Raw genomic sequence first — 72,089 nt, forward strand, 5'->3', positions numbered from 1 at the left:
AATCCTATACTGCATTGAAAGATTACTGCTTTTTATCCCCACTGTAATGTCAAGTATTTTCAGATATAACAATAAGTATATTTTTATGTGCAGTTGGGTTTGATTTGTTGAACCTTTCAAGAACTTGCTTAAATCAGATCTTTGAAAGCTGCTGAATAAATATATGGAAGTATCCATAGGTTATACATCTGACTGTGTTAATAATTATCTAAACTCATTGAATTTTTGAAATAAAGCTACAGGCATCAATGCAAAAATACTTAATATTTTCTTAACATTTTACAATAAAAGGGTCAGAGTATAAAAAGGCCCCCAAATAACAGCAATTAAGAATTTATGTTTTTACCCCAATAGGCAAAAGCCCAAGGTGGCTCCATTCTTTTCAGGTTAAAAAAAAAAAATGTATTTTTTAAAATAGGAATCACTAAGTGGGCCCATTAGTAAAGTTTGGTTTGGATATGACTGGGAAGGTGTTGCTGCATTAGAGTCAGTGGGAATGAGCAAAAAGTGGGTTAAAACTCAGTAATGCCTGTTCCTGGCTTTTTGTTCTAGATTCTGTGACTGATTTGTCTTCAGATAGGAAGACAACGGTCTGTTAAGATGAAGGGTAAACTCACCCAACATTGAGAAGGCAGAGGTGGAAAAATGCTCCGTGGAGAAACGCTCCAGTGAAAGATTATTGTAGGACTTGCCTGGTGGTCCAGAGGTTGAGACTACACGCAGCACCTGGGAGCCATCTAGAGAGAGCGTCGTCCGTTTAATACTTACACGCATTTCACTCCTGTTACTTAAAAGCGTTTCAAAGCTGGGGTTTGCTTCCTAAATTCACCACACGCTTCCACTGCAGCAGGCCCAGGCTTTGATCCCTCGTCAGGAAACAGATTCTGCATGCCAGGGCCAAAGAAAAATCAACAGTTTGCTGAATAGACAAATGACTGAGATAGGGCATTGGGTGGAGGAAGAGAAGTTAAATAGAGGGATCCCTTCCTTGGTAGGCTTATTTGTTAATGAGTTCACTTACTTGGTTTGAGAGGTCAAGGAAGATAGTCAAGTTTAGAAAAACAGGAAATGTGAAAGAAATACATTGGCATAACTGCCACAGGAGTATTTTGGACTACCCTCCCTTGAAGAGGCTCAAATTAGAACACAAATTCTTCCCGTCATTAAACACTGCTGGCCGCTAGGGACAGAGAATTTATGAAGCAAACCCCAGCTCTGAAATACTTCTAAGGAAAAAGTAGCAGGAATGAAATGGGTGTATTAAATGGATGATGCTGTCTACAGATGGCTGCCAGGGGGCGCCGTGGTGAAGAACCCACCAGCCAATGCTGGAGACGCAGGTGTGTGTTCAACCTCTGGCTCAGGAAGATCCGCTGGAGTAGGCAATGGCAGTATTCTTGCCTGGAAAATTCGATGAACAGAGGAGCCTGGCAGGCTACAATCCATCGGAACACAGAGTCAGGCGCCACTAAGTGACCGAGCACAGAAAAACATCTATAGAGAGGAGGATGAGAAATCCGTGAGTTCCAGACTGGCCAGAGGAGGTTTCCTTGCGGTATTAGATCTGGAGTTTTGTGTAGTTTAGTAAAGGAGATGATTTGAGCTGTAAACAAAGCCAAAAATTTGAGCAACTAATGTTTGTTTTTAATGACCTCTGATCATCCCGTTGGTAGTCTCAGAGTCAGTCTGATTCTTGCTCAGATGGCTGACAGCTGTTCTTGGCCAAAGAATAAGCTATTAATAAAAAGAAAGGATGTATTTTAAATGTGAATTGGAGTCACTCTGCTCATGAAATCCTCACGTGCCTTCCCCCTTCCCTCCAAAATTAAATCCGTGAGCACAGCATGCAAGGCCCTGGTGCACTCGCCTCTTCCATCATTCACCCTTCATGCTGTACACGTGCTAAACTACTGGCCACTGACCCCTTGTACACTCATCTCACTGCCTCTGTTAATGCCATCTCTTTTCTCGTCTGTTTTTCTGCTGACTCCTATGTACTACACGACTTGCAGATTACCTCTCCCTACACCCTGCTCTCCCTCTCCCAAACTGGGGTCTGATGCCTGTCTTCTAGGCACATACTTTGTTTACCCTTCATTGTTTTGAAAGTGCCTGTCCATCTTCCTCAGCAGAATATACACTGCTTCAGATAGAGGCGCTTACTAACCTATATGTTCTCAGCACCTACTACCGGTCTGGCTCTGAGAAGGAACGCCACAGCCTGGGTGGCTTAAACAACAGAGAGGTATTTTCTCACAGTTCTGCAGGCTAGAATCCTCCATCATGGTGTTGGCTAGTTTGGTTTCTTCTGAGACCTTTCTCTCTGGCCTGCAGATGGCCCCCTTCTCACCGTGTCCTCTTATAAGGCATGGTCTCCCCTCTGTGCCCATGTCTGTGGCTTTTATTTATACTTATTTATGGCTGTGCTGGATCTTCGTTGCTGAGTGTGGGTGTTCGCTAGGTTCAGCAAGCAGGGGCCTCTCCAGTCGTACGAGGGCTTCTTGCAGCAGCTTCTCTTGCTGCAGCTCATGGGCTTCAGTAGTTGGGCACATGGTCTTAGCTGCCCCATGACGTGGAGTCTTCCCAACCCAGAGATCGGACCCCAGTCCCCTGCACTGGCAGGTGGATTCTTAACCCCTGGGCCACCAGGGAAGCCCCACGTGTCTGTTCTACTCTCTGTAGAAGGACAGTAGTGACCTTGGATTAGGGCCCACCCATGGCTGTGTGCATATGCACTTTGCAACCCCATGGCTCATCTGTCCACGGAATTTTCCAGGGAAGAACACTGGAGCAGTGTACCATTTCCTTCCCTGGGGGATCTTCCCAATCCAGGGCTCAAACCCACAACTCCTGAATCTCCTGTACTGGTAGCTGAGTTCTTTAACAGCTGAGCCACCAGGGAAGCCCACCCATATGACCTCATATACCTGATTTTCCACTTTAAGGACCTATTTCTAAGTAGTCACATTCTAGAGGTACTGGGTATAGCTTCAATACATGAATTTTGAGGGCCACACTTCAGGTCATAATAGAAAGCATTCAATAAATACTGCTGAATGAATGAAAAAATTTTTGACCCATTTCAGGGGCTATTGATCTTTGCTAGACTGCCTCTATCTCTTCCCAACCGCATTCTTTGTCATGCTTCATTCAGCAAGCTGTGAGTCTTCTGGTTGAGATGCAAGAACTTTAAACTGAGAGAAAGGATATTCTTCAATATGTCTCTGTGGGCCAGTTGATTTGCAGATACCTGAGAACTTCAGATTTTACAAGAACATCATAACTAGTTGGAACACACAAAAGGAAACAAATGTGCCATAGTACTTTTCACTGATAAGTTCATTGAACCAGTGATAAATTCATTCGCAAGTTTCAAAATTCAAAATGTATATAAGGGTAAACAGCCAAAGTCCTCCCTGCTCCTGCCCCAGCTCCCTGCCTCCCCAAAACTAGTTCTGTTTCTCAGGTATTCTAGAGAGATTTTAGGTTCATATAAGCAAATATATTTCTCTCTAATGTATAAAACATATCACCTCGATTTTTATTATATCATGAACAGTCTTAAATTCTGAATTACAAATTGATGACAAATCCTGTTTCACCTATACCCATACCAGCTATCCACCCCCTGTTCTGGCCCCCAGGACTAGGGCGAGAGTTGGGTGAGCAAAGTGGGCATAATTTAAGGGAGCACTCACTCTCAGAGCTGTACTTGCACAGGCAAGCGTGATGACTTACATTTGCTCCTTAGGCTTGCCCCATCTGAGATCCAGCTTTGCTGGTTCTGCTAAATTATTTTGAAGTAAACCTCAGATACATCATAGCTTACTTTTTATCTTACTGTATATTAGATACCTTTTCATATGAGGACACAAAGATCTTCAATTTTTACTATAATTGCATAATAGTATTACACTCTATGAACATGCAATAATTGAGCTAATTCCTATTGATAGACATTTAGGTTGTTTCCCATCTTGGTATTTTAAACAATGCTGCAATGATTATATCACATATGTAAATTTATTTGTATGATTAAATATCTAGAAGTGGAGCGTAATAATTTATATTACCACCACTTTTTGATCTTTGCCAGCCTAGTCCGGGAAAACGACTTCTTGGTAGTTTAGTTGGCATTTCTTTTATAATGAGTGAAGTTGAACCTGTTTTCATATGTTTGAAGAAATTTGTATTTCCTTTGCTAAAATTGCCAATTTTTATTTTGGGTCTTTGTGTCAGATTAGAAATGGCTGCAAATTCTTTAACGCACTTCTGTAAAGTGGGCTTTAGGGACTTCCCTGGTGGTCCAGTGGCCAAGACTCCCAGCTGCCAATGCAGGGGGCCTGGGTTCAATCCCTGGTCAGGGAACTAGATCCTGCATGCCACAGCTAAGACTGGCACAGCCAAAAAAGAAAGAGAGAGAGATGGACTCTGTTTTTCCAGCCCTTGAGTCTGGCCTGGGGGGTGAACATTATACTAGCTCTCAACCTGGCCTTTCAGGGCACCGTTAGCTTCAGTCTTGGCTTCTTAGAGCCTTGAGCCCCCACGTAATAAAGCACACCTCATGGCCAGAGAGGTCATGTGGTGAGGCGCTGAGGCCACACAGACACGGAGGCTGATTCAGGTGGGGCCAGCCTTCCAAATACACATGCCAGCCTTAGATGCACCTTCCGAAGCAGAAAAGTCACCCAGCTGAGCCCTCTCCAAACGCTTGACCCACAAATTAAAAAAATAAAAATAAAGGCTGTTGTAAGCCATTAAGCTTTGTAATGTTTCTTACACAGTATTTTTTTTTATGTATTAGTAAAATTACCCATTTGCTTGATGTAGTATAAACATCTTTTCCCAGATCTTCTCATTTTGCTTATTTTGATGGGTTTGTATTCATGGAAAACTATATAATTTTTATATAATTGAATGTATTACTTCTCTCTTCCAAACCAACTAGAGCATACAAATGAGTAAAATACAAATTTTCAGAACAAGAGAGATGAACTATCTATGATTAAACTAGACGAACTACAAAGAAATTAAAACTAAAGAAAACTAATGCCTGTGTACTCAGTCATATCCAACTCTCTGCGACCCCGTGGACTAGCCTGCTAGTGCCTCTGTCCATGGGATTTTCCAGGCAAGAATACTGGAGTGGGTTGCCATTCCCTCCTCCAGGGAATCTTCCCCACCCAGGGATTGCATCTGAATCTCCTGCATTGCAGGCAGATTCCAGGGAAACAAAACTAAAAATTTCTCAAAGAATCAAAATTTGAACAATAGCCACCGTGTACTTAGATTAAAAAAAATTAATTCTAAGTTGTTCTAGGTTTAATGTAATCACAGTAAAAATACCAACAGGACTCACTTAACTTCCCTAATTTTTAAAAGTCCTGTTGGTATTTTTACTGTGATTACATTAAACCTAGAACAACTTAGAATTAATTTTTTTAAATCTAAGTACACGGTGGCTATCGGAGAAGGCAACGGCACCCCGCTCCAGTATTCTTGCCTGGAAAATCCCGTGGACGGAGGAGCCTGGTAGGCTGCAGTCCATGGGGTCGCTAGAAGTCAGACACGACTGAGCGTCTTCACTTTCACGTTTCACTTTCATGCACTGGAGAAGGAAATGGCAACCCACTCCAGTGTTCTTGCCTGGAGAATCCCAGGGTCAGGGGAGCCTGGTGGGCTGCCGTCTCTAGGGTCGCACAGAGTCGGACACGACTGAAGCGACTTAGCAGCAGCAGCAGCATTCTAAAGATTTAAGGAAAAACAAAAATAACTAGGAAAATTCTATGAACTTTTTGTCCTGCCAAATAAAAATAACAGATACTAGTCTAAATAAATACTAAGATCAACTGAACAAAATATAAATTCTATACATAAAAACACATACCTACACACACACTTGATATACTATAAATGTGGCATTTAAAATTAAATGAGGAACAAAAGGTTATTTTATTTTTTTGTAATAATGATGGACAAGTGGGTAGCCATCTAGAAACTTTAAAGTTGTATCAGTTCTAAGATATACTGGTATAAATTCTAGATGGATCAAAGATTTAAATGGAAAATGGCAAAATCATTAAGGAAAAGTAAATCTCTTCTCATGAGTTATATGAGTCAACTGACTGGTTGTAAAGATCAGTCCTTAAAAGTTAGGAATCGTGCCTTCAGAAATAGGAAAATGTAAAAACAAGTAGCTAACAAAAAGGAGCTAAGCATTTCTGCATCTGAGATCAGACAGGTATACTGGTGTGTTCTATTCACACTGTCTTCAAATTCAGCAAATCTCAACTTTTCCATGTGTTTTCTAGGTCCTTTTAAAAAATTACTTTCATGTCCTTTGATCTCACATTTTTATGAGGTTGTTATTAATATTATCCTCTTTAAACAGAAGATCTTAAAACTGAGCCAGGACTCTGTGGTGCCTTCCAGGTGACAGACCCCTTTGTATCCCTTTCCTCTTATTTATAGAAAAGCTTTAACCTCCTAGGCCTTCCCTGAGTTTCTAAGAGTAAATTAAATTAGAGAAGTGAGAAAATGCAGAAACAAAGGAAAACAGTCAAACAAGACAAAATAATAAGTTCAGCCATGAAACAGAATCAAGGGCTACAGATAATATCCTGAGCCATATCTTTGAGTTGTTTTGCAGGTACTAAAACCAGGGAGAAAAAGTGAACTACCTCGTGACCATGAACACACAGCCTTCAGACTGCCTGGGGCCTGAGGATCTTTAATACTGACCCCTGTGACCTCAGCTGGTTACCTAACCACCCAGTGAGAGAACTGTGCATGAGCTGATCGTGTACCCTCAACCTTCTCCCTTACTTTGTCTTTAAAAATCCTCTCCTAAAAGACACGGAGGTGTTTGGGTCTTTTGACGGTGAGCTGCCTGTTCCCCTGGCTGTCCTTCACCACGAACCAGTGTCAACAGCTTGGCTTTACTGCTCCTGCTCGGAGCAGACCCAAGTTTGGTTTGGTAAGAATCTCAGTTAAACAAGTTACGATTCTGCTACTTGCGGAAGTGTGTCTGCTGCTGCTAAGTCGCTTCAGTCGTGTCTGATTCTGTGCAACCCCAAAGACGGCAGCCCACCAGGCTCCCCCATCCCTGGGATTCTCTAGGCAAGAATACTGGAGTGGGTTGCCATTTCCTTCTCCAATGCGTGAAAGTGAAAAGTCAAAGTGAAGTCGCTCAAGTGGTGTCTAATCTAAGCGGTGTCCCTTTGGACGCGTCCCTTTGACTCTGAGTTTCAGTTTCCTCATCTATAAAATGGGTATTCCAATTAAAGGAAATTTCTGTCAGCCCACAACCCAGAATATAGCCTAACCAAGTCCGACCCCTCCCCTTCAGCTGTGTTACCCAGGAAACGGTATGTTGGAAGGCTGAGACCTTAATGTGTACACACGTACACTACTTCTTCATTGGATCTTTAACCCCATGAGGAAGGAACATTTTTATCTCCATTTCGTTAATAACTAAGCCAAGACAGGGCAAGGGTGAGTAACATTCTTGGTCACACACTGTTAAGAGTGCAGGATTTGAGCCTAGAAATCAGGTTTTAGGGTTTTCATTCAACATTGATCCTCCGCTGCCACCTAACAAACAGCTCTCCAAAAAGCTGATGAGAGTTGAATCAGTTACTGGAGTAACCACAGCACCCGGCTTTGAAATCGTATCGTCTGTAGCCCAAAGTGTCAGCTGCGGGAGCCCTGAGTTTGGGCTTCTTGCGGCCCTACCCTGTCCACCACGACGCGGCTGTCAAGCCTAAATCCCAGGGAAGCAGGCCTTAGAAAAACCACTGAACCACACAATTTCAGAGGAGGTACGCAGGGGAACGATCCGGCTCGTAAAACCGACTCCAAAGCGAAGTCGCGATGGGCAGCCGCAGCGGCCGCACAACCGAAGCCGCGCTCCCCTTCCAGCCTCCCTCCAGGTGGCGCTGCAGGAACAACTCGCTTTCCGAAAGGGAGTCGCTGCCGTGCGGCTTCCCCGGGACGCTCTGGAGCACCGAAATAACCGACTCCTGCGGCTAGAGAGGTATTTTCCAGGAACCGCCCACGTCGCCGCCTGAGCACGGCGCACTTCCGCTTCCGGTTCGGTGTTCCGGAAGTTGCTTTCTGAGAGAGAGTGTGGAGCGGTGTGGTGCTTGTGAGCTTCCAGCATGGCGTACCGGGGCCAGGGCCAGAAGGTGCAGAAGGTGATGGTGCAGCCCATCGTATCCTGCTCGATGCGTGAGCGTTAGCAGCTTTGGGCCGGGAAATGAGGGGCGAAGGAGGAGACGGAGTAGGCCCGAGGGAGCGGAGTGCGGCCGCTCATCCCATGAGCCCCTGGGGCGGCCGAGGCTAGGAGAAAGCGCGGGGAGTTGAAGAACCAGTTATGGGCGGGAGGTGGGCTCGGGCAGACCCTGCGCTGGAGAGTGCGGTAGTGGTGGGGTGAGCGGGGAAGACGACTTTAATTATATACTGACTGAAAGCGGGTGTTACCGCGTTCCACCCGGAGGGAGACCTCGGCGCGGAAGAAACTCCCGGAAGATGAGAGTGGGGAGCTATTCCTTTACAGTATTTAGTGATGTCCTGATGGGTGTTTGGACTTGCCAGGTGGCTCAGAATCCGTCTGCCGATACGGGAGACGGGGTTTTGATCCCAGAGTGAAGAAGATCCCGTGGAGAAGGAAATGGCAGCCCACCCCAGACTTCTTGCCTGGAAAGCCCCATGGACAGAGGAACCTGGGGGGCTACAGTCCATGGGGTCACAAGCGTGGGACAGGACCTAGCGACTGAACAGCAACAGTGGGTACCTAGTTGGGCACTTTCTTTGCCTAGGCACAGAGTTCGCGGTCAGAAAAATGAGATGCGGGTAGATTTAACGAGTTCCAGGAAGCAGAGTCTATGCTTGGCGTGTGTGTGTGTGTTTTTTTTTCCTTAACTCTTGCTGCAGAATCTCATCTTCAGATACTTGCAAAATGTAAGTTGTTCTCTGTTTTATTTTCAAGTTAAAGGTGAATTTATTTGGCTGTTTGTATCGTTCTAGAGTCAAAAAATGAAACTGGAGATTGGGAGGGCATTTGAGGAGAACCAGTGCCAGGAAAGCTCTAAAGTGACAAAATGGTATGTAGCCATGCCATGGGCTTCCCTGGTGGCTCAGACGGGAAAGAATCTTCCTGCAATGCAGGAGACCCAGCTTGGATTCCTGAGTGGGGAAGATCCCCTGGAGAAGGGAATGGCAACCCACTCCAGCATCCTTACCTGGAGAATTCCATGGATAGAAGAGCCTGGAGAGCTACAGTCCATCGGGTCTCAAAGAGGTGGTCATGACTGAGCCCCTAACACAGCCATGCCAACTCCAAGCATGCAAAGAACTGTGCAAAGAACTTTGCAAGACCAAAATTAATAATTTCGAAAAGTAATTACTGGCTGATATGATAGTGGCACTTGGGTATTGGTACTTTCCTTGGGATTATGGCAGGAACATTGGACCCTTTCCATGGCACCTCAGGATGAGACACTGGAAGAAAATTTCAGTCAGCTTTTACTAGGTCATAAGGTGGTGTGTTAAGCACTTTGGGAGGTGGAGACACACTTATTGATAGAAAAGACACTGGAAGAGGAAGATTGGAGGGATAGGTTCGGAGGATTTAGTGAACCCTTTTACTCCCTTTCCTTTGGAGGGATTTTTATCAACTCAAAATTTGACTTGGCAGAGCAGAGTATTTATCCCTGAAAGAAAATGTGTTTCCTGTGGTTCTGATTTTAGTATGTGACAACTTAATAGAAAAGCATTAATTTCAAGCTGTTGTAATTTTTAATCATAGGAATTGAGGGTCTCACTGCTGGTTATTAGGGCTTCCCAGGTGGCACTAGTAGTGAAGAACCTGCCTGCCAGTGCAGGAGATGAGAAGAGACTCCGGTTCCATCCCTAGGTCAGGATGATCCCCTGGAGGAGGGCATGGCAACGCACTCCAGTATTCTTGCCTGGAGAATCCATCCTTTGGGTAGAGGAGGCAGGCTACAGCCCATGGGATTGCAAAGAGTTGGACCCGACTTACGCATTCCTGGTTATTAGGTGTGAGATGTGGAAAACTGAGATGCTAGAGAAGACTGTCTTGCAGCTGGAGTTTGCTCTGGTAGATAAGAAAGAAGCCCTTTTTGCTATCTTGTCACAAATTTTCACTCTAAATATATAGAGACTACAAGCAACAGAAATATGATTGAGTCAAAAACACAGGAATATTATTATTAGTTTCAGTGTAACATTTATTAAGTGAGAATGTTTCCTGGTAAGTAACTTGTCTTGGCTTTTATTTGTCAGAGTTTTTTAGGAGCCATATTTGTCTGTTGTTTGACCAAAGTGTTTACTTTGTTTACTTAGTTCTTAACATTTTCGTTTTTCTGATTATTTCAGAGATCGCGGATTCAGGTGTGGCTTTATGAGCAAGTGAATATGCGGATAGAGGGCTGTATCATTGTAAGTACCCAGGATATTTTATATCAGAGCATTTTGTTCAAAGAAAAAATTTCCTAAAAGATGGCCAACAGAGCAATATACAAAAAAAATCAAAGACCCAACCCACGGAAAGTCCTTCAGGACTCACTGTCCTTGTCTCATTGTTCTACTTAATAGGGATTAGGTAATTCACAAAAGAGAGGGAAAATTAATTTTATTAGATAACTAAACAGTATTAGTCTTTAAAAGAGGAGTCATAAGAAATGAGAAGGGAGAAAGATGAGAATTCTTGGTTAGTGATACCTGAATAGAACTGGGTGGGGTAGTTAAATAAGATGTCCAAGGTAGCATAGTAACTTAAATAATGTTATAAAGAAAACAAGCTTGGTGGTTGGTAATGACAGTGTCTTTGTGGGAACATGGGAAAACTGAGTAGGTTATAAAAGATGTGGATGATGACTTTTTGGCATAGTTAATGAAGTCTAAAGTCCCCAAAGTTCCAGAAGTAATCTGAAGTACATTCCCTCTTTCGTTGTTATTTAAAAAGAGACTTGGGGAGTTTCCTAGTGGCAAAGTAGTTACGGTTCCAGGCTTTCAGTACTGTGGCCTGGGTTCAGTTCCTGGTTGGGGAACTAAGATCCTGCAAGCTGTGTGGGGCACTCCCCCTCCCAAAAAAAATAAGAAGAAGAGGCTTGAGATGTGGTGTTTCAGCTGGAAGATCAGTGGAGAGATGAATTTCTGAACTTGGCGTTTTTATATATTGCCATATTAATTTAGAACGGTTTGGATATGATTTTACATGAAGATGACACTCAATTGACTTATTTTTCTAGGGTTTTGATGAGTATATGAACCTCGTATTAGATGATGCAGAAGAGATTCATTCTAAAACAAAGTCAAGAAAACAACTGGGTAAGAATATAGATGGCCTTGAAGAATTACAGATATTTTTATTCACTTGCAGAATTGAATGAATTGCAACTTATTTCATGTTTAGATTTAGTTTGTATTTGAGAAATTATTTGGGAGAGTAGCCTGGTGGGCTGCCATCTGTGGGGTTGCACAGAGTCGGACACGACTGAGTGACTTCCCTTTCACTTTTCACTTTCATGCATTGGAGAAGGAAATGGCAACCCACTCCAGTGTTTTTGCCTGGAGAATCCCAGGGACGGGGGAGCCTGGTGGGAGGCTGTCTATGGGGTCGCATAGAGTCAGACATGACTGAAGTGACTTAGCAACAGCAGCAGCAGTATATTCTTAATCATCTTTTGCCACTTATTGTTTATCTCGCTCCATTTCTACTTCTGTCTCTCCAGTTGAGAGCTCTCACCAAGGTTACCAAAGGCTAATGGTGTTAAATCTAATGGTCCCCGTTTTATTGAGCTCTAAACAGCATTTGGCTCTGTGATACTGTAGTCAGCTTTTCACTTTTCATTACTGGTTGTTCCTTTTCCACTTCTATATATTCATTCTTTAGAACCCAGCCATTAAATGTGTGAGTTGCTTAAGTCTTGGTTCTCAGTCCTCCTGTCCTCAATGTTATTTTTCCTAGGTACTCAAGACTGCACTAACAGTTATATTTATATGTTGACTTGCAAATGTTGATTTGTAGCCCTAGATCTCTCTCAACTTCTTCAGTATTTCTGCTTGGATGTCTCAAAGGCTCCTCAAAATTAGCATATCAGAATCAAACTCAATTCCAAGGCCTGACACACTGTTTAGAGCTATTTTAGTGTTTCCTGCCATAGCAAATGGGACCAGTTCTGTTCAGTTTACTAATAAATTTCTCTGCAACTCCAATTTGCTCTGTAGACTCCAGTCATCTTTTTAAAACACTGACCTGAATTTGTTATCTCTTTGCTTGAAATCCTTTGGTGGCTTCCTGTCGCTCATAGGATAAGAAAATCTTTAATGTATCCGTCAAAGTCTTTCATGATCTGGCTTTACCTCCCTCTGCTCATTTTGTGTCACTCTGTACTTCATTTTCTGAGGATCATCCACACTTTTTTCAGTTCTTGGAATCTGCACGTTTGTCTCGTCATAAATTTGTGTGTGTGCTATCCCCTGTGTCTTTGGGACTCAGGTCAAATACCACTTCCTGCCAGGGTTAGGTTTTGTTTTGCTTGGGGTGGGGATGGAGGGAGGGTATGCTGTGCTGAATTTGTAGTAAAACATTCATTTTTGGGATTGTTAGTGTCTGCCACTGGACCACATGCTCCACTAGTGCCTGAGTCCTCTCTGTTTTGCTCCCTAATATACTTAGTGCATGCCACATAGTAGAGATTTTAAAATATTTGAATAGTGAAGTCAGTTTCTTGACCCATGTTCTTTAGGATTTATGGCTTCCTCAAGGCTTAAATAATTTCTGTTAAAATTCCATTAAGCTGAGGTTTATTTAGGCATTTTGTCTTTAACCGTTTAATGTCCCAATTGACAGCTCACTAGTATTTTTAAAAGTGGTAGTTTTCAAGTGCCTCTTTTTTCCAGTCCCTGAGGATTCTCTTGAGCCTTATCCTAGCTGTGTACAAAGTAGATTCTGAGAGTGGTATAATGTTTTGCTTAGCTTCTTCCTGCCTAGGCTTTTTGAAAGCCTGGATTTTTCAAATATAAACGTGTCTTATCAGGAAGTGCAAGCTCACCTTACTGACATTGTTTATAAATTATTTGCAAAGTATTGATTGCTCATGGTAATATCAACTCTGTAAAACAGGTTAATATTACTTCTTGTGGAATTACTGATGGTGTTGATTAACATTTCTCAAACGGTTCTTTTGAACACCAGTGTTCCTGCAGATATTTATAGATATTTCTCAGGAAGAGTGTCCTTTGCTCAAACAGATTTAGACAGTGTTAGGTAAAACTTAAACAAGTTTGTATATCACAGGGTGGAATCCTTATTAAGAACTCTTAAGATGAGGTTATAGTATGCTGCTGCTAAGTTGCTTCAGTTGTGTCTGACTCTGTGCAACCCCATAGACGGCCGCCCACCAGGCTCCGCTGACCCTGGGATTTTCCAGGCAAGAACATTGGAGTTGGTTGCCATTGCCTTCTCCAGTTGCCATTGCCTCTCCATGAAAGTGAAAAGTAAAAGTGAAGTCGCTTAGTCGTGTCCGACTCTTCGCAACCCCATGGACTGCAGCCTACCAGGCTCCTCCATCCATGGAATGTTCCAGGCGAGAGTGATGGAGTGGGTTGCCATTGCCTTCTCCATATAGTATGCTGCAGTTCCTAAAAAACTCATTTCTCAGCTTCTACAAAATCAGCTTTAGGAAATGTTGGGATAGTTGACGTAGTCTACAGAAACTGTATTTTTCATAAAATAACATTTCTCTGCCTTCATTAGGTTATTGTTGGAAAAAGTGAATATGTTCTGATAGGCACAGCCTTTCAACATTGGAAAATGTCACATAATTTCACAGACGAGAAAGCATTTTTAGAATCACTCAAGAATGATCTAAAATTCTGAAGCTAAAAGTTAGTTTTCTGAGTGACTATTAATGCCTGCTGCTTCTTTTTTTTTTTTTTTTAATTCTGTGTTGCAGGTCGGATCATGCTAAAAGGAGATAACATTACTCTGCTCCAAAGTGTCTCCAACTAGAAGTGACAGATGAAGTGAGAAATTGTTTGGCAATACCAAACGATTGGGTTTTTTAGGTGTCCTTTGTTAGAGATGCAGTTCTAAAACGTGTATTCATATTGTTCTGCTCACCCTTATGTTATTACCAGACGACAATAAATGCTGTGGGACTGTTTGTATCAAAATATTTACCTTATTTTTTCTGTCCAGTTACAGAGTTTTTACGTAATGTCGCTGTTAGTTGTTAGTGTTTATTTTAAAGTTTTCGGAGGGATGGCACTTGCCCTGAACATTTGTTTTTCACAGAACTGGGATTTGTAGATCCTTAAGGCAAAGACAAGGAATTCTACCTGATATGACTTCTGATACTGGGTGGTGTAGCAAGGGAGCGTTCACAAAAGTAAAGATTATGGTGCTAATATATGTTTTCATCATCAGTTCTAATTCTGGAAGCTGGGACACCAGGGCTTCTAGCCGCATTATGTTGAGAACATTATAAGGGTTCAGTATCTGCTTAGCACTCTGTTAGAGTTACTGTGTGAGGTCTTTGTGTATTCTTTTATCACTAAGATCAGAATGTGAGGAATATTTGGATATAGACAAAGAATGAAGTTTTAATTAAAAAGGGGTTCTGTTAAGAGCTAACCAGAGGGAGACTTTGTGAGATTGGTAATCTGAAAAAGACCCATAGGAAACACTGGTTAACTACTGTTAGGCAGAATAATAGAATGTTAATTGAAGAAACACCTCTCATACTCTTATCTCCAAGGATTTTGGTTCCTCCCCCAGTAATTGCTTGTTTCCTAATTATGTCGTTAGTTCTTGCTTCCCCCAATATATCAGGGTTGTTTGATTAGAATTCTTCTATTAAATGGTTATTGAGCATCTGCTGTTAGTTGAATACATACAGTGAAACAGACGCACAAACATAGCCTCGATACCAGGTACTAAGTATTACTTATACCAGGTACTAAGTATTATCTAAGTTGAATCTTGAAAGATGAATAAGACCTGCCTTAAATTCTGATAATGGGCAGTGTTACTAAGGGTAGCTGAGGAAGAACCAAAAAGTCCAGTTCTTGTTTTTCCAGATGCCTGTAAGGGTGATACAGAACTTTTCTTTAAACTGAGTAAAAGAATCACTTTGTGAGGTAGAGAAGATTTGTAGGTGAGTGTAGAAATCAGTCCAACTTAGACCTCGGCATTTTAGCTGTCCCACTCTATTTAAAGTTGTGCCTTTTCGGTCATGTTTTCTGAGTAAAGGGCTGGTTTTGCTCTTTTAACATATCTTAAGTTGGAAATTCTATTGAACCTGCTTTAGCAGGCAAAGGAAACCTCAAGCGGCAGAGGGCGTTGCAGCCCTGAGACTGCCTCAGCCTTTCTGGTGAAAAGCTTTTTGAGAGCAGAGCAAAGACCTCCCTGCAGCTTTCTTGGCACCAAAATAGCTGAGAAGAAGGATAAAAGCTGGAGCAATATAATCCCTAAGAAAACCTGCTGGCTGCTTTTTCTTTTCCCCATGCTGCCTTTCTGACCTGCCCACCCTATGTAAGCAAAGCTGTTCCTGCTGTGGCTTATTCTGAATGGCTCAAGACATGGAAGTGTCTATTTTTGACAGAGCAAATGATGATAGTGAGAAATAAAGGTACAGTGAACTCTTAAAATTGAGCTCTGTATTTAGAAATCCCTGCTTGCTTTCCTGCTGTACTGGAACCTGTGGTGTTTGCTTTTTAAGTTGTACTTTTCCACAGTCTGTAGATCTTTTCTTCCAACCAGAATTTATATTATAGAAGGCATTGCTCTCTGCTTCATTAAGGTTATTAGTATGTGCTGCCGGGAATCTGCTCTTGGCAGCTCTTGGTATTTGAGCAGTTATTTTTCTGGAATGGTTGGTTTCTGAAGGGGTGTTGCTAACCACTCAGTAACTCTCATAATATTGTTGAAGTGAAGGATGGGAGGAGAATAGCCTCTGAGACAGTAAGTGCTGATTCGGGCCTGGTGTTCTGTTAGTAGTAAGCAGGGGGAAAGAAGGGTCAGAATAGTTGGAAAACGCTGGAATTCTGTATATGCAGGCACTAGCTGTTCTTGAGTCACATTTGTCAGTCTCAGGATTAGAGAGTGGCTCTCTAATTTGGACTAAGGCATTACTGCCCAGGAAATGCAACAGGCATTTCCTGGGGGAAAGCCTAACAGCACCATCTCCTGTTAATTGGTTGACCCAGGATCTTTTTCCTTATTAATTATTCCATAATTTATTATTCCTACTAGAACTAATCATAACCACATAGGAAAAAACATACCAAGTGAAATTTTTAAAACTTGAAACTACACAGAAAGATGTAGAGCAGAGAACAGATCCCCCCTTTCCCCATCAGTGTTCATGAAAAACCACGGTTAGGAGTTGGATGCCTTCTGAGCTCTTTTTTAATGTGTATAGCTTGGTTTCTCATTTTGGTGTTTTTACTTTAAAATTTCTTTTAATTAAAAATTTTAATTTTGGTAAAATATACACATATAATATTTGCTATCTTAACAGTGTACAGCTCAGTAATGTTAAGTATATTCACATTGTTACACAGCCAATATTTGGAACTTTTTTTTATCTTACAAAAATCAAACTAGACCCATTAAACAAGAACTTGTCACCCCTCCCTCCCCTGAGCCCCTGGTGACCATCATTCTTTCTGTTTCTGAGTTTGACTAGGTACCTCATATAAAGAGAATGTGTCAGGATTTCCTTCCTTTCCAAGGATGGATAGTATTGCCTGTATGTATACCTTATTTTGTTTATACGTTTAACTGTCAGTGGGCATTTGGGTTGCTTCCACTTTTTTACTTGTGCTGCTGTGCATCTTGAGACTCCACTTTCAGTTCTTTTGAGCATATGCTTACAATTTTTTTTTGAGGTACCATCATACTATTTTCACAGCATCTTCACCATTTTACTTTCTCATAATTAGTGCACAAAGGATTCAGTTTCTTCACTTCCTTGGTAAAACAACTTTTTTAATAGAGAAGTCTGACTTTTTTGGCCAGGCAGGCTACGTGAAGGGGATGAAGCAGAGGAGTGGTCCCCACGCTGGCCCGGCTGTGTAGGTGATTGTGTGACTGTCTTGCCCTTGTGGATGCCCACCATGCTGCCCGTCTTAGGCGGGATGATCGGGTCCTGCAGGCGTCTTTGCCGCCTCAGGCTTCTCCTTGGGTGGTGCCTCCCTCTCGGCCTTACATAGGTGCTGTAGCAGGGAGTGCTGCTTCCTCGCCAGGCCTGGCTCAGCAGCTGCTGGGCCCTGCGCAGCTGTACCATTTCCTTGTAGGGCAAATTGCAAAAGGTCTGATGCTTCTACTCCGCTTGTGCAACCTTGTGGATTCTTACAGAGGCAAAACTTGCTTTTGAGAGCAGTCATCCTAATGGTTGTGAGGTTGGGGCTTTGGTTTTCATTTCTATAATAATTAGTGATGTTGAGTATCTTTCCATGTGTTTATTGGTCATTTGTATGTCTTTGGAGAAATGTCTTAAATAAAGTGCTCTTCCCATTTTTAAATAGGTTATTTTGTTGTTGTTAATTTGTACTAGTTCTTTACATATTCTTAAGTGATTTGCAAATATTTGCTGCCTTTTCACTCTGTTGATTGTCTTTTAATACACAGTTCCAAATTTTGATGCAGTCCAATTTATCTGTTTTTGCTTTTGTAGCCTTTTGGGGAGGGGGTTAGGGGCTTGCCACACAGCTTGTAGGCTCTTAGTTCTCTGACCAGGTATTGAACATGGGCCCTTGGCAGTGAAAGTACAAAGTCCTAACCAGTGGACCACCAGGAATTCCCTGTTGCGTTTGTAGTGTCATAGGTATCTTTATCTATGTACACATGCTCTTTGCAGCTTCACTCTTACCAACAAAACTTGTACCTAGTTCCATGTTAAACAGCTGTGATGTATTCTAATATATGAGTCTCTCAATTTAAGTAGTCACATCCTATTGATAGGTATTTTAGGCTGTTTCTTATTTTTTGCTGTTAAAAAAAAATTGTAATTGACATTTTTGTGCCTGTTTTTGTCCACTTAACATTTCCTGAGATGAATTCTTAGAAGTTGAATTGCTAGATCATAGAATATGCACATTTAAAAAAAACTGTAGGTAATTTTAAATTGCCTTCAAAGTACTTGTGAGAAAATTGTTTTCCTCATACCAGGCAACCATCAGGCAGCAGCATTAATGAAACACACAGGCTTATTGTGAGGATACTATGAGACAATGATTCCTAACATCCTAAGGATGCTAGAGGAGAAAGATGGAAGAATTTGATCTTTGATGAACTTGTACCACTGAATTAATCAACTCTGAAACTTCCTTGCCACCTAATTTCTTATGTGAGAGAATAAAATTCCTGATTGGGTTTTCTGTTACTTAGAGCTAAAGCATTGTAAGTGAGTACAGTCTCAGAACAGGGTTACTTGTCCCCTTAAACTTGGAGGGGATTAGTTGTTTTACTGAAGATTTGTCAAATGCCATAGTTGAGAAGGTTGGCAAACTTGGATCTATATGAGGGAATACAAACAAAATGATGTGACCGATGTTATTATATAAAACAGTAAACTTCCTTAGTTAAAATAATTTTTGAGAAAAATGATACTGGATCATCATGTCTGGAGAAATTACTGTCTCTGGAGTACTGGCAGAGTACCCTCATTCCCAGGGCCATCTGAGTTTGAGATGTTTTGCTTGGCTGAGAAATTGCAGAGGAGCGAGGGAGAGTTATTAATAACAAGTGCCTCCTTTTGATGAACTGTGTTACTAAACCAGAGATGGTAGGAGTGGAGTGGGAAAGGGAGGATTTTCCCAAGAAAAGCTTTATTCTTTAGATCATATACTTGGTAAGGTGAATTTGGGAAGATACGGCTTCTATTTTACCAATGTCAGCTTTTATTAAGATGTATGTGTTAGACATAGTGAAAAATTTTAAATTTAGTCCTTGTCTTTGGGGAGCTGGGAAAGCAGCGTGGTAAAGAGGGAAAGATGACCTCGGTAGTCCACGTACCTGGCCTTAAATGCCAACTTTAGAATTACCCAAAAACCTCAACCTCAGTTTCACAGGGTTGGTGGAAACCTATCAAGCCTCAGGAATGCTCAAGAAGTATTCTTTGTCTCATTAGAAATGATACTTATTTGTCTAGTTATAAATGTGGATAGTTTTGTAGTTTAAAAGATTTATTTAGGAATGTGTGAGGAAAGGTAAACTTGTTCTATGTAAAGCAAGACATATCACAACTTTTCCATACAGATTTCAGAGTCAGCTTGTCAATTTCTATTAAAAAACTCTACTGGGATTTTGGTTGTGATTATTTCATGCTATAAATAATTGGGGAAGAACTGACCATTTTCTGTTGACAAACATGGTCAGTCAGTTCAGTCACTCAGTTGTGTCCGACTGTTTGCAACCCCATGGACTGCAGCACGCCAGGCTTCCCTGTCCATCACCAACACCCAGAGTTTACTCAATCTCATGTCCATTGAGTCAGTGATGCCATCCAATCATCTCATCTTCTGTCATCCCCCTTCTCCTGCATCAGGATCTTTTCCAGTGAGTCAGTTCTTCACATCAGGTGGCCAAAGTACTAGAGTTTCAGCTTCAGTGTTAGTCCTTTCAATGAATATTCAGGACTGATTTCCTTTAGGATTGACTGGTTGGATCTCCTTGCAGTCCAAGGGACTCTTAAGAGTCTTCTCCAACACCACAGTTCAAAAGCATCAGTTCTTCAGTGCTCAGCTTTATTTATGGTCCAACTCTCACATGCCATTACATAGCTACTGGAAAAACCATAGCTTTGACTAGATGAACCTTTGTTGGCAAAGTAATGTCTCTGATTTTTAATATACTGTTTAGGTTTATCATAGCTTTTCTTCCAAGGAGCAAGTGTCTTAATTTCATGTCTGCAGTCACCATCTGCAGTGATTTAGGAGCCCAAGAAACTTAAGTCTGTCAGTGTTTCCGTTGTTTCTCCATCTGTTTGCCATGAAGTGATAGGACCGGATGCCATAATCTTAGTTTTTTGCATGTTGAGTTTTAAGCCAGCTTTTTCACTCCCCTGACATTTGTCAAGAAGCTCTTTAGTTCCTCTCTGCTTTCTGCCGTAAGGGTAGTGTCATCTGCATATGTGACGTTATTGGTACTTCTCCCTGCAGTCTTTTTTTTTTTTTTTCATCCCTGCAGTCTTGATTCCAGCCTGTGCTTCATCCATCCTAGCATTTCCCATGATGTACTCTGCATGTAAGTTAAATAAACGGGGTGACAATATACAGCCTTGACATACTCCTTTCTCAATTTGGAACCAATCCATTGTTCCACGTCTGATTCTAACTGTTGCTTCTTGACCTGCATACAGATTCCTCAGGAGGGAGGTAAGGTGGTCAGGTATTCCCATCTCTTTAAGAATTGTCCACAGTTTGTTGCTATCCACACAGTCAAAGGGTTTAGTGTAGTCAGTGAAACAAAAGTAGGTATTTTTCTGGAACCCTCTTGTTTTTTCAATGATCCAGTGGATGGTAGCAATTTGACCTCTGGTTCCTCTGCCTTCTCTAAAACCAGCTTGAACATCTAGAAGTTCTCAGGTGACTACTATTGAAGCCTAGCTTCAAGAATTTTGAGCATTCGTTTGCTTGTGGGTGAGATAAGTGCAGTTGTGTGGTAGTTTGAACATTCTTTGTCATTGCCTTTTTTTGGGATTGGAAGGAAAACTGACTTTTCCAGTCCTGTGGCCACTGCTGAGTTTTCCTCGCTAGCATATTGAGTGCAGCACTTTCACAGCATCATCTTTTAGGATTTGAAGAGCTAAGCTGGAATTCCATCACCTCCCCTAGCTTTGTTTGTAGTGATGCTTTCTAAGGCCCACTTGACTTCACATTCCAGGATGTCTGGCTCTACGTGAGCGCTCACATCATCATGGTTATTTTGGTCGTGAAGATCTTTTATGTACAGTTCTTCTGTGTATCCTTGCCACCTCTTCTTAATATCTTCTGCTTCTGTTAGGTCCATACCATTTCTCTTCTTTATCGAGCCCATCTTTGCATGAAATGTTCCCTTGGTATCTCTAATTTTCTTGAATTATCTCTAGTCTTTCCCGCAGGCTGTAGTCACTTGCTGTGGGCTCAGTACTTGCTGCTCATGGGCTCTAGAGTACAGGCTCAGGAGCATGGACTTAAGTTGCTCCACAGATCCTGGATCAGGGATCAGACCTTCATCCCTGCATTGACAAGTGGATTCTTATCCACTGTGCCACCAAGAAAGTCTATTTCTAGATTTCTTATATCGTTTTTCTGACATTCTCCACATCTTCCGTATTTTTTGAGCATTGTTAATGCATATGTTGGATTTTGTCTTGTAGGTGTGCACTTAGGTCTTTCTCAGGGATAGTTTTTATTGACTTTATGTATTCCTTTCAATGGGCCATACTCTCTTATTTCTTTGCGTGCTTTGTGTTGTTGTTGAAAATTAGATATTTGAATCTAATAATGTTATCCCTGGAAATCAGATTCTCCCTCTCACCTGAAGTTTTTTGTTGTTACTATTTTATTGTTATGGGTTGTCTCTGTTCCAAGGATCAGCTGCAGGTTTAAATTTAAGGTCTTCTCATTTCGTTTTTGAGCCTGTACACTTTCTAATTTTTCCCATATATGTATTTGGTTTTAAATGTCCTAGTCTTTTGATGTCTGGCTGCCAAAATGGGAGAAAGAAAAAAATGAAAGGGAGGGAGAAAAGGGCACTGACACCTTAAATCCCTTATAAGGTCCCTTCAGCCATAGGAGAGGAGGGTTACAACAATGGGTGGAAGTGCAACAACAATGGACCTTCTAGCAGCTATCACCAGTTAGAATATGACTTCCCAATACTTGGAGGACAGAGTCCTTTTTACCCATCCTGGATGTGTGCAAACTGCATCGGGAACATATGCACAGCTGCCTGCCTTGGAGATGGGGGATTGTACTGTGCTAAGAGCTGAGACTGACCAAAAATAACCATAGTTTACCTTCCAAGCCTTCCTCCGGAAGTTGTAAACCTTCAGTCAATTTCAGAATTTTAAGACAGATATGTCAGAGGAATTCTGCCAGTTGTAGTCTTAAATGGGGAGAGAGTCCTAGTGTTTCCTGCTTTGCCATCCTCCCAGAATCCTCTCTTATTTTTTAAAGGCAGTATGATTGTTTGTCAAAGGCAGTAAAAAGGCAGTATTTTGTGAGTTTGTTCCTGAGCTGAAATTCTTGACATATCCCTTCCTGTTGTGAGATCTTTTTATGAGAACTTCAGTGTTTTTGAGTGTGTGTGGAGATAGAGAGGGTACATGCATAAATACAATGGGGAATTATATGATATGTAGCTCTTCATAAAGTTCTGAGACCTGTGCTGGCCAGTACAGTAGCTGTTGAGCACTTGAAATGTGGCTACTAAGTCCCTGGTGGCTCAGACTAAAGAATCTACCTGCAATGCTGGAGACCAAGGTTCAATCCCTGGGTGGGGAAGGTCGCCTAGAGAAGGGAGTGACTAGGACATTCAAAACCAAATACATATATGGGAAAAATCAGAAAGTGTGCAGGCTCAAAAACGAAATGAGAAGGCCTTAAATTTATTCTTCCCTGGAGAATTCCATCGACCTAAGAGCCTGAGGGGCTACAGTCCGTGGAGACACAAAGAGTTTAATTTAGAAAACTCTCATGGGTAAGTGAAACAACCTTGCTATGGAAATCCACTTTTTCAGCTAAACATTCAATGTAACTCAGTACATATCCAGTATTACTGATAAGAATAAATTCTGTTTTCTACATGCATATTGAATGTACACCCATCAGATTTTGATAATTACCCCCAAAATGAAGTAAAATATTTAATTAGTAAGTTTTTATATTTATTACATGTTAATGGTTTGGATATAATGGGTTAAATAAAGTGCATTATTATAATTAATTTCACTTTTTAATTTTTTCATTACTTAGGAAACTTAAATTACATATATGGCTTCTGTTGTATTTCTTTTAGACAGCACTAGCCTAGATTGTATGTAACATGAGTTTAAAACACCATTCCCATGGCTCTCCAGTGTTGTAAATACAGGAAAAGTGGTAGCTCTATAGAGTTGTTGACATTAGAGGGTTTGATGTTGGAAAAATAGGAAAGGAAGCCTGGAAAGCTAATGCAGACCCAGCTGGTTGGAAGAAGAACGTGGGCATTGGGAAGATTTATTGCCAACTATTACCCATTTAAAGTATGAACTGAGTACACGGTTGTCCCTACATTGCTATGTTTTCTGCTTTCAGTTTATAATCCAAGAAGGTAATTTATTTTTAAAAAATAAACATGAAAGTTGAAAAATAAGGCTAAAATTAATGAGACAAAATGATTAAACATTAAAATGAAGAGGACAGAATTAACAGATAACTTAAAAAGGAAAATATATACTGTTCTAAATCAAGATTTTAAACATTATATCCATGAACCCTCCCTTCCCCAATATTAGCTACAGAAGCTAGTGAACCTTGCTACAATTATAAGTAGGGGGGAACATTCATTTTTTTAGAGGAATGCGAGGAGGGAGTTACAGAGGAATTTATGTACTCTCACAATACTTTCATAATCATCACTGCAAAAAGAAAAAATACTAGGCTTCTTAATCAGGTTGGAATAAAAAGAACCACATTTGTCTTCTCACCAGAAACAACAAAAAATCTGGACAATTTACATGAAGCAGTAGATTTCAGACACGACATCAGGTGTTTCAGGATAGCGATCTATGAGGAAGGGAAAACCAAATGAGATGCGCCGTATAATTGGCCATAATCTCTGGAGACATTTCAGGTATAATGGGCAGGTATCCAGGTGAGACCAGGGGTCTCTTAAGTTGAGAAGATGGAGACAAGAATCTGGATAGGCCAATGTAAATAAGGGTTTTTAGGACACAGTGCTGAAGAAAAGAGAGCTGAAAATGTGCAGACTTTCCTGAAGGCCTGTAAGATAACCCAAGACAAGGGTATAAATACCAAAATGGAACAGAGTACACTTTCAACATATCTCACACAAAGCTGGGAATATATTATAATCCCACCAGCCACAGAGGAAGGCCTCATACTTCACAAGGCATCAGAGTACTTAAGACAACGTAGTATTAGTGGGACAAAATTAGCCCTGGATTAAGATTTCTCTGGTCTCACCTAATATAGATTAAAACATAAAAGTTATTAATAAATAGAAGTAATTAAAGTTAAACTTTTAAAGAAACAATTTCTAAGTAACTTATGTGGATCCCAGGACACATCTCAAGAATATTATAAAAATGGAAAAATATCTGGAATCAATAAAGTAAAATTCACAGTATCTGCTAATCAGTTGGAAATTATCCATCATGCAAAGGAAAAAGAAAATACAACCTATAGTGAGAAAATCAGTAGCAACACAGTTGGAAATAACACCTGATAGGATTTGATTTACAAAGACATTATGTTCTACATGTTCCAGGAAGTAGAGAAATGCTTGAACATTAAAAGATTAAAGAAACAAAAAGATTCAAATTAAACCTCTGCAAACTCCAATGTCTGAGATGAAAAACATACTCGATAGGATTAACAGCAGATTCAGTTCAGTCGCTCAGTCGTGTCGGACTCTTTGCGACGCCATGAATCACAGCACGCCAGGCCTCCCTGTCCATCACCATCTCCTGGAGTTCACTCAGACTCATGTCCATCGAGTCCATGATGCTATCCAGCCATCTCATCCTCGGTTGTCCGCTTCTCCTGCCCCCAATCCCTCCCAGCATCAAAGTCTTTTCCAATGAGTCAACTCTTCTCATGAGGTGGCCAAAGTACTGGAGTTTCAGCTTTAGCATCTTTCCTTCCAAAGAAGTCCCAAGGTTGATCTTCAGAATGGACTGGTTGGATCTCCTTGCAGTCCAAGGGACTCTCAAGAGCCTTCTCCAACACCACAGTTCAAAAGCATCAATTCTTCAGTGCTCAGCCTTCTTCACAGTCCAACTCTCACATCCATACACGACCACAGGACAAACCATAGCCTTGACTAGACGGACCTTAGTCGGCAAAGTAATGTCTCTGCTTTTGAATATACTATCTAGGTTGGTCATAACTTTCCTTCCAAGGAGTAAGCGTCTTTTAATTTCATGGCTGCAGTCACCATCTGCAGTGATTTTGGAGCCTCCCAAAATAAAGTCTGACACTGTTTCCACTGTTTCCCCATCTATTTCCCATGAAGTGATGGGACCGGATGCCATGATCTTCATTTTCTGAATGTTGAGCTTTAAGCCAACTTTTTCACTCTCCTCTTTCACTCTCATCAAGAGGCTAAAAAGCTCCTCTTCACTTTCGGCCATAAGGGTGGTGTCATCATCATATCTGAGGTTATTGATATTTTTCCCTGCAATCTTGATTCCAGCCTGTGTTTCTTCCAGTCCAGCGTTTCTCATGATGTACTCCACATAGAAGTTAAATAAGCAGGGTGACAATATACAGCCTTGACATACTCCTTTTCCTATTTGGAACCAGTCTGTTGTTCCATGTCCAGTTCTAACTGTTGCTTCCTGACCTGCATACAGATTTCTCAAGAGGCAGGTCAGGTGCTCTGGTATTCCCATCTCTTTCAAAATTTTCCACAGTTGATTGTGATCCACACAGTCAAAGGCTTTGGCATAGTCAATAAAGCAGAAATAGATGTTTTTCTGGAACTCTCTTGCTTTTTCCATAATCCAGTGGATGTTGGCAATTTGGTCTCTGGTTCCTCTGCCTTTTCTAAAACCAGCTTGAACATCAGGGATTTCACGGTTCATGTATTGCTGAATCCTGGCTTGGAGAATTTTGAGCATTACTTTACTAGCATGTGAGATGAGTGCAATTGTGTGGTAGTTTGAGCATTATTTGGTATTGCCTTTCTTTGGGATTGGAATGAAGACTGACCTTTTCCAGTCCTGTGGCCACTGCTGAGTTTTCCAAATTTGCTGGTATATTGAGTGCAGTACTTTCACAGCATCATCTTTCAGGATTTGAAACAGCTCAACTGGAATTGCATCACCTCCATTAGCTTTGTTCGTAGTGATGCTTTCTAAGGCCCACTTGACTTCACATTCCAGGATGTCTGGCTCTAGATTAGTGATCACACCATCATGATTATCTGGGTCGTGAAGATCTTTTTTGTACAGTTCTTCCATGTATTCTTGCCACCTCTTCTTAATATCTTCTGCTTCTGTTAGGTCCATACCATTTCTGTCTTTTATCGATCCCATCTTTGCATGAAATGTTCCCTTGGTATCTCTAATTTTCTTGAAGAGATCTCTAGTCTTTCCCATTCTATTTTCCTCTATTTCTTTGCATTGATTGCTGAAGAAGGCTTTCTTATCTCTTCTTGCTATTCTTTGGAACTCTGCATTCAGGTGCTTATATCTTTCCTTTTCTCCTTTGCTTTTCGCCTCTCCTCTTTTCACAGCTATTTGTAAGGGCTCCCCAGACAGCCATTTTGCTTTTTTGCATTTCTTTTCCATGGAGATGGTCTTGATCCCTATCTCCTGTACAATGTCATGAACCTCATTCCATAGTTCATCAGGCACTCTATCTATCAGATCTAGGTCCTTAAATCTATTTCTCACTTCCACTGTATAATCATAGGGATTTGATTTAGGTCATACCTGAATGGTCTAGCGGTTTTCCCTACTTTCTTCAATTTAAGTCTGAATTTGGCAATAAGGAGTTCATGATGTGAGCCACAGTCAGCTCCTGGTCTTGTTTTTGCTGACTGTATAAAGCTTCTCCATCTTTGGCTGCAAAGAATATAATCATTCTGATTTCGGTGTTGACCATCTGGTGATGTCCATGTGTAGTGTCTTCTCTTGTGTTGTTGGAAGAGGGTGTTTGCTATGACCAGTGCATTTTCTTGGCAAAACTCTATTAGTCTTTGCCCTGCTTCATTCCGCATTCCAAGGCCAAATTTTCCTGTTCCTCCAGGTGTTTCTTGACTTCCTACTTGTGCATTCCAGTCCCCTACAATGAAAAGGACATCTTTTTTGGGTGCTAGTTCTAAAAGGTCTTGTAGGTCTTCATAGAACCGTTCAGCTTCAGCTTCTTCAGTAGAGTAGACATTGCGGAATGAAAGATTCATAAGCTTGAAGACAAAACACAGAAACTATCCAAAGTGAGACGACACAGTAAGTTCCCGACATACAGACCTTCAAGCTGTGAGCTTTCAAAGATATGAACATGCATTCACATGTCCAGTCACATGAGTTAGGTCACTTGTCTAGTGTTCGCTGTCACGTGCTTGCATCCTCTGTGAGTGGTTTGCTTTTGTGTACTTTACTAAATAGAAAATAGAATAGTAACAGTATCTACTTCAAGCCTAGGATGCCCAGAAGCAAACATAAAAACAGCAGTGAAGTAGTTGGTCCAGCAATAGATTAGATGTTTTTGAGGCATGGGACCTACGTGTAGAGTGGTACACGAAGGTTGCCCTTCAGAATGAAATCCAGTGTGACTGTGTCATCTCTGACAAGAAGAAAAGACCTACTACCCAGACGTCACTGGGTTGTTTTTTCAAGAGGGTCCGTGTGAACTGGGATCTGTGCCATCAGCATCACGTGTGAGTGGCATTCCAGCTTGCCCTCCATTTCCTGTTACTGCTGATCCTTCAGCTCTACTGTCTCTCATCGTTCTCTCTCTTGTAGTCAGTAACTCTTGTCCACCCGATGCCAGCGCCTTGTATGCCAGCTGTTGTACTACTATTCTTTTTAAGGGACAGTATTATAAGATTAAAGGTTTTTTCCTTATTTTTTGTGTTTGTTGTGTATTATTTATGTGAAAACTGTTATGAACCTATCACAGTACAGGACTATATAGTTGACTGTGTTAGTTGGATACCTAGGCTAACTTTGTTGAACTTACAAACTGGACTTATGAACATGCTCTTGGAATGGAACTCATTTGTATGTGAGGGACTTCACTGAAAGATTGAAGAGCTCTACAGTGAGTTGTGGAATTGTAGGCAACATCAAATGATCTGATATATGTGTAACTGGAGTCCCCAAAGGACAGCAGAGTATAGGACCAAAAAAACATTTGAAGAAATACTTAATGGCAGAAGAAAATTTCAAATTTGATGACAACTATAAGCTCGTGGATCCAAGAATCTCACTGGACACCAAGTACAAGAAACATGCCAGAAACTGCGTGAAAGCAGATAATACTCAATTTCTTCAAACCAGAGATTAAGAAAATACTAAAGGTAGGGCAAAAAAACCCAAAGCATATAGAGAAACAAAGATGACAGCATAGTTTTCATCAGACACAATGCAAATGTGAAAACAGTGGAGCAATATCTCAAAGTATTAAAAGGAAAACAAACAAACAAACTTGAGGTCTATGCCCAGCAAAAATATCTTTCAAAAACTGTGCTAAAATTGACCAATTCAGACTTACAAAAGTTCAAATAACTCATCACCAGCAGACTCATATTAAAAGAAGTGTTCAAGGAAGTCCTTCAAAAATAAGAGACAAGATACCAGATGGAAATTTGGATCTACATAAAGGAATGAAGAGTAAAAGTTTTCTTTAAAAGATAGATACAGTTGACTCTTTAACAACACAAGTTTAAAGTAATACAGAGATCTACCTATACATGGATTTTTTTTTCAATATGTACATAATACTCTACTACATAATCAACAATTGATTGACTCCCTGGATGTAGAACCACAGATATGGAGAGCCAGCTATAAAATTATATGTAGATTTTTGACTCTGCAGGGGGCACAATACCCCAACCTCCACCTTGTTCAAGAATCAACTGCATTGCTTAAATGAAAAGTAATAAAATTAACCATGGCCCTACAGAAGTAGAAGTGTACAACAGACTTCCGGTTCAAGATGGCACAGTGGAAGAATGTGTGCTCATCTCCTCTTGCAAGAGCACCAGAATCGCAGCTAGCTGTTGAACAGCCATCAACAGGAGGATGCTGAAACCCATCAAAAAGATACCCCATGTCCAAAGACAAAGAAGAAGCCGCAGGATATGGCAGGAGGAGTGCAGTCACAATCAAATCAAATCCCATACCCACCACGAACTAGAAAACAATAATACCAAAGACGTTCTCCCACTGTTGTGAAGGTTCTGAACCCCATGTCAGGTTCCCCAGCTTGGGGAACCCCAGGGAATCTGACCTTGAAGTCCAGGAGGATTGGATTATAGGATTTCCACAGGATTAGGGGAAACAGAAACCCTAGTCTTGGAGAGCACAAACAAAGCTTTGCTTGAACCAAGACCCAAAGGAGAGGAGCAGTGACCCTGCAGGAGACTGAACTGAAACTACCTGCTACCATTGAAGGGTCTCTTGTGGAGGCATGGGTCACCAGGGGCTCCCCACAGGGTGGGGGCACTGGCAGCAGCAGGCCTGGAAGGTCCCCTTGGAGGCCCTCTTGGAGGTCACCATTAACCCTACCATAGAGCACATAGAGCCCAGGGCTGGGGTGCCTCAGATCAAACAACTACCAGTGAGGGAGTGCAGCCCCGCCCATCAGCAGATAATTGGATTAAAGTTTTACTGACTAAGGCCCTGCCCACCAGAGAAAGACCTAGTCTTTTCCCACCACCAGTCCCTCCCATCAGGAAGCTTACACAAGCCTCTTAGCCTCCTCCATCAGAGGGCAGACAGAAAAAGCAAGAAAAACCACAGTCCCACAGCACCTAGAACAAAAACCACATTACATTGAGATGAAAAAGCAGAAAGTTATGTCCCAAATGAAGGGAGGACAATAAGACCCCAGAAAAACAACTAAATGAGGAGGAGACAGGCAACTTTCCAGAAAAAGAATTCAGAATAATGGTAGTGAAGATGATACAGGCTGTCAGGAAAACAGCGCAGAAAATGCAAGAAATGTTTACCAAAGACCTACAAGAACTAAAGGATAAACAAACAGGTGAATAACAGAAGGAATCAAAGGCAGAATAACTGAGACGGAAGAATGGATAAATGGCCTAAAAGACAGAACGGTGGAAATCACTGCCACAGACCAGAAGATAGGGGGAAAAATGAAACAAAAGGAAGACAGCCTGAGAGACCTCTGGGACAACATTAAATGTACCAGCATTCACATTATAGGTATACTTTATTCTCCCAGAAGGAGAAGAAAGAAAGGACCTGAGAAAATATTGGAAGAGATAGAAGCTGAAAATTTCCCTAACACAGGAAAGGAAATAGTCAACCAAGTCTAGGAAGCACAGAGAGTCCCAGGGAGGATAAACCTGAGGAGGAACATACAGGGACATAGTATTCAAACTGACAAAAATTAAAGATAAAATATTAAAAATAACAAGGGAAAAACAGCAAATAACATTTGTTGACAATGTTTGTCTATATTTGTCAATAACAATGTTGACAAATAACATTCATCTCAAGACTCTCATTGAGATGTGATGGATAAATCAAAAGCTTTCCAGGCAAGCAAAAGTTAAGAGAATTCAGAACCACCAAACTAGCTTTATAACAAATGCTAATAGAACACAGGAAACACAAGAGAAGGAAAAGACGTACAAAAATTAAACCCAAAACAATTATGAAAATAGGAACAGGCTCATACATATCAATAATTACCTAAAAAGTGAACGGATTAAATGCACCAGCCAAAAGACAGACCGGCTGGGCAGTTGCCATGTGCATGCATGCAGCCCCACTCACCACCTCAGCTGGCTTGACCACCCACCAATTGCATGTAATTATTTTATATGGTTAGGTTAATCATGTTCCCGTTGTGGCTTGCAATTGCAATTATCTTTTATTTTTTGTCTGGCTATTGATTGTGAAAACTGATAAACATCTTTCCTGTTGTGATTATGTAACTATTACTATTATTATTAGGTAACTTAATACCACTGTATCATGACTAGTCAATAGAAAAATAATAGAATTCTATATCACCAAAACTATCATTTAATAGAAAACCTGTAATCACTTTTTAAAATCCAGATGTACATCAGAATTATCTTGGAATTTTTCTGAAAAATACAGATGCCCAGGTATTGCCTTTTTTTCTCCAAAGCTCCAGATATGTTTCTAATAAGCAGCCATGTTTAGAAACAACTGGACTATATGATGATCTTTTTACTTTTATCCAGTTTGTTTCACTTTTTCTATTTCATATTCAGTGCTCCCATCTCAAGTGGTTTATGTTTTCCAATTTCTCACCTCTTCTTTTTTTCTTAATGTTCTTTCTCAAGGCTTTATCAAGCATAGTAGAAAAGCTTTTGTATACATATATATAAATAGTATGTATAGTATATATATTTTAGAAAACTTACACATTTTTGCCTAACTAAAAAAATTATGACATTTTAATTACACTTGTTTGACTTAGTATGAATAGAATGCTAGATTTCTAATTTAAAAATATACATTTGCAACAAGCAACAAAGTTTTACTGTATAGCACAGTGAACTATCAGTTTCAGTTCAGTTCAGTTCAGTCACTCAGTTGTATCTGACTCTTTGTGACCCCATGGACTACAGCACTCCAGGCTTCCCCGTCCGTCACCAACTCCCGGAGTTTATTCAAACTCACGATCATTGAGTCGGTGATGTCATCCAACCATCTCATCCTCTGTTGTCCCCTTCTCCTGCCTTCAATCTTTCCCAGCATCAGGGTCTTTTCAAATGAGTCAGTTCTTCGCATCAAGGGGCCAAAGTATTGGAGCTTCAGCTTCAGCATCAGTCCTTCCACTGAATATCCAGGACTGATTTCCTTTAGGATGGACTGGTTGGATCTCCTTGCAGTCCAAGGGAGTCTCAAGAGTCTTCTCCAACACCACACTGTAGTCAATAACTTGTAATAACCTATAATGGAAAATAATCTGAAAAGTAATATATATGTGTATATGTATAACTGAATCACCTTCCTGTGTACCTGAAACATTGTAAGTCAATTCTATTTCAATAAAATATACAAATTAAGGGAAAAAAAAGTATATGACATTAGGACAAAGACCAGGAAGAAGGAAAGGGAATTTTCAGGGTGTAAGAGTCTTACCCTGTATATAGGGAATTTTCAGGGTGTAAGAGTCTTACCCTGTATATAAAGTGATATATTAGTGGAATGTAGTACATAATAATTTAAAGATTGGTGTATAAGATAAATCCTGAAGCATTCGCAAAAATTGTAAGACTGATAAGCTAATAGAAGACATGTAACAGAATCATTAAAAATGCCCAATCTGGGGACTTCCCTGGTGGTTCAGTGGTTAAGACTCCACTTTCTAATGCAGGGGATGCAGGTTTGATCCCTGGTTGGGGGACTAATATCCCACATGTTGGGAGGCAACTAAACTCAGCACCACAAGGAAGAGCCCATGGCCACAATGAGAGACCCTGCATGCTGCAGCTAAGACCCGACACAACCAAAAAAAAATCCAACCTAAAGAAGGGATAAAAGGAACAAGGAGAACTGAGACAGACTGAAGACAAGTAGCAAAATGAAAACATCTATTACCAGTCAATAATTGTACTTCATCAAAATTGTCTAAACACCCCAGTTAACATCAAGGCGGATTAAAAAAGTAAGACACAATTACATGCTGATTATCAGTGGTTTCACTTTAATAAGTGGTTCAAATAAGTTAAATGTGTTAATAAAATAGTGGGGAAAATGCCCTTCTACCTCTAATACAATATAAAGAAAGTTGGAAAGCCTGTGTAAAGAGCAAACAAAGTAGAGTTCAGAACAAAGCTTATTACCGCTGAAAAGTCAATCTTGTTATAAAGGTCAGAGGGTCAACTCTGTGGAGCTGACAATTCTACCTGTTTATGTTCCTACATATTTACGGCACAGCTTCAAAATACATGCCAAAGCTGACAAAATGGTGATGGGAAGCAGTATTCATAATGTAGTCAGATTTCAACACTTCTCAATGACAAAACACACAGAAAACACACGAAACTAATATTTTATATGTCACTTATATCTCAATAAAAACAGAAAATAAGGGTATATAAAATTTGAACCATACTATCAACCACTTTAATGTAATTGACATTTACATAGTACTCAGTAGCAGCAGAAAACAGTTTTTCCAAGTGCACAAAGGACTTTTTATCAAGCTTGCTCATATTCTGGGCAATAAGTATCAGTATATTTAAAAGGATTAAAATCATGCAAAGTATTTTTGTCAATAAAATTAAATTAACATTTGACAGCAGAACAGTATCTGAGAAATCTCCAAATATTTGGGAACTAAACACACTACATCCCCCAAGAAACAACAAAGAAACAAAAAGGGAAATTAGGATTTTGAACTGAATGAAAAGTGAAAATACATCATACGAGAATTTTGAAAGATAAAACCAAGGCAGAACTCAAACAAAAATTTATAGTATAAATGCCTGTACTTGAAAAAGAAAGCTCTCAAATCAATAATCTAAACTTCCACCTTAAACTAGAAAATTAGTGTGTGTGCATGTTCAGTCATGTCTGACTCTTTGCGACCCCCTGCCAGTAGCTGGCTCTGTCCGTGGGATTTCCCAGGCCAGAATGCTGGAGGGGGTTGCCATTTCCTTCTCCAGGGCGTCTTCCCAAACCAGGGATCAAACCTGTGTCTTCCAAATGTCCTACACTGGCAGGCAGATTCTTTACCACTGAGCCACCTGGGCTAGAAAATAAGAATAAGGAAAAATACTCAAAGTGAGGAGAAGAAAGGAAATGATACAGATAAGACTAGGAATCAGTGACATTGCTGAACCTCTAGCTAGACTGATCAGGAAAAAAGGTGACACATTTTACCAATATACCAGTAGCATTTGGGTTTTTTCTTTTTGTTTCGATTACCTGGTTTTTAGGATCTTAGTTCCCTGACTAAGGATTGAACCTGTAGCTTGGCAGTAAAAGCACGGATTCCTAACCACTGTACCAGCAAGGAATTCCCCCAAAAGCAGAACTCTCTAATCCAATCTCTAATCCTTCCAAAGGATGGCTTTACTAGTGAATTACACAACACGTTTAAGGAAGGAAAAAAAAAAACAATTCCTTACAAAGTCTCCCAGAAAATCGAAGGGAATAGAATGCTGCCTCACTCCAGGAAGCCAATTAGTATAATTTTTCACACTAACACACTTTAAAATAAAAAATGTTATCTCCTCAACACTTGCACTGATAAAAAACACTGATAAAATACAGCATCCATTTCTGACAATTATTCAGTTGTTACATCCCGTCTGACTTTGCAACCCCATGGACCGCAGCATGCCAGGCCCCTGTGTTCTCACTATCTCCCAGAGTTTTCGCAAATTCATGTCCATTGAGTTGGTGATACTGTATAACCATCTCATCCTCTCCTGCCTGCTTCTCCTTTTGTGTTCAATCTTTCCCAGCATCAGGGTCTTTTCTAATGAGCTGGCTCTTTGAATCAGATGACCAAAGTATTGGAGCTTCAGCTTCAGCATCAGCTTCAGCTTCCAATGAATATTCAGAGTTGATTTCCTTTAGGATTGACTGGCTTGATTTCCTTGCACTCCAAGGGACTGTCAAGAGTCTTCTCCAACAGCACAGTTCAAAAGCATCAATTCTTTAGCGCTTAGCTAGGCTTAAGCCTACCTTGAAGTATTTTGAGCATTACCTTCAGTTCAGTTCAGTCGCTCAGTCGTGTCCGACTCTTTGCAACACCGTGAACTGCAGCACACCAGGCCTCCCTGTCCATCACCAACTCCCGGAGTTCACTCAAACTCATCTCCATCTCCATCCAGCCATCTCATCCTCTGTCGTCCCCTTCTCCTCCTGCCCCCAATCCCTCCCAGCATCAAAGTCTTTTCCAATGAGTCAACTCTTCGCATGAGGTGGCCAAAGTATTGGAGTTTCAGCTTCAGCATCAGTCCTTCCAAAGAACACCCAGGACTGATCTCCTTTAGGATGGACTGGCTGGATCTCCTTGCAGTTCAAGGGACTCTCAAGAGTCTTCTCCAACGTCACAGTTCAAAAGCATCAATTCTTTGGTGCTCAGCTTTCTTCACAGTCCAACTCTCACACCCATACATGACTACTGGAAAAACCATAGCCTTGACTAGACAGACCTTTGTTGGCAAAGTAATGTCTCTGCTTTTGAATATACTATCTAGGTTGGTCATAACTTTCCTTCCAAGGAGTAAGCTGCAGTGATTTAATTTCATGGCTGCAGTCACCATCTGCAGTGATTTTGGAGCCCAGAAAAATAAAGTCTGACATTGTTTCCACTGTTTCCCCATCTATTTCCCACGAAGTGATGGCACCAGATGCCATGATCTTCATTTTATGAATGTTGAGCTTTAAGCCAACTTTTTCACTCTCCTCTTTCACTTTCATCAAGAGGCTTTTTAGCTCCTCTTTACTTTCTGCCATAAGGGTGGTGTCACCTGCATATCTGAGGTTATTGATATTTCTCCCTGCAATCTTGATTCCAGCTTGTGCTTCTTCCAGCCCAGCATTTCTCATGATGTACTCTGCATAGAAGTTAAATAAGCAGGGTGACAGTATATAGCCTTGACATACTCCTTTTCCTATTTGGAACCAGTCTGTTGTTCCATGTCCAGTTCTAACTGTTCCTGTTCCTGACCTGCATATAGGTTTCTCAAGAGGCAGGTCAGGTGGTCTGGTATTCCCATCTCTTTCAGAATTTTCCACAGTTTATTGTGATCCACACAGTCAAAGGCTTTGGCATAGTCAATAAAGCAGAAATAGATGTTTTTCTGGAACTCTCTTGCTTTTTCCATGATCCAGTGGATGTTGGCAATTTGATCTCTGGTTCCTTTGCCTTTTCTAAAACCAGCTTGAACATCAGGAAGTTCACGGTTCACGTATTGCTGAATCCTGGCTTGGAGAATTTTGAGCATTACTTTACTAGCGTGTGAGATGAGTGCATTTGTGCCATAGTTTGAGCATTCTTTGGCATTGCCTTTCTTTGGGATTGGAATGAAAACTGACCTTTTCCAGTCCTGTGGCCACTGCTGAGTTTTCCAAATTTGTTGGCATATTGAGTGCAGCGCCTTCACAGCATCATCTTTCAGGATTTGAAATAGCTCAATTGGAATTCCATCACCTCCACTAGCTTTGTTCGTAGTGATGCTTTCTAAGGCCCACTTGACTTCACGTTCCAGGATGTCTGGCTCTAGGTGAGTGATCACACCGTCATGATTATCTGGGTCGTGAAGCTCTTACCTGAGTACCATGCAAAATGGGTGTAATTGTATGGTAGTTTGAACATTCTTTGGCATTGTCTTTCTTTGGGATTGGAACGAAAACTGACCTATTTCAGTGCTGTGGCCACTGGTGAGTTTTCCAAATTTTCTGGCATACTGAGTGCAGCACTTTAACAACATCGTCTTCAGGATTTGAAATAGCTCACCTGACATTCCATCACCTCCACTAGCTTTGTTCGTAGTAATGCTTCCTAAGGCCCACTTGACCTCACACTCCAGAATGTCTGGCTTTAGATTAGTGACCACATCATCATAGTTATCCATTAAGACTTTTTTGTATAATTCTTCTGTGTATTTTTGCCACCTCTTCTTAATCTCTTCTGCTTCTGTTAGACCCATACCATTTCTGTCCTTTATTGCACCTATCTTTGCATGGAATGTTCCCTTAATTTTCTTGAAGAGATCTCGTCTTTCCCATTCTATTGTTTTGCTCCATTTCTTTGCATTGTTCACTTAAGAAGGCTTTCTTATCTGTCCTTGCTAGTCTCTGAAACTCTGCATTCAGATGGGTATATCTTTCCTTTTCTCCTTTGCCGTTCGCTTCTCTTCTTTCCTCAGTTTTTTGTAAAGCCTCCCCAGACAACCACTTTGCCTTCCCCCATTTCTTTTTCTTGGAGATGGTTTTGGCCACTGTCTCCTGTGTAATGTTATGCACCTCTGTCCATAGTTCTTCAGACAGGATTTGATTTAGGCCATACCTGAACTTCCTAGTGGTTTTCCCTACTTTCTTCAGCTTAAGATTCACTTTTGCAATAAAGACCTCATGATCTGAGCCACAGTCAGCTCCAGGTCTTGTTTTTGCTGACTATATAGTCTGTCCATCTTCGGCTGCAAAGAATATAATCAATCTGGTTTCGTATTGACCATCTGATGCTGTTCAAGTGTAAAGTCATCTCTTGTGTTGTTGGAAGAGGGTGTTTGCTATGACCAGTGCATTCTCTTGGCAAAACTCTGTTGGCCTTTGCCCTGTTTTATTTTGTACTCCAAGGCCAAACTTGCCTGTTACTCTAGATAACACTTGACTTCTTACTTTTGCATTCCAGGCCCCTATAATGAAAAGGACATCTTTTTTTTGGTATGAGTTCTAGAAGTTTTGGAGGTCTCTATAGAACTGATCAACTTCAGCTTCTTTGGCATAGTGGTTGGGGCCGAGACTTGGATTACTGTAATGTTAAGTAGTTTATCTTGGAAATGAACCAAGATCATTCTGTTGGTTTTGATATTGCATCCAAGTACTGCATTTTGGATTCTTTTGTTGACTATGAGGGCTACTCCATTTCTTCTAAGGGATTCTTGCCCACAGCAGTAGATATGATGGTCATCTGAATTAAATTTACCCATTCCTGTCCATTTTAGTTCACTGATTTGTGAAGATGTTGATGTTCATTCTTGCCATCTCCTATTTGACCATGTCCAATTTACCTTGATTCATGTACTTAACATTTCAGGTTCCTATGCAATTTTGTTCTTTGTAGCATCAGACTTGACTTTCACCACCAGACACATCCACAACTAAGCGTCCTTTTTGCTTTAGCCCAGCCACTTCATTCTTACCGTAGCTGTGAGTAACTGCCTCTACTCTTCCGCAGTAGCATATAGGACATGCCTTGACCTGGGGACTCATCTTCTGGTGTCATATCTTTTTGCCTTTCCATACTGTTCATGGGGTTTTGGGGGGAGGAATACTGAAGTTGTTTGCCATTCCCTCCTCCAGAACTCTTCACTAGGACCCCTCCATCTTGGCTGGCCCTGCATGGCATGGGTCACAGGTTCAGTGAGTTATGCAAGTCTCTTTGCCATGACAAGGCTGTGACTCATGAAGGGGATAAAATCAGTTATACTTACATAATCAATTACACTTACATATTAAGCACACCAAGTTTATTGAAGTGTTTAATTGAAATCAGATTTAATTTACAGTCAAATAAATTGTAATTTGACTATATTTGGTTAAACTGCAGATGATTTTAGACAGAAAAATAAAATGTTTCAATGGATATCAAATTCTGATTGTGTTAACTGAAGTCTGTAATTACTGTCTAAGTTTAATCTCCCAGATAGTTCCTTGTTGTCATGTTACATATTTGTAAAGGTTAACTGAATTATTAAGAAACTACTGTAAGCTTGTTTCTAAAGTTATTGCTGCAATCTATCTTTAAATGAAGATTAAATGCCTCATGCCCTGTGACCAGGTTCTATCAAAAATTGAGTTATTGTGTTAACAGTACAATGACCCAATACTTAGGAATAAATTCTGTAGTAAAATTGTCATAGAATATGACTACTCATGACATGCAGTACTGCTTGCGGCTAAAGCACAATGTACAATGTTTGTATGACAGTTCAGTATCATTGATAAAATGCCTTTAAGATGCTTCCCCAATCAATATACCTCTGAGCTTGCTTGTGATATCTGATTAGTTTTCTCCCAATATGGATAACTAGGCAAATGTATAAATAAAATGTAAGCCTACCACTGAGAAACAAATATTTAGACCTTTTAAAGGATTTAAAAACAAAAAGGGAAAATGATTTTTAAAGATTTTCACATATTGAGGTATGTAAAACCTTGGACATGGAACCCTATCATCAATAAAATTTTCAGCAGCTGGTTGGACTATATTAGTTGGGTCCCTTACTCTCAGTTGTGACCTTTGTGATCTTAATGTTTGTATTGGTCTTTGTCTGTTTAACCTTTTGGTCAGGTTTGTGTCTTCTAGGCTTCAAAAGTTTCAAATAAGACTCAAGGTGGCTCAAGGACTTCAACCCATTCTATCAGAGGGTAACCCAGGTCCCTACAGGTCCCCGGAACAATCAGCAAGGGACTTCTACACCTTTCAGTTCAGTTCAGTCGCTCAGTCGTGTCCGACTCTTTGCGACCCCATGAATCACAGCATGCCAGGCCTCCCTGTCCATCACCAAGTCCCCGAGTTCACTCAGACTCACGTCCATCGAGTCCGTGATGCCATCTAGCCATCTCATCCTGGGTCGTCCCCTTCTCCTCCTGCCCCCAATCCCTCCCAGCATCAGAAGCTAAGTTCCGTGGGTCTGTGGCCCCTGTCCATCAGGAAAAAGTTTCAAGATAAGAGACCTTCAACCTCTTAACCCTTAAGAATAAGGGATGTAAAATCCCTCAGAGGAGAATGAGACAGGCTGGGACCTGACCCTGGGTCCCTTTTGCTGTAGTGCTTGCACCTGGACAAATGTCTCCTCCAGCAACAGAATGAGGACGTATAAGGGACTAAACATAGCTGCAGACACGGGCAGTTGGGGCAAATTATGAGCAACAGATACAAAGAGACCAAAAATCCAACAGCCACTTCTGAGGTGTCAGGAGTAAAGGTAGTTTATTGCACATAATCCCTGAACACAGCACCATTAATGGACCACACAGGCCACCCACACATCTCCCAAGCCACCCATACAGTCTGATCCCTAGACTCATACCTACCCTCACCTCATTTAAGGGACCAGCTAGAGGTCCAGTGGTTGGGATTCCATGCTTCCCCCTGCAAGGGCACAGGTTCAGTTCCTGGTTGGGGAGCTAACATCCCACGTGCCACGTGGCTCCGACAAAAAAAAAAAAAAAGAAAGACCAGCTTGCCCCACCCCACTATGGAATAAGCAAGAGAGGCTATTACTTAGTTCTCTCATGAGTCCCAATAAAGTCTTGCCTCACTTTCTTTTTTGGCCTGTTATCAATTTCGGTTGATTCGAGTCCTAGAACCTAAGTAGATAAAACTGAGAAGAAATATAATTCTGTTTACTCTTTAAAAAAAATTGAGGTATACACTCTGCAGGGAACATTGATAATAGAGGATGCTATGCATGTGTGTGGCAGGGATTATATGGGAAGTTTCTGTGTTGTTGTTATTGTTTTAGTCATCAAGTTGTGTCCGACTGGGTGACCCCATGGACTGCAGCCCACCAGGCTCCTCTGTCCATGGGATTTGCCAGGGAAGAACGCTTGAGTGGGTTGCCATTTCCTTTTCCAGGGGATCTTCCCAACCCCTGTCTCTTGCACTGGCAGGTGAATTCTTTACCTCTGAGGCACCAAGGAGGCCACAAATTTCTGTATATTCCCCTCAAATTGGTTGTGAACCTAAAACTACAAGAGTAAAGTCTTAAAAATATTGAGGTACAGTTGATGGAGGAGACTCTTGAGAGTCCCTTGGACAGCAAAGAGATCAAACCAGTAAATCTTAAGGGACATCAACCCTGAATATTCATTGGAAGGACTGATCCTGAAGCTGAAAATCCAGTATTTTGGTCATCTGATGTGAACAGCTGACTCATTGGAAAAGTCCCTGATGCTGGGAAAGATTGAGGGCAGAAGGAAAAGAGGGTATCAGAGGATGAGACAGCTGGATGGCATCACCGATGCAACGGACATGAACTTGGGCAAACTTCTGGAGATAATAAGGGACAGAGAGGCCTGGCACGCTGCAGTCCATGGGGTTGCAGAGTCGGACACAACTGGCTGACTGAACAACAACAACAGCAACAACAATAACATAGTTGACGTGCAATATTATGTGAGTTTTCAGGTATACAACATAGTAATTCACAGTTTTTAAAGGTAATACTCCATCTATAGTTTTTATAAAGTGTTGGCTGTATTCCTTGTGTTTACAATACATTCTTAAAGCTTTAACTTTATTCACTCTTGATTTCTCTGTCTGTATTCCTGACCCTGTGTTTTTATTTTTGTTTCTGGTTCTTGGCTAAACTTGGTTCTGGTTCTGATTCACACATATTTGATAAGCTATTCTTAACAGCAACAATTGTGGGGCTGATTTTCTAGCCTGAATATTTGGTTATATTAGCGTGATAGGAGATTATATACTGTTAGCTAATGATCACAGAATATGGTTTGTTATACTTTTCTGTTTTGAATGCTTTCCTATTAGAAGGCACTGGCAACCCACTCCAGTGTTCCTGCCTGGAAAATCCCATGGACGGAGGAGCCTGGTAGGCTGCCATCTATGGGGTCGCACAGAGTCCCACACAACTGATGCAACTTAGTAGCAGCAGCATTGGTGACTTCGCATTGATTAGGAAGACATTTTGTGTACAATGGAAAGGTAAATATTCATTTGAGATCAGGACTGTTGAGATTTTGTGTATTGTATTTACTTTGACCCATAGCTGCCATTGGGCTTCCCTGGTGGTTCAGACAGTAAAGAATATGCCTGCTTTGCTGGAGACCTAGGTTCAATCCCTGTGTCAGGAAGATTGCCCTGGAGAAGGGAATGGCTATCCACTCCAGTATTCTTGCCTGGAGAATTTTATGGACAGAGGGGCCTGATGGGCCACAGTCCACGGGGTCACAAAGAGTCAGACACGACTGAGTGGCTAACAATAGCTGTCTTTATAGAACTAAAGCTGTGAGCTTTCTATGGGTCTCTGCGTCTATATGAGAACGTTCTTTACCTCTGTATGAATTTGTAACATTTTCTTATCTCTGCATATATTAATAAATTACATTCTTCCTGACACCACGCAAAGCCACCACACCTAGCTATTCCTTTTTGTCTTGTCACCTCTTTAATGGTTTTAAAAGGGTATGTGTGTTGATGTGTACTTGAATATGTTTGTGTATATGTCTCCAGTATTTTGAATTGTTTACAATGGAAGAGGATGAAACTGCCTAATGAAATACAGGATACCAGTTTAATTTGGAATTCATAAACACAATTTTTTGTATGAATATGTCTAAAATTCAAATTTAATTGGCATCTTGTTCGGTCACTTGTTGAGTCCAGCCTCCCTGATGGGAGGTACAGTCAATCCAAGTAACTTAGACTATCGTTATTAGAAACAAATACATATATACATATATTTTTCAAATTCTCAGTCTTTGGGTAGAAATTTTAGACATTTAAATTTATGATTTTCAAAGAGATCATGCTTACTTGTTTTTATATATTTTTTAAAATATATATATATTTGTTTATTTGACTGTGGGGGTCTTAGCAGAATGTGGGATCTTCAGTTCTCACTGCTGCATATAGAATCTTTTAGTTCTGGCATGTGGGACCTAGCTCCCTGGCTAAGGAGTGAACCATCGTCCCCTGCATTGGGAGCACAGAGTCTTAGCCATGGGGCCACCGAGGAAGTTCCAGTTTTTAAAGAGAGTATCTCTAGCTTTTATCTATTAAGTAGAATATTGGCTCATGATTCGAAATACACTTTTTAAAATTAAGAACTGTGTAAAAAAGGATTATCCTTATCGAACAGATGTCTGGCCTTTGCACTTCAATCCTGGGAAGCTGATCTCTAGCTCCTGACTGATAAGAATATCCTGCCTTATAGAAGTGTTTTTGTTTGTTGGGGGCTTTGACCACCAAATAGTTTAACAATGTGATTTATGGTATGGGCTTTAGGCCACACAATTAGCTCCAGCTTCCAGGGGAACTAATGCTAGCATAATCTTGGAAGGGACGGACAATAAAGCCATATGGGCAGTAAGTGATTCAGCCCTAATAACATTCTAGACACCAAGGTCTCAGGTGAGCCTTTCTGGTTGGCAATACTCCACACATTGTGACTAGAAGAAGGGGATACCATACATGACTCCATGGGGAAAGGATGGCTGGGAACTGCATTTGGACCCTCCTTGGGCTCTGCCCATCTCTTCCCATATCTGATTTTGGTTTGTATTCTTTCTTTGTAATAAACTGTAGCCGTGAGTATAAAAGCTTTAGGTGGGTTCTGGGTCCTTCTAGAAAATTATCAAACTGGAGGATGGCTTTTGGACCCCCTCAAATTAATTAATGAGTTAGTGAAGCTTGTCTTGTGAGCTCTTGTCCCTGAAACTTTACAGTTTTGTTAACTCTGGGTTGATGCATCTATACTGTTAATGAGAATGTTGTTGAATTTTAGTTTGCTTTCTTTTCAAACTTCTATTGAAATGATCAGTAAGTTTACCTTATCTGATATAGCTTTTAAAATATTAATCTGTCATTAGAGGTGGGTCCAAGGCTTTGTGAAAGCTGACATATTTACCCCTCATTTTATCTTTCAAGCACTTTCTTGCTTTTGGCACTAAAAGTTGCTTCAGCCCTATCTTGTGTCTTCCCTACCCCAGCCCTGAAATCCCATTTGTTCAAGGAACACTGGTTCTTTGCACAGGAGAATGGTGTTCAGAAACCAAGATCTGGGCTCAGGTGTGCTCATTGCCACTGGGATGTCACTGCTTCTTGACTGTTTCAACAATCATAGCCCCACAGAATTGCTTTATATAAATTTATACTTATATAGAGTTACATAAATATAAATTTAAGTTAAAATGTAAATATATTTATACAGATGTAAATTTATATAAAGTTATATTTATATGTAAATATAAATGGGCTTCCACAGTGGCTCAGCAATAAAGAATCTGCCTGCAATGCAGGAGCTGCAGGAGACAGATTTAATCCTTGCGTCAGAAAGATCCCCTGGAGAAGGGCATAGCAACCCACTCCTGTATTCTTGCCTGGAGAATCCCACAGGCAGAGGAGCCTGGTGGGCTACAGTCCATGGGGTTGCAAAGAGTTGGACACGACTGAAGTGACTTAGCATGCACACACACATATATATAGATATTTATTTGATTATTTTTAATAAACTTTTAATTTTGGAATAAGCTTAGATTTAAAGAAAAGTTGCAAAGATAGTACTGAGAATTCCTACATGGCTTTTGCCCAATTTTCCCTAGTGCTTACATATTAATTTGTCAAAACTGAGGAATTTACACTGGTACATTATTATTAATTAAACTTTTAATTTTATTTGAATTCCACCAGTTTTCCCACCAATGCCCCATTTTTTGTTGTTGTGGGATCTAATGCAGGATAACATTACATTTAGTTGTCCTGTCTTCTTATTCTTTTCTGGTATAATTATTTTTTTAATTCACAAATAATTGCTTCATTTAATACTCAAATAAATTGCCTCATTGTTTCATTTTAGAGGCTCAAAAGCATTCAGTGACTTTTCCTGGTTCATATTGTTACTGAGTTGCTCAGTAGGGACTTACTTGGCTTTATCTGATTGCAAAGACTGTGCATACTCTAACCACTCTACATGGTACCTCGTGAGCTGTGTATGAAAACCCCAAACAAGCACAAAATGAAGGAACTAAGGGACTACCCTGAGTCTAAGTTAGAACAAGCGCCACCCAGGAGTCAATGACTTCCACGTTCACCTCTCTGGCCCACATGTCCACTGCGCTCTAAAGCATAGGTGGAGATTGGCCCCATTGGCCAAATTTAACTATTTGGCGATGTCTTGGATGGCCTTTGAGATCTCGACTCAACACATCTGAAACAAGATTCGTGGCCTTCCTTCTCAAAGCTGGTCTTCTGGTTCCTTCTTTTCCAAACCTGGTTTCTGATGATATAAATGTGGAGTGGGGGCCCTAAGGAGTCATGGGAACACGAAATCATGGGAAAACATTCACATGAGTAGGAGTAATTCTAGGACAGAGAGAGGATATAGACTTCTTCTATATCTATCTTTCCTTCTATGGAAGGAAAGAATCAGGGATCTCTAAGCAACAGTGAAATGGATTAGACAGTTGATGAGTGGCTGAAGTATGCTCAAAGGGTGAGGGTGAGGTGCCAGAGGGTCTATTCTCAAATTCCTTAACTGCCCCAAATTCCTTTTTGCCTTTGGTTTCTGTGAGATCACCTGACTTTACTACTGCTGCTGCTGCTGCTAAGTCACTTCAGCCATGTCCGACTCTGTGCGACCCCATAGACGGCAGCCCACCAGGCTCCGCCGTCCCTGGGATTCTCTAGGCAAGAACGCTGGAGTGGGTTGCCATTTCCTTCTCCAATGCCTGAAAGTGAAAAGTCAAAGTGAAGTCGCTCAGTCGTGTCCGACTCTTAGCGACCCCATGGACTGCAGCCTACCAGGCTCCTCCATCCATGGGATTTTCCAGGCAAGAGTACTGGAGTGGGGTGCCATTGCCTTCTCCATGACTTTACTAAGTTCCTGCTATTTCTGAGCACAAGTAACCATGGCTCACTTGCTATAAATCCCCACTGCTTAGAGATTAATGGAGTGTGCTAACCCTCTCCTTTCTGACTATCCAAATAGCCCAACTGGAACCTGACACAGTCGTAAAAGGGTGGCACATTGTTGCCTTCTCAAGAGGCATACAAGGAGGGTCTTAATTCAGGGTTTCACTAGTGTTCATAGGATTTTACAGTTTCTCCTTCTTCCCTTGCTCCTGCTCTGGGTGGTGAAGTGGAAATAGTCAGGTGCACTTGAATTCCAGCACTCTTTTTGTGGTTTACATCAGAGTTTTGGTTTTTTTTAATGATGTAGTAAAACAACTAAATTATTTCTTCTTTGAGAAACTAATAGAAAGTTATTCAAGGAGATGTTATTTTTTATGTATGGCAGTGTTATTAAGAACACAGATTCTACAGTCAAATCCTAGCTCTACCAGATAAATCAGGGAATGGCCAAGATAGTGGAGTAGAAAGACCTTGAGCTCACCTCCTCCCATGGGCAACCATTTATACCAAAACTATAACTATTTACACAACACCTATTGATGAGAAAGACCGGAATACTAGCAGAAAATATTCTACAACTCAAGATGCAAAGAAGGAAGCACAATGAGATGACAGGAGGGGTGGCAAGGTGGTATAGTAAGTACCCATACCCCTATGCCAATGACTCACAAGTGGGAGGATAAGTGCAATTACAGAGATTCTCCCCGAAGAGTGAGGAGTCTGAGCTCCACATCAGGCCTCACCCAACAGTGAGCAGGCATCAGCTGTAGGACCTTTTGGGCCCCAGCCCTGTTGGCTAGTCAGCAGACATCAGCCCTAGGACCAGCTCAGTCCAGCAGCCGGCCGTGTCAGGACCCACCAACAGTGGGTCCACCAACCCACCAACGGTCCAGCACCAACTCTGGAACACGTTAGACCCCTCAACCAGCCACCTCAGAATCCATCCCCAATAGCCAACAGCTGACACCAGCTTTGGGACAAACTGGACCCTGTAACCAATCAGGAACCAGCATTGCCCACGGTCAGGTCAGCGTTAGATCCAGGACACCCAGTCCGCAACTACTCACCACAGAACCTGGCTCTGCACACCAGTGGGTTAACACTAGCCCTGGAAACCACTTCCCCCACCCATGGCTCTTCAGCCAGCCTCCTTATGACCTGGTCCTGCCCACCAGTGGCTGGAAGGTTCCACATAAGGTAGGGACAGGTAATTATTGGGCCAGGGACCAGTCACATATGCCAGGCTTGCCACAGTAGTCAGCCTGTTACACAGAAGGACTCATGCAGCCCACATAGAGGGCACCCATATAACTTAATGACCAGAAGGTAGAACACTACTGGAACCTATAGGATGTCTCCTAAAAAGGCCACTTCTTCAAGGTCAGGAAGCATAACAAACCTACCAAATACACAGATATGAAACTAGCAAATTAGGCAAAAGGAGGCAACAGAAGAGTATGTTCCAAACCAAGGAACAAGGTAAAACCCAGGAATAACTAAGTAAAGTGGAGGTAGGCAATCTACCCAATAAAGAGTTCAAGGTAATGACTGTAACGATGCTCAAATGATTTGGGAGAGATTGGAGGAACTAAGTGAGAAGTTAGGAGTTTTAGACAGAGTTAGATAATGTAAAGAAGAACCAAACAGAAATGAGGAGTATAGTAACTAAAATAAAAATACACTAGAAGGAATCAACAGTAGATTGGATGCTACAGAGGAACAGTTCAGCTAGCTGGAAAACAGAGTAGTGGAAATCACTGGAAACAGAAAAAAAAAAAGTGAGGACAGTAGGGGATATATATATATATATATATATATATATAGCCTCCCAGGTGGCACTAGTGGTAAAGAATCTGCGTGCCAATGCAGGAGATGTAAGAAACATGGCTTTGATCCTTGGGTTGGGAAGATCCCCTGGAGGAGGGTATGGCAACCCACCTCAGTATTCTTGCCTGGAGAATCCCATGGACAGAGGCGCCAGGCAGGCTACGGTCCACAGGGTCACAGAGTCAGACATGACTGGAGAGACTAGCATGCACATACATACATATATATCGTGTCCGACTCTTTGTGACCCCATGGATTGTAGCTTACCAAGCTCCTCTGTCCATGGGATTTTCTAGGCAATTTTCCAGTACACTGGAGCAGATTGCCATTTCCTTCTCCAGAGGATCTTCCCGACCCAGGGGTTGAACCCAGGTCTCCTGCTTTGTAGACAGATGCTTTACCATCTGAGCCACCAGGGAAGTCATACACACACACACACACACACACACACACACACACATAGTTATGACTGATTTATAACGTTATATGGCAGAAACCAATGCAACATTATAAAGCAATTATCTTCCAATTAAAAAATTTTTTTTCAAAGAAATGACAATTTGAGACTTTTGTAGTAACACTCACATTAAAGTGGTCCCAAAAGAAGAGAGAGAGAGAAAGGAGAAGAGAACATATTTGAGGACATAATAGCTGAAAATTTTCCTAATCTGGGAAAAGAAACAGACATCCACATCCAGGAAGCACAGACGGTTACAAACAGAATCAACCCAAAGATAGCCACATCAAAATACATAGTAATTAAAATAGCAAAAATTAAAGATAAAGAGAATATTAAAAGCAGCAAGGGAAAATCAACAGGTTACATACAAGGGAACTTCATTAAGGCTATCAGCTGACTTGCAGAAATTCTGCAGGCCAGAAGGGAGTGGCATGATATATTTAAAGGGATAAATAGGGAAAACTTGCAATCCAAGAATACTCTACCTGGCAAGACTTTCATTCAGATTTGATGGGAAGATCAAAAGTTTTACAGACAAGCAAAAACTAGAAGAGAGCAGCACCAACAAACCAACTTTACAAGAAGTGTTAAAGAAACTTTTCTAACTAAGAAAGAAAAGATCGCAAATAGAAATATAAAATTATGAATAAAAAAATCTCATTGGTAAAGTCAAGTAGATAGTAAATGTAGTAAGTCAACTATGCATAAAGGTAAAGGACAGACAAGTAATAAAATGTTAACAGACAAGTAATAAAATCACCTATATCCATGACAAATAGCTAAGGAATACACACATACACACACAAAAGATGTAAAATATGATATCAAAAATAGCAAACATGGGGAGAGGGAGTAAAAATGTAGGATTGGAAAATGTGTTTGAACATAAGAGATGAACAGCTGAAAATAATCATGTATGTATATATAGATTTCTATATATAAACTTCATGCTAACACAAACCAAAAAGCTATAATAGATACATACACACACAAAAAAGAGAAAGGAATCCAAACATAACACTGTGGCTAGCCATCAAACCACAAGAGAAGAGAGTAAAAAAAAAGAAAGGAGTAAAAAATAACTACAAAAACAACCCCAACAGTTAATATAATGGCAATAAGTAAATAACTATCAATAATTTATCATTTTTATTTTTTAATTTTTTATTGGAGTATAAGTGCTTTACAATGTTGTACCGGTCTCTACTGTACAACAAAGTGAATCAGCTATGTGTATATATATATATATATATATCCCTTCTTTTTTGAATTTCCTTCCCATTTAGGTCACCACAGAGAATTGAGTAAGTTTCCTTTTGTAATACAGTAGGTGCTCATTAGTTATCTATTTCCTACATAGTATCAATAGTGTATATAGGTCAATCTCAGTCTCTCAATTTATCCCTCCCCTCTTTGCCCTCCTTGGTATCCATACATCTGTTCTCTACATCTGTGTCTCTGTTTCTGCTTTGTAAAAAAGATCGTCTATACCAAGAGCACCAGTATCACAACTAGCTGTTGAAAACCATTGACAGGAGGATGCTCCCAACACAGGAGTATCTAAATATATAAAACAAATGTTAACACATTGTTAACTAGAGATGTATTACGGCCACAAGCATTAGTTTCTGCAAAAATCCCCTGGTCAATAATGTGTTAACAAACATTAAGAGAGAAATTGAGAGTAACACAGTAATATTGGAGGACATTAACATCTCACATACATCAGTGGACAGATTATCTAGACAGAAATTGATCAGGAAACATTGCCCTTAAATGGTACATAAATGAACTATATACATATATATAAACATTATACATATAAAGCATTAAATATATATAATACATGATTTATATGAAACGTTCTTTCCAAAAGCAGCAGAATATACATTATTTTCAAGTGCACTTAGACCAGTCTCCAGCATGGATCACATGGTAGGCCATGAAGCAAGTTTTGGTAAATTTTATAAAACTGAAATCGTGTCAAGCATCTTACCAACCACAATCTTACGAGGGTAGAAATCAACTATAAGAGGAAAACTGCAGAAATCACAAACACATGGAGTCTAAACAATATGCTACTAAACAAAAAATCACTGAAAAAAAACAAAGAAGAAGTTTTAAAAATACCTGGAGATGAATGAAAACGGAAACACAATGACCTAAAATCTATGGAATGAAGCAGAAGCAGTTCTAATTGGAACGTTTATAGTGATACACACTTACCTCAGGAAATAAAAAAATCTCAAACAGTCTAACTTTACACTTAAAGGAACCAAAAAGAGGAGAACAAACAAAAATCCAAACTTGGTAAAAGGAAAGAAATCTTCATGCTTTATTTATTTACTTCAGAGCAGAATAAATGAAACAGAGACCAAAAAACCATGGAAACAATCAATGACACTGAAGAGCTGATTCTTTGGGGGAAAAGTATGCAAAATTGATAAACATTTTTGCAAGATTCATCAAGAAAAAGAGAGAGAGGCCCAAATCAATAAAATCAGAACGGTAAAAGAAGTTATAATCAACACCAAAGAAATAAAAAGGATCATAAGAGACTAAAACCAATTATATGTCGATAAAATGGACAACCCAGAAGAAATGGACAAATTCCTAGAAGTGTACAGTTTCTCAAGACTGAAACAGAAAAAAGAAAAAATGTGAACAGATCAGTTTCATATAATGAAACTGAATCAGCAATAAAATTTAAAAGTCCCCCCAAAAAGGTCTAGGACCAGATGACTTCACTGGTAAATTCTACCAAACATTTAGTTGGAGTTAAGACCCATCTTTCTCAAACTTTTCCAAAAAACTGCAGAGAAACTGGAAATTTGTTCTACGAGGCCAGCATTACCCTGACACCAAAACCAGATAAAGATATCATGCAAAAGAAAACTAAAGGCCAATATCACTGATGAACATGTACACAAAAATCCTTAGCAAAATATTTGCAAATTGAATTCAACAATACATTAAAAGGATCAAACACATGATCAAGTGGGATTCATCCCAGGGATGCAAAGATAGTTCAGTATCCACAAATCAATGTAACACCATGTTAACAAACTGAAGTATAAACATCATTTGATCCTCTAAATAGATGCAGAAGGAGCTTTTGATAAAATTTGGCATCTGTTTATAATAAAAACCCCCCAGAAAATGGGTATAGAAGGAACATAACTCAACAAAATAAAGGCCATATATGACCAATATCATACTCAACAGCAAAAAGCTAAGGATCTTGTTCCTCTAAGATCAACATTCAAAAAACTGAGATCCTGGCATGCAGTCTCATCACTTCATGGCAAATAGATGGTGAAACAATGGAAACAGTGACAGACTTTTTCTTGGGCTCCAAAATCACTGCAGATGGTAACTGCAGCCATGAAATTAAAAAAGATGCTTGCTCCTTGAAAGAAAAGATATGACAAACCTAGACAGCATATTAAAAAGCAGAGACGTTAGTTTTCTGACAAAGGTCGATATAGTCAAATCTACGATTTTTCCAGTAGTCATGTACAAACGTGAGAGTTAGACCATAAGGAAGACTGAGCGCCAAAGAACTGATGGTTTTGCACTGCGGTGCTGGAGAAGACTCTTGAGAGTCCCTTGGACTGCAAGGAGATCCAATCAGTCAATACTAAAGGAAATCAACCCTGAATATTCATTGGAAGGGCTGATGTTGAAGCTGAAGGGAAGACACTTTGGCCACCTAATGGGAAGATCCAACTCATTGGAAAAGACCCTGATGCTGGGAAAGATTGAAGGCAGGAGGAGAAGGGGATGACAGAGGGTGAAATGGTTGGGTGACATCATCAAGTCAATGGACATGAGATTGAGCAAACTCTGGGTGATGGTGAAGGATAGGGAAGCCTGGTGTGCTACAGTCACGACTGAACAATTGAACAACAACAAGATCAAGAAGATGTGTATCCCCATTCTCACCACTTTTATTCTATCAATACTGAAAGTCCTAACCACAGCAATCAGACATGAAAAAGAAAAAAAGTGGAAAGGAAGAAACAAAGCTGTCACTGTTTACAGATGATGTATTACATATAGAAAATCCTAAACATGCCACCAAAAAGTACTAGAGTTCATCAACATAGCAGGATACAAAATTAATATACAGAAATCTATTGTATTTCTATATATCAACAGCGAACTATCAGAAAGAGAAATTAAGAAAACAATCCCACTTAAAGCTGCATCAAAAAGAATAAAAGACCTGTACTCAGAGAACTATAAAACACTGAGGAAAAAAATTAAAGATGAAGCAAGCAGATGACTGGTAAAACTAACATTCTTAAAATGACCATAATACACAGGCAATGCACAAATACAATGCAATCCCTGTCAAAATATCAATGTCATTTTCACAGCGCTAGAACAAATATCTAGAACAAAAGATCCTAAATAGCCAATACAATCTTGGGAAAAGAAGAACAAAGCTGGAGGTATCATCATGCTCCTTGATGTAAAACCATACTACAAAGCTATACTCCTATGGTACTGACACAAAACCAGATATTTAGATCACTGGAACAGAATAAAGAGCCCAGAAATAAAACTATACTTACATGTGCAATTAATCTATGACAAATGAGGCAAGAATGTACAATAGGGAAAAGACAAGCTATTCAATAAATGATGTTTGGAAAACAGGAAAACTACATGCAAAAGAATCAGATTGAACTGCACTCTCATACCATGAACAAAAATAAGTTCAAAATGGATTGAAGATTTAAATGTAGGACCTGAAACAACACTTCTGGAAGAAAACACAGGCAGAAACTATTTGACATTGGTCTTAGTAACATTTTTTTGGATATGACTCTTCAGGTGAGAGAAACAAAAGCAAAAATAAACAAGTGGGACTACATCAAAATAAAAAGCTTTTGCACAGTAAAAGAAAAAGACCACCTATTGAAGGGGAGAGGGTATTTGCAAACAATATATCCAATAAGGGGTTAATATTCAAAATATACAAAGAACTCATACAACTCAACATCAATAAACCAAACCACCAGATTTTTTAAAAGTGTATAGAATTTGAATAGACATTTTATGAAGATGTACAAAAGGACAACAGTCACATAAAAAGACACTTTACATCAGCAAGTCAAACTTACCATGAGATATCATTTTATACCTGTTAGAATGGCTATCATCAACAAATAACAAGTGTTGGGGAGGATGTAGAGAAAAGGAATCCCTTCTGTTGTTGGTGGGAATGTAAATTGTTGTGGTTATTATAGAAAACATATGAAGATTCCTTTTAAAATTAAAAATAGAACTCCATATAACCCAGCAGTCATCAGAAGAAAATGAAGATACATGCACACCTGTGTTCATTGCAACATAGATATGTTGCAACATACAATGACAAAGATATGAAAGCAACCTAATGCCCTTCAATAGGTGCCCATCTAAAGAACACGCGGCTAATAGAGCAAATGGAATGTTACTCCTTGATATTCATTCTTTGAATGAATGAAATCTCGCTATTTGCAACAACAATGGCTGGCCCCAGAGGTATTATGCTATGCGAAACAAGTCGAAAAGGGAAAGGCAAATACTGTATGACTTCACATAAATGTGGAATCTAAAAAACCAACGAAAAAACGAAGCAGAAACAGAGTTATAGATACAGAGAACAAAGGGGTGGTTGTCATAGGGGGAAGGAATGAAAGAAGAAGTAGGTGACAGAGATAGAGAGGTACAGACCTTCCAGCTGCAAAACAATTGATTCATGGGTATAGAATATACAGTGTGGGGAATATAGTCAATAACTATGTCTAATACCTTTGTATAGTGACATATGATAAGCAGAGTTATTGTGGGGGTTGTTTTGAAATGCATAGACATATTGAATCACTATGTTGTGTCACAGCAACTAACATAGTGTTATATGTCAATCACACTTCAAAAACAAACAAGCAACTCATAGAAAAAGAGATCAGATTTGTGGATACCAGAATTGGCAAATGAGGGGAGGGGGGAATTGAAAAAAGGCAGTCAAAATGTTGGACTTCTCTGGCGGCTCAGTGGTAAAGAATCCACCTGCCAATGCAGGAGACGCTGGTTCAATCTCTGGGTAGGGAAGATCCACTGGGTAAGGAAGATCCACTGGCAACTTAAGTACTCTTGCCTCGGAATCCCGTGGACAGAGGAGTCTGGCAGGCTATAGTCCATGGGACTGCAGAGTCAGACACGAATTAGCGACTAGACAAAAGCAGCAAGTCAAAAGGTACACACTTCCAGATATAGATAGGTAAGCACTTGTGAGGTAATGAACATGATAAATGTAGCTAACGCTGTTGCTGTTGTTCAGTCACTTCGTTGTGTCCAACTCTTTGTGACCCCATGGACTGCAGCATGCCAGACTTCCCTGTTCTTCACCATCTCCCAGAGTTTACTGAAACTCATGTCCATTGAGATGATGATGCAATTCAACCATCTTATCCTCTGGTGCCCTCTTCTCTTTTTGCCCTCAATCTTTCCCAGCATCAGGGTCTTTTCTGATGAGATGGCTCCTTTCATCAGGTGACCAGAGTATTGGAGCTTCAGCTTCAGCATCAATCCTTCCAAAGAATATTCAGGATTGATTTTCTTTAGAGTTGACTGGTTTGAACTCCTTGGAGTCCAAGGGGGCTCTCAACAGTCTTTTCCAACACCACAGTTCAAAAACATCAATTCTTTGGTGCTCAGCTTTCTTTATAATCCAACTCTCACATCCATACATGCCTACTGGAAAAACCATAGCTTTGACTAGACTGTCCTTTGTTGGCCAAGTAATGTCTCTGCTTTTTAATATGCTGTCTAGGTTTGTCATAGTTTTCTTCCAAGGAGCAAGTGTCTTTTAATTTCATGACAAAAGTTACCATCTGCAGCGGTTTTGAAGCCCAAGAAAATAAAGTCTCTCACTGTTTCCATTGTTTCCCTATCTATTTGCCATAAAGTGATGGAACTGAATGCCATGATCTTAATGCTTTGAATGTTGAGTTTTAAGCCAGCTTTTCCATTCTTCTTTTTCACCTTCATCAAGAGACTCTTTAGTTTCTCTTGGCTTTCTGCCATTAGGGTGGTGTCACCATATATCCAAAGTTATTGATGTTTCTCCTGGCAATCTTGTTTCCAGCTTGAGCTTCACCCAGTTTGGCATTTCGCATGATGTACTCTGCACATAAGTTAAGTAAGCACGGTGACAATATACAGCCTTGACGTACTCCTTTCCCAATTTGGAACCAGTTTGTCATTCCACGTCCAGTTCTAACTGTTGCTTCTTGAGCTGCATACAGATTTTCCAGGAGACAGGTAAGGTGGTCTGGGATTCCCAGCTCTTCAAGAATTTTCCATAGTTTGGATTTTTCCATAATCCACACAGTCAAAGACTTTAGCAATGAAGCAGAAAAAGACGTTTCTCTGGAATTCTCTTGCTTTTTCTATGATCCAACAGATGTTGACAACTTGATTTCTGGTTCCTCTGCATTTTCTAAATCTGGCTTGTACATCTGGAAGTTCTAGATTCATGTACTGCTAAAGCCTAGCTTGAGCCTTACCTTGATAGCATACAAAATGAATACAATTGTGTGGTAGTTTGAACACTTTGGCCTTCCCTTTCTTTGGGATTGGAGTGAAAACTGACCTTTTCTAGTCCGGTGGCTACTGCTGAGTTTTCCAAATTTGCTGACATATTGAGTGCAGCACTTTACAGTCCCTTAGGATTTGAAATAATTCAACTGGAGGAATTCGATCACCTCCACTAGCTTTGTTCATAGTGAGGCTTCCTAAGGTCCACTTTACTTCACACTCCAGGATGTCTGGCTCTAGGTGACTGATCACACCATCATGGTTATCTGGGTCATTAAGACCTTTTGTGTATAGTTCTTCTGTGTATTCTTGCCACCTCTTCTTAATATCTTCTGCTTCTATTAGGTCCATACGTTTTCTGTCCTTTATTGAGTCCATCTTTGCATGAGATGTTCCCTTGGTGTCTCTAATTTTCTTGAAGGGACCTCTAGTCTTCACTCTATTGTTTTCCTCTCTTTCTTTGCATTGTTCACTTAAGATTTTTTAAATCTCTCTTGCTATTCTTTGGAACTCTGCCTTCAGATGGGTATATCTTTCCTTTTCTCCTTTGCCTTTAGCTTCTCTTCTTTTCTCAGCTATTTGTAAGGCCTCCTCAGACAACCAATTGCCTTGTTGCATTTCTTTTTCTTGGGGATGGTTTTGATCACCACCTCCTATACAATGTCACTAACCTCTGGCAATAGTTCTTCAGGCACTCTATCAGATCTAATCCCTTGGATCTGTTTGTCACTTCCACAGTATAATCATAAGGGGTTTGATTTTGGTAATACCTGAATGGCCTAGTGGTTTTCTCTACTTTCTTCAATTTAAGTCTGAATTTTTCAATAAGGAGTTCATATGTTATATGATCAAATTGTTAAGAGAATAAATCTTCAGTTCTCATCACAAGAAAAAAAAATTTTTTTTTCTATTCTTTAATGAGATGATGAGATGAGATCATCTAATCATGATGAGATGATGGCTGCTCACCAGGGCTTCCCCAGTGCTCAGATGGTAAAGAATCCACCTGTAATGCAGGAGACCTGGATAATCCAGGAAAATCCTCTGAAGAAGGGAACGGCTACTCATTCTAGAATTCTTGCCTAGAGAATTCCATGGTCAGGGGAGGAGCCTGGTGGGCTACAGTCCATGAGCTCACAGTCAGACACAACAGAGTGACTAACAATGCTAACTAAACTTATTGCAACAATTATTCATGATTTATGTCAGATCATTATGTTGTACATCTTAAAATTGTGCAGTTATATGTCAATTTTATCTCAATAAAATTGGAAGGAAAAAATTCAAGCTCTATTAGTCGGGTCTCTTGGGCATGTTACTTAAGAGCAGTGCCCTGGTCTAGGTGGGTCTCTGAATCTGTGGCCATTTGGCAGCTTGGTTGGCTGCTGGATGACCTAGGATGACCTCACTCATATATCTAGTAGTTTGAAGACTGCTAGCCAGATCATGGAAGTGACCATGGGTAGGGTCTCCTGTCTCTTGCCACCCATCAGTCTCACCTGGTCTTCTTTCAGTGGCAGCTTGGAGTTCCAAGAGCACAGAATAAGTTCCGCTACACAAACACTTCATTATTCCACTTATTTCTTGTTTGCTAAAGTCCAAATCAAATAACAAATAAATAGAGGAAAACAATAGAATGGGTAAGACTAGAGATCTCTTCAAGAAAATTAGAGATACCAAGGGAACATTTCATGCAAAGATGGGCTCAATAAAGGACAGAAATGGTACGGACCTAACAGAAGCAGAAGATACTAAGAAGAGGTGGCAAGAATACACAGAAGAACTGTACAAAAAAGATCTTCATGACCCAGATAACCATGATGGTGTGGGTTTTTTTAAGTTGAGTACCAATCTGTGAATGCGGAGAACAAAACTCTTTGAGACTGGGCAACGAACTAATGAGAGGCAATAACATGATCAGTTCCAGAGAACACTTGGAGTTGGGAGGCATTTGAATTTCAACCAGCCAGAGAGAGAACTTTTTAAATACCTGAAGCATTTAGCAGAGACTCCAGAATAATGAATACTATGAAGTGAAGTGAAGTGAAGTGAGATCGCTTAGTCGTGTCTGACTCTTTGCGACCCCATGGACTGTTGCCTACCAGGCTCTTCTGTCCATGGGATTTTCCAGGCAATAGTACTGGAATGGATTGCCATTTCCTTCTCCAGGGGATCTTCCCAACTCAGGGATCAAACCCAGGTCTCCCTCATTGTAGACAGATGCTTTACCGTCTGAGCCACCAGGGAAGTCCTATAGACCCCCTCTAATGATGCTTCAAAACAAATCTTGAAAGGATCCAGAAATTTGACTGTCAGCTAAAAAGAAATTAACATTTTTTTTAAAAAAAAGGAATAAAATCCATTGCTCCACACTGAAACATTCACTGTGTCCAGCACTCAATTAAAAAATATCAGTTTGCAGAGAAGGAAAAGGTGACCCATACTAGGAGAAGGTGGTCAATAGAAAAAGAAGCAGAAATGACAGGAATGACGGAATTAGTAGCACAGAATTTTAAATTTATTTTAAGTATACCCAAGAATTTAAAAGAAGTTAATATGAAGAGATATATGGAAGCTTTAAGGTGAATCAGAATCTTTAAACTCCTCTTCAATACTTATAAAAAACTGTAGAATATTTCAACTCCAACCATTTCCTTCTGAACTTATGTGCTAATACTGCCATGTATTTTCATTTTAATCTCATTTTTAAAAAATTTCTGGGAGCATTTTTATTTTTATTTTAGGTGGCCGATGTTTAAATTGTCCTATGTATCCACCATTTGATTCTCTACTGTGTTCTTTCATCGCTCACCACCCATCTGGTCTCACTTTCTTTCTGCCTAATGTCAACATTCTACCTCAAGCAAACATTCTAGAATTTCTTTTAATGAAGAGCTCTAGTGACTAACTTTCTGCTTTTGTTTGAAAAATATCTTTATTTACCTTCATTCTTAAAAGATGTTTTCACTGCTCATAGAATTTCAGGTTGACAGTTATTCCTTTCAGCACACTGAATACTTTAAACACATTGCTTCACTATCTTTTAACTTCAGTAACTTCCATTGTTGATAAGTCATAGGTATATTATTTTAATTATTGACACGTGGGAGTAATCTCTCTTTTTTAATAACTGCCTCAAATATCTTTTTTTTTTTTTCATTCTGTAGTTTCCCTGTTGTAGGTCTGGGTATAATTTTCTTTTTCCTTGTTTTACTTGCTTTTCACTGGATTTCTTGGATCTATGAATTCTTTTCTTTCTTTAGTTCTAAATGTTGCCAGCCACTATCTCATCAGTTATTGCCTCTGCCCCATTTTTCTCTTTCCTCCTTCTGGAGATTTGAATAGTCATTATAGTGTATCCTGAGATATATTGTTAGATTCTTACAATACAGCCTCCAATATCTTTTTTGTATTTATCATCTTTATCCCTTGTTCTATATAATTTTTTCAGATCTGTCTTCTAGTCTACTATTTTTGACTGTGAACATGAAGTCGGTGGGACTTAGAAAGCATCACTATGAACAAAGCTACTGGAGGTGATGGAATTCCAGTTGAACTATTTCAAATCCTGAAAGATGATGCTGTGAAAGTGCTGCACTCAATATGCCAGCAAATTTGGAAAACTCAGCAGTGGCCACAGGACTGGAAAAGGTCAGTTTTCACTCCAATCCCAAAGAAAGGCAATGCCAAAGAATGCTCAAACTACCACACAATTGCACTCATCTCACACGCTAGTAAAGTAATGCTCGAAATTCTCCAAGCCAGGCTTCAGCAATACGTGAACCATGAACTTCCAGATGTTCAAGCTGGTTTTAGAAAAGGCAAAGGAACCAGAGATCAAATTGCCAACATCTGCTGGGTCATGGAAAAAGCAAGAGAGTTCCAGAAAAACATCTATTTCTACTTTATTGACTATGCCAAAACCTTTGACTGTGTGGATCACAACAAACTGGAAAATTCTGAAAGAGATGGGAATACCAGACCACCTGACCTGCCTCTTGAGAAAACTGTATGCAGGTCAGGAAGCAACCATTAGAACTGGACATGGAACAACAGACTGGTTCCAAATAGGAAAAGGAGTACGTCAAGGCTGTATATTGTCACCCTGCTTATTTAACTTCTATGCAGATTACATCGTGAGAAATGCTGGACTGGAAGAAGCACAAGCTGGAATCAAGATTGATGGAAGAAGTATCAATAACCTCAGATATGCAGATGACACCACCCTTATGGCAGAAAGTGAAGAGGAACTAAAAAGCCTCTTGATGAAAGTGAAAGAGGAGAGTGAAAAAGTTAGCTTAAAGTTCAACATTCAGAAAACAAAGATCATGGCATCTGGTCCCATCACTTCATGGGAAATAGATGGGGAAACAGTGGAAACAGTGTCAGACTTTATTTTGGGGGACTCCAAAATCACTGTAGATAATGACTGCAGCCATGAAATTAAAAGACTCTTGCTCCTTGGAAGGAAAGTTATGACCAACCTAGATTGCATATTCAAAAGCAGAGACATTACTTTGCCGACTAAGGTCCATCTATTCAAGGCTATGGTTTTTCCAGTGGTCATATATGGATGTGAGAGTTGGACTGTGAAGAAAGCTGAGTGCCGAAGAATTGATGCTTTTAAACTGTGGTGTTGGAGAAGACGCTTGAGAGTCCCTTGGACTGCAAGGAGATCCAACAAGCCCATTCTGAAGGAGATCAGTCCTGGGTTTTCTTTGGAAGGAATGATGCTGAAGCTGAAACTCCAGTACTTTGGCCACATCATGCAAAGAGCTGACTCATTGGAAAAGACTCTGATGCTGGGAGGGATTGGGGACAGGAGGAGAATGGGACGACAGAGGATGAGATGGCTGGATGGCATCACTGACTCAACGGACGTGAGTCTGAGTGAACTCCGGGAGTTGGTGATGGACAGGGAGGCCTGGTGTGCTGCGATTCATGGGGTGGCAAAGAGTCGGATACGATTGAGCGACTGAACTAACTGAACTGAAGGTAACTCATCTGATTAAGAATCCACCTGCAATGCAGAAGACCCCAGTTTGATTCCTGGGTCGGGAAGATCCTCCAGAGAAGGGATAGGCTACCCACTCCAGTGTTCTTGGGCGTCCCTGGCGGCTCAGCTGGTAATCCACCTGCAATGTGGGAGACCAGGGTTCAATCCCAGGGTTGGGAAGATCCCCTGGAGAAGGGAAAGGCTACACACTCCAGTATTCTGGCCTGGAGAATTCCATGGTATAGTCCATGAGGTCACAAGGAGTCAGACATGACTGAGTGACTTTCACTTTCAAAGATACATCCAGAAAATTTAAAGCCATTCAGAAATTTTTATTTTTTTATTTAATTTATTACTTTTTAAAGTTTTTTTTTTTCTTTTCATATATGTTGGCTTTAAACTACATTTTCAATTTTCCCTTTTATTTCTAGAATTTTACTAAGTATACTTTAAAAATTTTCCTATTTGGTGTCTGGTAATTCCAACCTCTGATGTCTTTTCTGTCATTTCTGCTGACTCTTGTTCATGGTACTTTGTTTCCTGATAGTTTTGTGATTTGATTTTTGTTTTGTTTTGTTATTGCTGTTTTACTGTGAACTGATTTTTTGAAAAACACCTTGTTTAGGAAGTTTTAATGCCTGAGATAAAGATGAGTTCCTTCAGAGAGATTTGCTTTTGCTTCTTTTGGGCACCTGAGGGCATCATTGTACTAGGACGACCTTAAATCTAAAGCCTGGCTTTAGATTTTTTAAGCACCCAGGTTGTAGGTGTTTAGGCTGCAAACTTGCATTCAGGTTCTCTGTGATTATAGACTCTTAGGGGATAAAATCTCCTTCTCAACGTGCACAGGATATTGAGATGAGTAATTTTTGTTGTAGTCTCCTGGTGATCATAGTTGTGGTAGGGAAGTGCATAATTCCTAATTTCTCTCACACTGAGAGTGTAACACTTTGAGGACTCATTTGTGCTGGGTGGAGAGGGTGGTTGAAGAAGAATCTCCTAAATTGAGATTGCCTACAGGACTGGAAAAGGTCAGTTTTCATTCCAATCCCAAAGAAAGGCAATGCCAAAGAATGCTCAAACTACCACACAATTGCACTTATCTCACATGCCAGTAAAGTAATGCTCAAAATTCTCCAAGCCAGGCTTCAGCAATACGTGAACCGTGAACTTCCAGATGCTCAAGCTGGTTTTAGAAAAGGCAGAGGAACCAGAGATCAAATTGCCAACATCCACTGGATCATGGAAAAAGCAAGAGAGTTCCAGAAAAACATCTATTTTTGCTTTATTGACTATGCCAAAGCCTTTGACTGTGTGGATCACAATAAACTGTGGAAAGTTCTAAAAGAGATGGGAATACCAGACCACCTGACCTGCCTCTTGAGAAATCTGTATGCAGATCAGGAAGCAACAGTTAGAACTGGACATGGAACAACAGACTGGTTCCAAATAGGAAAAGGAGTACATCAAGGCTGTATATTATCACCCTGCTTATTCAACTTCTATGCAGAGTACATCATGAGAAACGCTGGACTGGAAGAAACACAAGCTGGAATCAAGATTGCTGGGAGAAATATCAATAACCTCAGACATGAAGATGACACCACCCTTATGGCAGAAATTGAAGAGGAACTCAAAAGCCTCTTGATGAAAGTGAAAGAGGAGAGTGAAAAAGTTGGCTTAAAGCTCAACATTCAGAAAACGAAGATCATGGCATCTGGTCCCATCACTCCATGGGAAATAGATGGGGAATCAGTGGAAACCGTGTCAGACTTTATTTTGGGGGGCTCCAAAATCACTGCAGATAGTGACTGCAGCCATGAAATTAAAACACTCTTACTCCTTGGAAGATAAGTTATGACCAATCTAGATAGTATATTCAAAAGCAGAGACATTACTCTGCTAACTAAGGTCCGTCTAGTCAAGGCTATGGTTTTTCCTGTGGTCATGTATGGATGTGAGAGTTGGACTGTGAAGAAGGCTGAGCACCGAAGAATTGATGCTTTTGAACTATGGTGTTGGAGAAGACTCTTGTGAGTCCCTTGGACTGCAAGGAGATCCAACCAGTCCATTCTGAAGGAGATCAACCCTGAGATTTCTTTGGAAGGAATGATGCTAAAGCTGAAACTCCAGTACGTTGGCCACCTCATGAGAAGAGTTGACTCATTGGAAAAGACTCTGATGCTGGGAGGGATTGGGGGCAGGAGGAGAAGGGGACGACAGAGGATGAGATGGCTGGATGGCATCACTGACTCAACGGACGTGAGTCTGAGTGAACTCCAGGAGTTGGTGTTGGACAGGGAGGCCTGGCGTGCTGCGATTCATGGGGTCACAAAGAGTTGGACACGATTGAGCGACTGAACTGAACTGAACTGATTTTAGATGCTCTTGAGCTTTGAGTTCTAACTTGCATGCCATGCAACACTATAAATATTGAACCTGAAGCTCTTCCAGTTTTTCTAGACATCTTGTTTCTCTCAATTCTCACTTTGTCATATTTCATTATTCAAAATATACACTCTTTCACATTTTAAAATCTCTGAAATTAGTGTCCATCTTAAATTGGTGGCACCCTACAGGCATGGCCAGCCAGGGTCAGCCATAACATAGATAAATACATTTTTTATGTGTGTATGAATATCAAAAGTGAAGCATCAAAACTTGCAGGATAAACATCAGTGGCTTAGAAGAAAATCTTGAGGCTGATAGTAAAATATATTTTAACCCCTATGGATCAATGTCTACAGAGAAAAGCTGTCCTCTTAGTGAACCAGACATATTCAGCAACATTCCTGAAACAAGTCAAAAGTTAAGTTGCCTGCGTGTTCAGTCATGTCTGACTCGTTGTGACCCTGGGGACCATAGCCCACCAGGCTTTCTGTCCATGGGATTCTCCTGGCAAGAATACTGGAGTGGGTTGCATTTCCTCCTCCAGGGGCTCTTCCCTACCCGAAGATCGAACCTGCATCACCTGAGTCTCCTGTGTCTCCTGCTTTGGCAGATGAATTTTTTACCACTGAGCCAACTAGGAATCTTCAAAAATAAGTTCAGTTCAGTTCAGTCGCTCAGTTGTGTCCAACTCTTTGCGACCCCATGAATCCCAGCACACCAGGCCTCCCTGTCCATTACCAATTCCCGGAGTTCACTCAGACTCCCATCCATCAAGTCAGTGATGCCATCCAGCCATCTCATCCTCGGTCGTCCCCTGCTCCTCCTGCCCCCAATCCCTCCCAGCATCGCAGCCTTTTCCAATGAGTCAACTCCTCGCATGAGGTGGGCAAAGTACTGGAGTTTCAGCTTTAGCGTCAGTCCTTCCAAAGAAATCCCAGGGCTGATCTCCTTCAGAATGGACTGGTTGGATCTCCTTGCAGTCCAAGGGACTCTCAAGAGTCTTCTCCAACACCACAGTTCAAAAGCATCAATTCTTCGGTGCTCAGCCTTCTTCACAGCCCAACTCTCACATCCATACACGACCACAGGAAAAACCACAGCCTTGACTAGACGGACCTTTGTTGGCAAAGTAATAACAAAAATAAGTTATTACTGCATAATTGCAAAGTGAAGCTTAAGAGTCCAGTATCAATGGTTTTTCATTCTTTTAAGGATTATTTTCTGAAATAATACATTACCAAGGTTCTTGATGTCACAGAGTATTGATTATGTGGAAAAGTAAGACTAACTGGCAAGTTTTAGACATAACTTCACTGATTATAATATTAACATATAATATTAATATTTTAGGTTTTTATGTATGCCCAAGAGTAATATATGATAAAAATAGATGAATAAATCTAAAGAGCTCCTTCATTAGTATGCAATATTGTTCTTTACAGCATTGGACTTTATTTTCACTGCCAGACACATCCACAACTGGGATGCATTTTAAATTACAAGAAAACTTTATGTCACAGTTTGACAGCATTTTCTTTCTTTCTTAGTAGTAAATAAAATAATGATAATTCTTTCAACAAGTGATGCCTCAGAATACACATCATACATTACGCTGAGGTGTGTGCTCAGTTGTGTCCGGCTCTTTTGCAACCCCATGGATTCTAGCCCGCCAGGATCCTCTGTCCATGGAATTTTCTGGGCAAAAGTACTGGGGCAGGATGCTAGTTCTTTCTCCAGGGATCTTCCCATCCCAGGGATCAAACTCATGTCTCTTGCATCTCCTACATTGGCAGGCGGGTTTTTTGTTTTTTGTTTTTTTACCACTGTCGCCCCCTGTGAAGCCTCATAATACATTAAGTAATCTTTTATTTTTGTCCACTTCTGATCATATTTGAACCTAAAAAATGCCCTAACTTTAGTTGACTGTAGGTGATTTAGTCTGCTGGTCTGTTAAACTATGAGAACTGTAAGTCTTGTATTACTTTTGAAATCAGAAAACATACATTATTTTTTAAAAAATGTTTGGTTTTGAGAGAGTCTTTCAAAAGAAGAGAGAAAGAACTACAGTAAAAGAAAGGGTTTCCTCTTTAGGACAGGGAAAAATTTGGCTTGTTTGTGCATTACCTCGTTTCTAGTGCTTTATGTATTTTCTCTCTCCTTGATTAGATTTGCCAGAGGCTTCTCTATTTCATAGTGTTTATATAATGATATTATTTTTATTTTCTAATAATTTTTGTTTTGGTCTTAATTATTCCCATTCTCCTATTCACTTCTGGGGAGTTTGTTGTTGCTTTTTTTACAATCTTTTTTCTCTGTCAAGATAAAATAGTATATTAAAACTCTACATTTTCCTTCAAATACTGCTTTGATTTATCACAAAGATTTGGATAGTTGGCATTTCTTTAGTTTTAAAAAAAATAGTAGCTAATAAAAATTGCTAATATTTGCCATACACTTTTATAACCTGCAGTGCTCTCTCTTTTTATGTTTTCTCTTTCTTTTTGTCCAAGTTCTTCTTTGTGGCTATTTTACAGGTGATTAGGGTCTATTTATAAGAAAATACATATGCCGCTACTATTCAGTTGTGGACGCACAATACAGCCCATAAAATATTTGACTTTATTGCCTTTAATGAAAACTTTCTCCATGACCGAGGATGCTCAGTTTCTACACATGAACACGTATAGGTATTTATTGTAGAAAATAAAATCTGAAATAATGTTCTACATTATGAATATTTTAGATCTTCCGTGCAAAGGCATATATTATCTGTTTAACTTGTCAATGATATTTAAGTATTAAAATCTCTCGCTATAATTGTGTTTTTATTATTTTCTCATTCAAACCTATCAATCTACATAATATATTTAGATGCCAAGTTGATCCATATCAATTATTTATTATTATACTGTCATTATTGACCACCTTTTCAGATATGCAACAACTCTACCTGTCTTAGTGCTTTTTTTGCTTTAAGTTCCACTCTACCTGACATGGATATTGCTATCATTGCTTTCCTATTTTTATCAGTTTAGTTTATCTTTGGCCATTCCCTGATGTTTATCCTTCCTAGACCTTTTGACTTTTAAATACCCTGGTTGCTCAGTGGTAAGGAATCCACCTGCCAATGCAAGAGATGCGAGAGACACAGGTTCAGTCCCTGGGTTGGGAAGATCCTTTGAAAAAGGAAATGACAACCCACTCCAGTACTCTTGCCTGGAGAATCCCATGGACAGAGGAGCCTGGCAGGCTACAGTCCATGGGGTCACAAGAAGAGTTGGATATGACTTAGCAACTAGGCAGCAGCAATTAATAATATATTCTTTAATTTTTAAATAATTTATGCTGTTTTGCCTTCTAATGCAGGATTTCAACTGTTTGCAATAATTTTAAATGCTATGCTTGGTTTATCGTTCTTTTTTTTTTTCTATTTTATGCTTCTTAACTTTTATTTTTGTTTCTTCATTTTTGCCTTTTAAGTTTGATTTGTTTATGTTTGTCTTTTAAATCAATTTGCAAAATCTTGCAATTTTATTTGCAAGATAAATTTAGCAGCTTGAATAGCAAACAGCTATTGTATCACCCAGTTTTGTGTCCGGAATCTGGATGTGGTCCAGCTGGGCATTTCTTACATAGGCTGTGTCAGGAGGCTGCAGTCCACTATTACCTGGTAGCTTTAGCCTTTTGACAGCTTGACACAGAGGGGCAGGTGCTGCAAGTTTGCTTCCAAGTTCATTCAGTGGCTGTTGTCAAAAGGCTTTGGGGGCTTGGTTGTTGGAGGCCTTGCTCCTTGCCTCATGCACCTCTTAGCAGGACTGTTCATGACATGGCAGCTGGCTCTCCACAGAGCAAATGATCCAAGAGAGACTGAGGCATCAAGATGAAACCACAGTATCTTTTATAACCTAATTTCCCAAATGACTTACTGTCACTTTTGCTATATATCCTATTAACCATACAGATCAATCCTAGGGTAACGTGGGAAAGAACAGCATGACAGTGTAAGTATAGGAGGCAGAGATATTGGGAGCTATCTTGGAGGCTGTCTACCTCAAGCACCGTATTTTTAATTCTACTGGTGAATATCTTAAGTCCAGAAACATACGTAATGCTATATTTACCTACTTTTAACTTTAATAAAAAAATGAATTTGCCTCCTAAATTATAGGATGAACAGTTTAGGACATTTGGCTTCTTTACCTTACAACTCTCTCATGCCTTCTCGTTGTTTACTAATTTACTATGAGGCTTTATCTGTCCTGAAGCACTTTTTCAGGACTTCCCTGTAGCTCAAAAGGTAAGGAATCTCCCTGCAAGGCAGGAGACAAGGGTTCGATCCCTGGGTTGGGAAGATCTTTTGGAGAAGGGAATGGCAACCCACTCCAGTAGTCTTGCCTGGAGAATCCCAGGGACAAAGAAGCCTGGTGGGCTACAGTCCGTGGGGTCGCAAAAAAGTCGGGCATGGCTGAGTGACTAACACACACACACGAGGCTTTACAGTTTCTAAAATCAATCTCTCTTTGATATCTCGTCCTAATATCAATGAAGATGACTTGTCAACTGTAGTTAATAGCACTGTTAGTCAGGTTTCCACTAGAGAAAGAGAACCAGTAGGAAAGAGGTATTAGTGAATTCATCGCAAGAGATGAGCTTTTGTAATTGTAGGGGTAGGCATGAAAAGTCTAAAATCCAAAGAGTAGGCTACCAGGAATGCCAAGCTGAAATCCCTTGGTGAGCTGAATGTTCAGTCCTGGAGTGGAATTTTGTCTCAATTCTCCTCTTATGAGCTTTTCTCTGATGAATTAGACCTACTCAGATTATTTAGAATAATCTTCTTTACATTTGTCTCCTTTATCTGTAGGTATTGTAGTCAATATCTACAAAATACCTTCAGAACAATACCTAATTTAGAGATTGATTGAATAATGGGGTTAAGCCTAGCCACGTTGACACATAATATAGCACTTTTCCTCAAAATCACTTTTCTTCGAATAGTAGCTTTCAAAGCTTTTGGTGCTTTCAAAGACATCAAATACACAAGGCCTCATAGATTTTATTAACACTTTGCCAAACTAATATTGCTTTCCTGGTCCACTTATTTACAAATGAAACTTATATTTGAAATAAATCATTTTTTCTCTCACTTTCCTTAAGTTTTGTTTTAATCGCAAAATAGAAAGCTGCTCTAATTTGCAGAGAGCTTGCTTTTCTTTTCAGGTTGGAAGATTTAGAATATTTCTTTTTTATCAGTAATTTAATTTATTTTTCCAAAGCCATGGTCTTGATCTCTGCTAGTTAACTTTGATTTCTTCTGACCTTTTTTTTGTGTCTGATATAAATTCTTTTTTGGAGTGAAAAAATATTCTTTTATACCTTGATTGATCACACCTGTGACTGTTTTTCTGTATTATTTGAGACTTCTATTATTCAAAGTTTGGTTCTGCCTTCCTCTTTCATTTTCTTTTAAAATCTACTTATATTTTTACTTCCTAATGCATTTCTCTAAATTATTTTTCACTTCAGTGATTCTTCTTTTTCCTGTTGGGTCCCTTTTGCTTTTCACTGTTTTGCACAATTATCTGGCTTGGAAATGTGATAATCCAATCAGGTGTTAAATTGGTAAATGTGTGTGTGTGTTAGTCACTCAGTCCTGTCAGAGCTTTTGCGACCCCATGGACTGTAGTCTGGCTGTCCATGAAATTCTCCAGGCAAGAAGACTGGAGTGGGTAGACATGCCCTTCTCCAGGGGATCTTCTGGACCCAGGCATCAAACTGGGTCTCCCACACTGCAGGCAGATTCTTTGCTGTCTGAGCCACCAGGGAAGCCCAAATCAAGTCTCTAGGTAGATAAGCCTTGTGTAGACAAGGCTAAGCAAAGGTGGTTCCAGATGCCTTTCCCTACATAGATGCAGAGAGTGTGTTAGTCGCTCTGTTGTGTCCGACTCTTTGTGGCCCCACAGCCAGGCTCCTCTGTCCATGGAATTCTCCAGGCAAGAAGACTGGAGCGGGTAGCCATTCTCTTCTCCAAGGGATCTTCCCAACTCAGGGATCAAATCCAGGTCTCCCACATTGCTGGCAAATTTTTTACTGCCTGAGAATATAACTATATATATATAGTTGAACCCACTTCGCACTCAGTATGGTAAAATTCCTTTCTCTATCTCCTCAGTGGTGCCCATTATGTTAGTATATATCATTTTCCTCCATGTCTTTATACATTTATTATATACTATAATATAGTAGTTGAGCTATTTCAAATCCTGAAAGATGATGCTGTGAAAGTGCTGCACTCAATATGCCAGCAAATTTGGAAAACTCAGCAGTGGCCACAGGACTGGAAAAAGTCAGTTTTCACTCCAATCCCAAAGAAAGGCAATGCAAAAGAATGCTCAAACTACCGCACCATTGCACTCATCTCACACGCTAGTAAAGTAATGCTCAAAATTCTCTAAGCCAGGCTTCAGCAATACGTGAACCGCGAACTTCCAGATGTTCAAGCTGGTTTTAGGCAGCCAGAGGAACCAGAGATCAAATTGCCAACATTGGCTGGATCATGGAAAAAGCAAGAGAGTTCCAGAAAAACATCTACCTCTGCTTTATTGACTATGCCAAAGCCTTTGACTGTGTGGATCACAACAAACTGTGGAAAATTCTGAAAGAGATGGGAATACCAGACCACCTAACCTGCCTCTTGAGAAAACTGTATGCAGGTCAGGAAGCAACCATTAGAACTGGACATGGAACAACAGACTGGTTCCAAATAGGAAAAGGAGTACGTCAAGGCTGTATATTGTCACCCTGCTTATTTAACTTCTATGCAGAGTACATCATGAGAAACGCTGGGCTGGAAGAAGCACAAGCTGGAATCAAGATTGCAGGGAAAAATATCAATAACCTCAGATATGCGGATGACACCACCCTTATGGCAGAAAGTGAAGAGGAACTAAAAAGCCTCTTGATGAAAGTGAAAGAGGAGAGTGAAAAAGTTGGCTTAAAGCTCAACATTCAGAAAACGAAGATCATGGCATCTGGTCCCATCACTTCATGGGAAATAGATGGGGAATCAGTGGAAACCGTGTCAGACTTCATTTTTGGGGGCTCCAAAATCACTGCAGATGGTGATTGCAGCCATGAAATTAAAAGACGCTTACTCGTTGGAAGAAAAGTTATGACCAACCTAGATAGCATATTCAAAAGCAGAGACATTACTTTGCCGACTAAGATCTGTCTAGTCAAGGCTATGGTTTTTCCTGTGGTCATGTATGGATGTGAGAGTTGGACTGTGAAGAAAGCTGAGCGCCGAAGAATTGATGCTTTTGAACTGTGGTGTTGGAGAAGACTCTTGAGAGTCCGTTGGGCTGCAAGGAGATCCAACCAGTCCATTCTGAAGGAGATCAACCCTGGGATTTCTTTGGAAGGAATGATGCTGAAGCTGAAGCTCCAGTACTTTGGCCACCTCATGTGAAGAGTTGACTCATTGGAAAAGACTCTGATGCTGGGAGGGATTGGGGGCAGGAGGAGAAGGGGATGACAGAGGATGAGATGGCTGGATGGCATCACTGACTCGATGGATGAGAGTCTGAGTGAACTCCAGGAGATGGTGATGGACAGGGAAGCCTGGCGTGCTGCGATTCATGGGGTCACAAAGAGTCGGACACGAATGAGTGACTGAACTGAACTGAACTGAACTGAACTGAACTGAACTGAAAGAGTCAGACACGACTGAGCGACTGAACTGAACTGATAATATATGCTAGTGTTTTGCCTGTTTCTCAACTTTATCCAAATGGTGTCACACAAAAGGCAAATTGCTTTTCTATTCAAGATTATTTTTTATATATTAATATTTATTCATGCTGGCATATGTAACTAGTACATTCATTCTAACTATTGAATTTCTTATGGAATTTATACCTCAGTTCTTATTTATTTAAGGACCTATTGATGGACATTTATATTGTTAGCAATTTTGCATGTTACATCAGTGCTGCAATGAATATTCTCATACACTTCTCATTGTACATACACAAAGAGTTTTCTAGAGTAGATTTACTTATTCCTAGGAATAGAGATGTTAATGGTGTGCAAGGTCCTAGTTCTTCACAGCCTCACCACTACTCGTTTTTGTAGACTTAAAAAAATTATTTTTTTGATCTGATGAATATGAATGGTCTGTTGTTTTAATGGGCATTTCTCCTAGTAGAGAAATGGAATTTCTTTTCTGTGTTTTCCCGTTTGCAAATTGCTTGTTCATATATTTTGCTCATTTTTCTGTTACGTTGTTTTTCATTTTCTTACTGTGTTGTGGGGTTCTTTACATATTCTAAATACCAACCCCCTGTCAATTATGTTTATTGCAATTATATTCCCTTAGCATCTTGTCTTATTTTTCACTTTATTTATGGTGTCTTGTTTTATAGAATTTTTACATTATAGTACTTTTAAAATTGCTGTTTTTTTCCTTAAGGCTTCCACCCAATAAAAAAATTCTAGAATTTTCTCTTCTAAAAATATTAAAATTTTCTGTTTGCATTTAGGTCTTGATCTGCCTGGATTTTTCTTTCTGTACATGATATAAAATGTGGATGTATTATAATTTTTTAAGTTGTGGATTATTGATTTTTCTAACATTAATTTTCCAATAATTAATATTTTGCTACACAATTTGTGGTGTCCCTTTGATCATATTTTACGTATCTATACCTATCTCTCTCTTCCGATTCACTGGCAGCCTTGACAATTGCTATACTATTATCGTGGTGTTCAGTATTATGGTTTTATTGTAGGTCTTTTTTTTTTAAACATCACCATGACCTAAGTGGAAGTTTGCACAGTTTGACCCCACACACCCATTTTGCCCACCCTCTCCCCACCTCTGGCAACCACCCGAAGGTTTTGATATTTGGTGAATAAGTCCTTCTAAACTTTGTTCTTCTTTATAATTTTCCTGGCTATTTTTCACCTTTTATGTGAAGTATTGCTGTTGTTCAGGCACAAAGTCATGTCCAGCTCTTTGAGACCCCGTGGACTAAAGGATGCCAGGGTTTCCTATCCTTCACTGTTTCCTGGAGTTTGCTCAAACTCATGAGCATTGAGTTAATGATGCCATCCAACCATTTCATTCTCTGTTGCTTCCTTCTCTTCCTGCCCTCAATCTTTCCCAGGATCAGGGTCTTTTCCAATCAGTTGGCTCCTTGCATCAGGTGGCCAAAATATTGAAGCTTCAGCTTTAGCATCAGTCCTTCCAGTGAATATTCAGGATTGAATTCCTTTAGGATGGACTGGTTGGATCTCCTTGCAGTCCAAGGGACTCTGAAGAGTCTTCTCCAGCACAATATGAAAGCATCAATTCTTTGGCTCTCAGCCTTTTTCACAGTCCAACTCTCACACCCATACATGACTACTGGAAAAACCATAGCTTGGACTATCTGGACCTGTGTTGGCAAAGTGATTCTCTACTTTTTAATATGTTGTCTTGATTTGTCATAGCTTTTCTTCCAAGGAGCAAGTGTCTTTGGATTTCATGGCTGCAGTCACATTCTACAGAGATTTTGGAACCCA

At 40.2% G+C, this 72,089-nt stretch overlaps 1 protein-coding gene across 3 annotated transcripts; it reads left to right on the forward strand.

The window, feature by feature from the left end:
- The first annotated feature begins 7,952 nt into the window (after positions 1-7,952).
- SNRPE (small nuclear ribonucleoprotein polypeptide E) lies at positions 7,953-17,556 on the forward strand. Of its 3 annotated transcripts, none has more exons than XM_069545180.1 (5): positions 7,953-8,213; positions 8,935-8,961; positions 10,399-10,461; positions 11,274-11,352; positions 13,983-17,556. In XM_069545180.1, exons 1-5 carry the CDS (start codon positions 8,160-8,162, stop codon positions 14,036-14,038), a joined length of 279 nt encoding a protein of 92 aa, XP_069401281.1. In that variant the 5' UTR covers positions 7,953-8,159; the 3' UTR covers positions 14,039-17,556. The 3 variants fall into 3 exon arrangements, with proteins under 3 accessions (XP_069401281.1, XP_069401284.1, XP_069401283.1); XM_069545182.1 differs by lacking the exon at positions 7,953-8,213 and adding an exon at positions 8,333-8,556; XM_069545183.1 differs by lacking the exon at positions 8,935-8,961 and having other exon boundaries at positions 8,079-8,195.
- The last annotated feature ends 54,533 nt before the right edge of the window (positions 17,557-72,089 follow it).

Source organism: Ovis canadensis, chromosome 12, assembly GCF_042477335.2.
Source record: "Ovis canadensis isolate MfBH-ARS-UI-01 breed Bighorn chromosome 12, ARS-UI_OviCan_v2, whole genome shotgun sequence".
Lineage (NCBI taxonomy): Eukaryota > Metazoa > Chordata > Mammalia > Artiodactyla > Bovidae > Ovis > Ovis canadensis.

What these genes read in the sequence shown, in the direction of transcription:
- SNRPE (XM_069545180.1), top strand. Translation starts at nt 8,160, where the DNA reads ATGGCGTACCGGGGCCAGGGCCAGAAGGTGCAGAAGGTGATGGTGCAG. An exon ending in AGGTGATGGTGCAGCCCATC is followed by an intron (nt 8,214 to 8,934) that starts GTATCCTGCTCG and finishes CTCTTGCTGCAG; the next exon opens with AATCTCATCTTCAGATACTT. An exon ending in AAAGTCAAGAAAACAACTGG is followed by an intron (nt 11,353 to 13,982) that starts GTAAGAATATAG and finishes TCTGTGTTGCAG; the next exon opens with GTCGGATCATGCTAAAAGGA.